This window comes from Chenopodium album, chromosome 7 (assembly GCF_948465745.1).
Source record: "Chenopodium album chromosome 7, dcCheAlbu1.1, whole genome shotgun sequence".
Lineage (NCBI taxonomy): Eukaryota > Viridiplantae > Streptophyta > Magnoliopsida > Caryophyllales > Amaranthaceae > Chenopodium > Chenopodium album.
Window position 1 is genome coordinate 11,605,826 of NC_137840.1, and position 72,089 is coordinate 11,677,914.

General features: G+C 36.1%; 3 protein-coding genes and 1 long non-coding RNA gene across 4 annotated transcripts; all 4 read right to left on the minus strand.

Moving 5' to 3' along the window:
* Positions 1 to 21,238: 21,238 nt before the first annotated feature.
* Positions 21,239 to 22,788, minus strand: LOC145640000 (uncharacterized). Its single transcript, XM_081691308.1, has 2 exons — positions 21,856 to 22,788; positions 21,239 to 21,691 (listed from the first exon to the last, which is right to left on the minus strand). The coding sequence occupies exons 1-2, from the start codon at positions 22,786 to 22,788 to the stop codon at positions 21,239 to 21,241; spliced, it is 1,386 nt and encodes a 461-aa protein (XP_081547434.1).
* Positions 22,789 to 25,615: 2,827 nt separating this feature from the next.
* LOC145640001 (BAHD acyltransferase DCR-like) lies at positions 25,616 to 35,633 on the minus strand. Its single transcript, XM_081691309.1, has 2 exons — positions 35,047 to 35,633; positions 25,616 to 26,582 (listed from the first exon to the last, which is right to left on the minus strand). The coding sequence occupies exons 1-2, from the start codon at positions 35,631 to 35,633 to the stop codon at positions 25,901 to 25,903; spliced, it is 1,269 nt and encodes a 422-aa protein (XP_081547435.1). The 3' UTR covers positions 25,616 to 25,900.
* Positions 35,634 to 43,231: 7,598 nt separating this feature from the next.
* On the minus strand, positions 43,232 to 49,505 carry LOC145640911 (uncharacterized). Its single transcript, XR_014115004.1, has 4 exons — positions 49,003 to 49,505; positions 48,839 to 48,901; positions 45,957 to 46,088; positions 43,232 to 43,559 (listed from the first exon to the last, which is right to left on the minus strand). It is a non-coding gene; the product is annotated as an uncharacterized LOC145640911 (long non-coding RNA).
* A 10,219-nt stretch (positions 49,506 to 59,724) lies between these two features.
* Positions 59,725 to 64,371, minus strand: LOC145640912 (uncharacterized). The gene is made up of 4 exons (XM_081692140.1): positions 64,226 to 64,371; positions 62,634 to 63,710; positions 61,290 to 61,367; positions 59,725 to 61,119 (listed from the first exon to the last, which is right to left on the minus strand). The coding sequence occupies exons 2-4, from the start codon at positions 63,708 to 63,710 to the stop codon at positions 59,845 to 59,847; spliced, it is 2,430 nt and encodes an 809-aa protein (XP_081548266.1). The 5' UTR covers positions 64,226 to 64,371; the 3' UTR covers positions 59,725 to 59,844.
* Positions 64,372 to 72,089: the final 7,718 nt, after the last annotated feature.

Sequence of the window (72,089 nt, forward strand, 5' to 3'; positions counted from 1 at the left end):
TATTTGACTAACCCAAAGATCGTTGATCATAGTCTAGCAACAGATAATGATGACCCAAAAGAATGAACTTATTATCTCCATAATAGTGATCCTTGATATATCTAGTAATTGCACTTATCGGAGACAGAACTCCTTCAATCTCCCACTTGTCTGAGACAAGTGCACAACATTCTAATTCCTTAAGTCAATGTGTGTCGATTTGATAATATGATTGCATCTCATGTCGTTATCATATTAATTTACAAATCGTTTCTTGAAAAACTGAGTTAGAATTACAAAACAAATGATTACTATGTAATCCATTTAAGCACGGTCATGCATTTTCTGAATTCTCCCTCTTCAAGGGGCCAAGACACATTCCTAATTAAATAGGTAGACTCAATCCAATCTTGTGGCAATCAAGGCTCCTACTCAAATCATGAGGTAACCAGGAAACACCCTTTATAATCTCCAGTTACGGGAAGACGTTTAAATGTACACAGTTACATCAATCATTGAATGAAATCAATGTTCCACTCATGTCAAAGGAATCCACTAATATAGACGGAAGCTCTATACTTGAGCTTCAAAGTAGGTCTATAGTTCGATCATGCATCATTCATGCATATCCATGTGATTGACTGAGCTTCACTACGCTCCTATAGCCCATGAAACTGCGCTATCCAATCAAACTTACATGCTAGTCCATTTATTGAAATCATTTATGTCCACTTTAAAGATTCTAAACTAGGAACTCAAATAATGTATGGATTTTGTTCACATGTGGGGTTTCATTCACCAGGTCATCGACCTGATGAGCTCATCAATCCATAATTATTTTGGACATTTTATTTAATATCATAAAACCATAATTAAATAAGATTGAAACTTTATTTCAATTGATAAACATAATTATGCAAGTTGATGTATTACTTATGTAATATGCTTTCTCAAAACATATACAACTTAAATTACATAGCTTGCTTCAATCCAAGAATCCTTAGTATGACTCTCATACCTTGATCATGAAAGTGGTTTATTAAGTAGAGTTCATGAGACATTATCATAAACACGAATTTAGCAACTTCTAAATTTTATAATAATATTCATCTCCATACACTAAGAATTCTCCTTTGCCCTTTCGCAAGGAACTTAGGAATTTCTAATTTGTATTCCAACGGTACATTGGATTTTGATTTGAAATCTGTCATCACTTGTCTTTAAAACACGTGAATCAAATAGACGAGTATAGTCCATGATATGCATGATGCATCCATCGTAAACTGCATAAGGAGCATCACTTTAAACATTAATTTCATCAACCTTTATCAAAGCATTGAATCTTTAATCAATGTGTCATGTTACATGGGATTGAAACTCCTTTCAATATAATGTTGAACTTATAAGAATCTTATCAATATAAGTTTCTTAACCAAGCTCAAACATACTTCAAAACCTATCGCTATAGATCTTGAATCCCAACTATACTCATCTTCCTCTTCCAGGTTTTTATACAAAATGCATTACCCACCACTTGACTCTTCAAGCAATGAATAATGGCTCTTTATACTAGACCAAGTAGACTGTATAGCTCCCACTAAACATCTTGTATACATAAGACCATTTCTTCATTTTATGAGAACATCAAACGATTTGATTAACTCACAAAATTAAGAACATTAACTCCATGATGCTTACTTCAATCCATTAATGGATCTTTTATGCATCCTTAAGATTATTGAATTTTCAAAAACTTTTGATTGTATCATATACGAATCTTCTTTCATGAACCATTTCAAGAAAGCGCTTTGAAATCCATCTACCAAATCTCATAAGGTAGAAATCACTAAAATATCTTAAATAGATCTTTGCAACATGACTAATGTAAAGTTTTCATCGTAGTCATAGTCATACTATGAATTAGTTGAATCCTTCAATAAGTCTTTGCTTTGTTAGAAAACATTTTTCTTTCTTGTCTATTTTGCTTATAATGGGTCTCACCCAATTAGGCAAATTAATCAAGTGTCATACACTTGCTTACAGACTAAGAATCTATTTTAGATTTCCGGGTTTTTAAACTGCTTGGAGTTATCACTTGTCAAATCATTTTTATTACTTGCATAATCATCTTGTTCCAAAATAAATATTTTAGAACTCTTAGTCAATATGAAATCATATTTCTTTGGATAAGTTTTACATATTCTAGTCATCATTGTGGGTTTTTATGCAACAATGGAAACTTATATAACAACTTTGTTTAGTTTCAATGAGAAACAACAACAGAGGACGTGCACTTGGAATGTACTACCTTCGACACATGGTTATTATTCCCACTACACTTAATGAGACCACGCGTTGTCATTTGTAACATGAGGTGAATCATGCTCATATTGTTGCTTTGATTCGATTACTTCTCAAATTTCTTCAAGATTTTCGAAATCATTTTTCTTGAACTCTTTAAAGGCTCTCAAACTTTTTGAGATTCTTATATTCCCACTTGCCTTTTAAGGAGGCACATTTAGCATCAATCATGGTTTGAACCACGTTTATTTGTTGCTTTAATTTTCTCGAACTCTTTCGAGATTTATACTACTCCCACTAGACCTTTTGGAACAATTTCCATAAGGGCACCTGCTTGAGCAACAAACATTTTGTACTAAGTATGATTTGTGTAGTAGTACCCCGTGTTCTGTATAGGAATTGATCATGCATTAAACGATTTAATACAATTTTTATTCCTTGCTTTGTAGAAAGACTTTATAAGAACTCTTCTTATCCATATCATATATGGAGTCTTTTCTACTTTTGATTTGACATTGTAGACACCTAAAAATATCTCCCCAAAACCAAACCCGATGATGAACAACCTTTCACCGCCATTATTGGTCGGATTAAGTATTTAATCTTGGAGTGCTTAAATCCATATTTCCATTTCATAAACCAACCCAAATTCTAGCACATTTCCCCAAACCATAACTTATTTTCCTCTTTTTGTGCCTTTAAACCCAAAATAATTCATTTCGTGTCCTTTAAAATCATTCATTTCGTGTCCTTTTTATAAAAATGTTTAATATAGTTTATTTTGGTCCATAACCTGGGTGCAATGATTGAATAGTTGGATGTGTCTTTAAAAGAGCTTTCCAACGATATATTATAAGCCCAAATCCGAGTTATAACGAATAAGTTATGAACAAAATATTAAGCCGAGCCCAAACTGAACCTAAGCCCACCTTACCTACGACCCAATGATCATGTGGAGGGTCCAAATGATTTAATCCAATTCCTAAACCAATTAGGATTAATTATAAGCTTCTACAAGTTTCTAAAAGATCTGAATTATCCTTTTTGAAAAGATAAGATTAAAGAGTTTGAAATTGAATAAAACTCCTTTTTTTGAAAGTCCTAATTTTATTCGCATTGAAAGACATTGAAAGATAGACAGATATTATTTTCGTGCCTCATAGTTTTTATCCAAATTTTATATGGTTGGATAGCCCTTAAAAGTATCTTTTCAATGATATATTATAATATCAATTCCGAGCTATTACGGAAAATATATGAATAAAATATCAAACTTATCCAAAACTGACACTGTCTCACTATTTCGGCCATATCTTTTATTCTATAAAATATTTTAATCTGATTCTAATTGGGTTAGAAATTAGAATTTAATATATTTCCAACGATATCTTATTCATCTTATTCCGATTTTTGGTTCAAAAGATATGATAAAAACAAAAACCGCAAAAACTTCAATCTATCGAGTTTTATTCCGATTTAATTCGGATCTTATCTTAATTCTTCAACCCTTCTTTTTTTTCTCTATAAATAGAGGTCATATCACCCCTTTTCCAATCATCAACAAGCTTGATCATCAAATAATTCTCTTGTCCCTCTTTAGTCTAATTTCTATCCTTCTTATTCTCTCAAAATACTTCCCCTAAGCACTCCAAGGAGTTCATACAATACCCAAAGTTCTATACTTTAACCAAGCCGTGAAAGGTAGAATTAACTGAGGGTTTGGACCAAATCAACTCTACCTTTATTTAATTTAATTTTAATTTGATTTATATTTTTTATTGAAGTTACTAACAGTTTATTCATCATGTAGTAATTCAAGGAAACGCGGAAAGTGAGTAATTAATCACTTAATTACTCTTATTTTTATTCTTGTTGCTAGTATCATGATTAGGTTATTTTATATTTGATTTGACTAATGCTATTATTGTTAAATTGCTTCCAATATTAATGTATATTTTATTATTTATTGATCACCATATTGCATGTTTAAAGGGAATATGTAATTGAAAATCACCCCTAATAAGATAATTTGGACAACCGGTTTAGGTTCCTTTTTAATCTTGTTATTAATGAAAGTGTTCATTAATATTTTAGAATAATGTGTTGCATTAATATTAAACCAATTTAGCCTAATAATAGTTTGGAGCAAATTGAATCTTTGTTTGCATGCCTTTGAGATCGTAGGAATCACTTTTTACTATAAGAATTGAGTAGAGGCCAATACAGGCGAATGTGACTCCATGACTCACTTCGTACCGTCATCCCCGATCCTCCTTTCGTAGTTCCGATCCATATGGAGTTAGTAATCTCATGGATTATGAATGGGGTGTAACCTTCATGGGTTAATCATTGTTGCCTATCATTGTCCCTTTATCGTGGATGCCTTTTATGATCCGTGAACGGTTTATAATTTCCTTAAAAACTTGTTGGCGGCCCCCTACTTTATTTTTCCCTAATATTATTATGTCAATTCCCACTTCCTAATAGTGCCAAGCATATTCACCACATGCTTTTACGTAGGCGCACTTCGAGTGACGCCTACAGACATATATAGTTTGTTTAGTTTTGTAGCTTATCTTAAAAGTATATCCCTTGAAAAATGGTTGGAAGATAGGTAATTTTCATCCATTATTAAAATATATCTCATATAGATTGATAGCTCCCTTCATAAACACTTCAAAAGGTTTTCTTTCAATTCGGAGTTTGTCGTGAAACGATTTCACAACTCTTGGATGTTCATCAAGGCCTTGGCTTAATTCTCATTATTACGATCATATCGCAATATTTTGAATGTGTTGCCAATTAAATGTATTGACTCAAACTTTCATCATTACAATCATATTGTAGCGTATTTATTATCTTGTCAAATTGATTCTGAACTTCATACTGGACGTTTTGAACTTTTCAAAACTTTCACAGTTATGCTTCAACTAAGCACAAGTGATCATATCACAAATGAAGTTTCATTGTCCGTCTCTAGTCTTTGAACCTTCGGTTTTCTTACATCCATATGTATTCAACCTCGAGTTTGCATTATCATTTCTCTAAATGGTGACTTTGTCAAAATGTCAAATTAGAATGATAATTACATATATCAATGGATTCATAATCTAATGATATTGAAAGTCCATCCCTTTGGATTTTCCGCATGCAATATTCATTTTTCATTCGAATTAATTGACATATTAGAGATGATTTATATATAGAAATGGTTTAATAATTTCTATCATATAGAACTTTAAACATTTTTAGCAATTCAAAACATATTATGACTCAATGAAGCATAGAATAACATTTAGTCCATGTTTTTTAATCTTCAATGCTTAGTCATCATTACTAACATTGAATGGGTATGTTTTGATAATAACAAGAATGAATAACATTTATTTAATTCTAGTCAGTAACTAGGTAAGGTAGTGAAATATAAGTTCTACTTGTAAAGTTGCAACTTTTGCTTCCAGACTTGTAGATTCTACTTGTGAAGTAGCAACATTTGCTTGTAAACTTGTAGATTTATTTCTCCCTTAGCCATAACTTCTTCCTTTAGTTCAACCACATTGTTTAATGAGTGAACTAAACAAGACATCGTATGTTCAAGAAGTAGCAATATGCTAAATTAATTTCTATAATATACTTCTTAAATTGGAACATTTCCATTCTTTTGCATTCCAATTATATGAGGTAGTTTCTAATCAATTGGAATTGGTCCATTTAATTTGAAACATTTATTGTTCATAACAACTTTTAGCATGTAAGTAGTTCTAGATTTGAGAAGTAGCAACTTGTTTGCATTTCTTGGCCTATAACTTCTTAATGCAATCCTCATATATTCCTTAACCTTTCCCATTTTAACCACTTAGAACACTTCTCTTAGGTTCAAAATGATGCTTTGCTTAACTACTTTAAGCACATTTCATGATTTTGCTAAGTCTATTCAATCATTATTCATATTAGAGTTAAATCAACCATTTAACTCTATATGAAATGGATGAAGAATAATGTCATTTGATCAATTTTTGATTATAGATATCTCCAATCACTTTATTTTATTGGACTTTTGTACTTTTCTTGTAGAGGATTTGTACCTCCCATCTCATTGTATCCCTTGAAACACTTTTCAAAATGAAGATGTGTTGGCATTTTACTCAAACATTTTGAATAAAACCAACCTTACACATGTGACATGGGTTTATAAAACTTGCCTTTTAGAACCATCTTAGTAAAATTGGAATATAGGTTTATGGATTATCTTTTAACCTTTTGAGAGCGTTTCTCAACTTTATTTTCAATCGAGGGGATTATATATAATAATAAAATTAGAACAACATGTTACTTGTAAGTAAACGCAAAATTCAATTATGTTTAATAAAAATTTAAAGTACTTGGGTAACTTAGGCACGGAGGCTAAGCACTTCATACTTCGTGATGCAATGACAATTATGATTGATGAGTGATGTTGATATGACAAGGCATGCTTCAACGTTGTATTAAAACTCCATGACAAAGGGTTCCTAAGGGATGGTATATTTGGTCATGTATCTGTGATGTGTGTGATAGTGACACTAAAGTTAGGCCGCAAGGGTTTAGTGTGTGGAAAGATATTATTTTTAGAAGAGTTAAATAATGGTGACTCTTAGGCTAGGTAGGCTAATGATGTAAGGATCAAGCCCCCAAGTCTAGCTCTAAATGAATAGAGATGAGCACAGGGGATCCCTTGATATGATCATGGCGTGAGTGTGTGAATGTGAATATGAATGCATTTTTATTACGGCCACACCTCGATGTGAGGTTGCCTACGTATCCGTTAGGAATCAGGCCGAACGTAGCTCTAGCCGAACCTCGCACAAGTGTGTGTATACCTAAAAAGGTCTTTTTAAGGGTTGTAACGTGGTTAGGCTAAAGGTTGAAGAAGAAGGGGATAAAGGCTCAAGACCCTCGATAAGCCCCTAAGGTGTGCAACCTTGTTTTTGAATATTTTTTTTATGCTTGATTTTCTACCCTTTTTTAGCTCTTTTTTGCTTTAGCATTTATTTTATTTTTATAAATTTGGGCAATTCCGATCATGCGGTCTATCACTCACTTGGCATTCATGTTTCTCAGGTACGGTAACGAGCACTCAATAAGAGACGCAATCTGAGATGTGTTCATATCAAAGACATGTTCATGTCAATGACATTGGAACACTTGCCCTTTTGTACACTTTTATTTATTTTTTGCTTATTTTTTGCTATTTTAAGTCACTCAAGCTTTTTATGAAATTGAAAATTGCATAAGTTGCACACCATCCCATCCCAAGGTTAGGCAGATGTAGGTTGAAAAAATGAAAGGTCTATCATTAGACGAGGATCAAAGTGGTTTATGAAGAAAGGATTATAAATTAGAAGGGTGAAAGGCAATATGATGTGGCTACAAGGGGTGCCTCTAATCATTGGTATACCTTGTGCTTAGTTTGACATGGATTTTTTTCTTTTTTCTTTTTTCTTTTTTTTTTGTGCAATGCAATGATCATATGCAAGAAAATAAATGCTCATTTTATTAAAAGGGAAAAAGAAATAATCTACAAAATTAAATTCAAGGGAAAAGAAAGGTGCCTATGCTAGACTTATTGGGGAAAGGGTAAATAAAATAAATAGAAAAAAGATCATGAAATCTTGTCGTTGAAGCTCGCCTCTTGTCCCTTGGCTTATCATCACTTGGTGTTCTTGCCGACTGGAGGTATTGGAAGCCCGTTATTGTCGATCAAATATTGGATTACTTCCTTTAGCTTCTAACAGCTCTCAGTAGTATGACCCCTACCTTGATGGTACCTGCAGCGTACATTTGGGTTCCAACTAGGCAATCTCTTCTCAAGTGGGGGATCTGGAATGGGTCCAATAGGAGTAATGAGTCCCTTTTCATGGAGTCGATCGAAGGCATCATCGTAACTAATTCCAATAGGGGTGAAATCATTTCTTAGTTGTTTTCTAAATCCTCGATTATCCATGGCTAAGATTTCATTAAGGTCAAAAGTACCAACACTATTACTAAAGTAGGTGTTTTCGTAAAAAGAAGGATAGTCGTTCTTCTTTCCTTTATAGCCACTGTTACTATCGTTACTAATCTTGGCCTTCTTGTCGAGCGGAGGAACATGAAGGAGATTTGAATCAATGAGATCTTGAACACGATCTTTGAGGGCGAGACATACTTCGGTGGTGTGACCACGACCTCTATGGTATCGACAATAAGAATTTGGATCCCAATTGGGAAACCGTTTTTCAGGCGGAGGGTCTTGACTAGGACCAATGGGGTGAGTAATACCTTGATCGTGAAGATAGTCAAAAGCTTCATTATAAGTCATTCCTATTGGTGTGTATCCTTCAATGGTCTGTTTTGCCCGTGGCTTAGGAGCATTGAGTTCTTCATTAAATCCTTGGCGAGAATTTTGTTCGATAACCATCACCCGATTTGCTAGTCCTTCCACCACATTCAAGAGCATGGCAACGACATCTTGCAGTTTTTGAACGTCCTCTTTTAGACTTGACGAGTCTTCCCTGGTATTATCTAAGAAAAGACTTTCATCCCCCTCAATCATGGCCACTTCATCAAGAGAGGTTATATAAGCTGTCTCGATCATGGGGCCGCCTACAGGTGTGAAAAGGAGTGAAGGATCAAATGATGTTTGATTCTCTGCGATGGCTAGAACCTCGGAAGTTTCATTGTTATCGATCATATCTTGAATAGCTTCTTTGAGCTTCCAACATTCCTCAGTATCGTGACCCTTTCCTTGGTGATATTTGCAGTGCTTATTAGGATCCCATTTGGGTGGCCTGGCTTCTAGAACTGGGTCTTTGATAGGCCCTATGTGCATGACTAGTCCTTTGTGGTGTAGCTTCTCAAAAATTGTTTCATAACTCATACCAAGTGGAGTGAACACTCTTTTTGACCTTTGGATTCGCGATTCAGAGGCGTTCGTAGCATGTACCTCATTAATGGGAGAGGAAGAAGAAGGATGGTCGTTCTTCTTTCCTCTCGCACTATTGTCTTTCAGAAGGTCATCTTCAATGTCAATGCCTATATTATAGACAGCCTTGAAAGTATTCACGTTGTGTTGGTATTTTAAGTGCTTTGAATACTTTCCTTGGAGATTCTTGATAAACATCCTCACATATTCTTTTTCGGTAGGAACCTTGACCATATTAGCAGAAGTTTCCCTCCATTTGTTGAAGAAAGAAGTGAACCCTTCGTTTTCTTTTTGTTTTAACATCTCAAGTTGTCTGTGGTCTGTTTCGTCTTGAATGTTGCACTTATATCTATCTATGAAAGAGTTTGTTATCAACTCCCAAGAAGAGGTTTTCTCTTTGTCAAGGGAAAAGAGCCATTGTTGACAAACGGTTTCAAGAGATAAAGAAAACAAGGAATGAAAGACTTTCCTATCGATCCCCTTAATGCTCATTATAGTTTCAAAGGCTCTTAAGTGAAGATAAGGGTTATCTGTTGCCTTGAATTTTGGGATGTCGTTGGCATTGAACTTATGCGGAAGAAGTTCTTTGTCCACCAAGACCCCTTGTGAACTAATGCCCTGAAATTTATAGTCACTAGATAGCTTGCTCAAGCTTTCTTGCATGAGGTTCATTTGTTGTTGCTTCACAGGGTCATCAATTTTGAGGGTTAAAGCCTTTAACACCTCAGTCACGTCAATCAATTAACTCCTAAGTTCATTGACCTCTTCTTGACTTGCCATTATCTTTTTAGCTTTCCTCTTTTGACGAATCGTTTTATCAAAAAGTAAGACTTGAATAAAGAGGTTGTCATTGATTAATCGCCTTTCTCTCCTCGACCAAGTATTGTGGAAAAGGAATTTGGGGATATTAATTGTTAATTATTTGACTCAAACTTTATTCAACATGAAATGGATGGAGGAAATGAAGAAAGATGATGTAGGTGGAGGGATATGAAGAATTTAGGAATAGAATGCACCCCTAACTTAAATGACGGAAAAAACCGACTCGTGCATGAACCTAAGGCATGGTCATGGTGTATATACAAAGTGTGTGCTAAGACTAGTGAGTGTAGTTGACATGCTTTGACTCTTGTGTAAGACCATGGGACTTAGTGCCTAGACTCAATTAATGACTTAAGAAGGTATATTATTAATAAAAATAATCGAATTGATTAGCAAACTGTTCAATTAGACACAAAGTGATGACTCGAGCAATATACCGAACTGTCGCCAAAACGACAGGACTGGCGCCGCACTGTGTAGTGTAGCGCCAGACGACAGAGCTGTCGCCAGGCGCTACACTCCACAGAGTGGCGCTGCAGTCCAAATCTCGGCGCCAGTGATGGAACGTTGATCTGGAACTGCTTTCTGTATTATTACTTTACAGGGTATGCCTAAAGTCGTACTAAGTCAACTCTGATTAAATTATTAGACTCTAATTACCAAAATTAATTAATTAATTAATTAATTAAGCAAAGTCTTTTTAGCCATTAAGCAGTTTATTTTGTCTTAACGCAAGTCAAACAAACGGTTAGGAAAAAACACATAGAGAATGCACAACCAAAAATGCACAATTAGTCAAGTAGGCACAACATGATGCAATGAGTTTGCAACCTAAACATGGCTCTAGTTCTCTAAAGTTCGGGATATGGTTTAGTCAAAAAGGGTCCATGGTTAATTGTCCAAATGCACCGCGCGGAAGCCTAACCGTGAAGGGTTGGCGCGAGTGGATGGGACACCGCGAGTTTTGGAAAAACTCGCTTCCATGGTTTGGTGAATTCAACATTCTCGGATGTACCCTTTGTAGCTTAGAGAGTTCAATCAGGTAGATGGAGCATGAATTCCCAGGGGGTTATGTCCATATGTAGAACACATATGGGTTTTAGAAAAGCGAGAAAAACTCAATCAGGAAGTAGGATCGAGCGAACAATGCTAAAAACTGGTCAAAATTAGAACGCATATTTCTGGGTCGGTATTGGAAGAATTTGGCGCCAGCAAAAAAGATTGGCGCCGGCTTTTGGCTTTAGCGCCTGGCGACAGAGCTGTCGCCTGGCGCTACAGTCAAAATTATGGCGCTAACTTCTGTTTGCTGACGCTAATTCCTACATGCCTCAGCAGCTTTCTGTGCTCGATAAAATTTTCCAGTTTCGCTCAGTGTTATTTCGGTCCTAATTGTGAAAGATATTCCTCAAAATTCCTACATGTAAAAATCCTATGTTTTAACTCATTACGGATGGTCTTTCCAATGAGATCTTTTTTATGCATATGACAATAATGTTAATCAAAATTACGCACATGAAATACTTAGAACGTTTCGAGTCTCATCCACTCATTCTAAATCATTGCCGAAATAAATTTCAGGAATTAAAATAGAAATCCTCCCTAGTGGAGTCGCCAAAAAACTGTCGGGAATATTTCAAGCATTATCCCTAGCTTGAACCCCACTGTGATCATACACTAAAGTATGGTGGCGTCCAAAGGGAAAGAAGATAGAGCAAAAGATTCGCCAACAAGTTTTAGGAACTTGTAAACCGTTCACAGGGTGAAGGTTACACGCCTTAACGATCCAGGAGATCGTTAACTCCAATAGGTCTAGAACCATGACTGGTAGTTCGGGGATGAAAGTACAAATCCAACCTAAAAGAGATTGAACCTGCCCTAATAATAGGCCTCTACTTTATTCTGATCGTATTCATGTGCGCTTTCTGACTAACATGCAATCAATAGGATTAACCCTAAACCTGTTTATCTACGTTGAATTATAATCAAATTAACCCTAAACAAGATTATTAATTATCTTATATAAGCGTGATTACAAGTACCAAATTCCCTTTAAACATGCATAAAAGGCATGATCAAGCAATAACAATAAATATCAAGCAACATAACAATAATCATCACAATTATTATAACAATTATAATCATAAAAATAATCATGTTAATAATAAAGCATAATAATAATAGCAAGATCCTAGGCATGATACTAAAAAGATTAATAACAAACCCTAGCATGTCACCAAACAATAAAGATTAAATATTTAGCCCTAACATGATACTAACATGAATATTAGGAAGAGAAATAGGAAGCATCATAACAATCATACTTGATTTAAGGAACTTATTCTTTACCCTAAACATGATACTAGGAAGCAATAAAACATCCTAACATGATACTATGAATCAAAATAACAATCTAAGCATGATTTCTATATCATAATATCAATTAAACCATTAAAGTACTTACTTGGATGCTTCGTATCTCTTTCTAATAACATAATACACGCGTTAGTAACTTCAAGGAAAAGATTAAAATCAAAACAATTAAATTAAATAATTGAAAGAGAGATTTGGGACCAAACCCTCAGAAATTAAAACCTTTGACGTCTAGGGCGAAGGTAACTTCGAATAATGCTAGGTGTGTCTAGTGCAAATGTATGAGGATTTGTGTTTGTAAAAGGCTAGGCTAGAAAGAGAGAGAGAATCAAGAATTTCTTGATAATAGTTGATGATTATTGATGAATGAAAACGGAGTTTTTAGAAGGCTATTTATAGAGAAAATCAGCCAAAAAGATAAAAAATCGAATCAGTGTTTTGACGCAAATAGAACTTGATTAGTGTCGACGCTGGCAATTAGCGCCAGATGCTAACATTAGCGCCAGACGCTAACGCTAGCGCCAGGCGCTAATGTCTGGTGTTAGGCGCTAATCCCGTTTTTGACGCGTTTTCTAAAATCCGATAGAAATTGACCGTACAGGATGATAAAATCGTATTTTCCTCAAAACATTCTGTTATTCTGATTAAAACTCTAAAAAGTCAACAAAAGTCAATTTATCAATGTTAATTGAATTAGGAATGAAAAGAACCTTCTAGAAGAATCTAGAAGACTAAAACCATTCCTAATTGCATTAGGAATGATAAATCTATATTAGGCCCTCCTCTAGATCATTGGGCCGCATATATGGCTCAAATCGGGCCCAGTTCAGTAATTTGGCCATAACTTCCTCAATATTCATCGGAATTGGGCTTATAATATATCGTTGGAAAGCTCTTTTCAAGCCCTATCCAACTACACTACTATTAGACCCATATCATGGACCAACCAAACTGGATTGGCTGTTTTCTTAAAATAGCTTTTCAAAAACAGAGAGAAGAGAAAAGAAATTAAAACTATCCGCAACACTAAACTTTCCACACTTTCACTTCATTCGATTATGATTCGATGTGAAAGGTACTCATCATTGGGTTTAGTTTTGGGGAGACACAAATGGGTGTCTACAATAACCTTGTTGAGTATAACCAATTAAATGTGTAGAATGTGATCTCCCCCCATAATTACCTATGATAACAAGTGACACTCTTCTAAGGCCGAGCTATCACTCATGATCTAATGATTGTTGGGTATTCAATTGGAAAATCAACCTCAATATTACTGGGACCTAGATTTATTATGTTGTGATTATTTATTGAACTGTAGCGCATCATCAACCAACATAAATAATATCTAATATGCATAATCAACTGAATGCATAACTAAGACATAGCATGGCCCTTAATCCTAAGAAAACTAATAAAGCAAATGCTTCCACTTGAGCCTTCATGGATCTCATCCACCTTGCTCCTTTGGGCGTTTACTTCATGGGCTTCTTGGATTAACTGCAACCTGTAATTTTACTCTATTTTATCTACTACTTAAATAAAATGAAATTAAATTACAAAAATACTTTATCGGTTCGTAGACTGTACTAAGATTACAAAAATACATCACAATGCGCATATCGTATTTAGTAATCTACTAGGCCATACTAGTCATTATATAGCAAAAATAATATCATACATTATAAAATTGCCACATAATACATCACTCATCATGCTTTCCTAAATTACAACATCGAATGTTCACAATTAAGGAAACATGGCATCTAAATATCTCATATTTTAATTTATTACTGCAATTAGATAATATCATATACGGAGTATTATTTACAACCAACCATAAAATATCATATATTTTATTTTAGATAAGAGATAGAATCAAATAATATTTTAATTACGGAAGATAAATCATATTTATTTTTCATGATTATCCTAACTAATTTAGGAGATTCTATCCTAATTGCCTAGCCAATCACATAATTTTAAATTAATTATTATCAAAAATTAATTATGGGATAATCTAATTAAATCAATTATTGTCCAAATAGAATCTTTTGCTTTATATTTATCCAAACTTAACAAAATTAACAACTTTAATTTTGTTAATTATCTTTTCAAAATCAAAACTTATCCTTTAAATTTTAATTTCGAAATCTGATCTTCATTAAAATAAAATAATAACTTTTTAAAAAAAAACCGTGCACCAGCCACCTTGGTGTGGCCAGCCAAAGCCGGCCACGGTGGCCGTACACCGTGAGGTGTACGCTGCTCTGCAGCGGCGCACAGCAGCAGCAACAATGTCGTGTAACCCTTGCACGGTGCTGATGTTGCTGCACCTCCCTAACCCGACTGCTGCCCCGCCCCAACCTCCCTCCGGACCACCTGCAGCAACAATCGTCGTGGCTGCGCCACAGCCGCGGTTGCCGCTGCTTAAAACCCATTTTTTTATATTTTAATTTAAATAAAACAAAACATATTTTGTTAAAATTAAATTAATCTTAATATGGTCCAATTAATTTCAAAATTAAATCATATTCAATCTTGAAATTAGGGTTCTTCGTGAAATTAATCCCTAATTTAATTCAACTCTTAAATTAAATAATTTGATCATGAAAAATTCATAATTTAACATGAAATCAAATAGATTAAACACATAACTATCGAATTAAATCAAAACCAAAACACAAATTTCACAAATTAGGGTTTAGGGTATTGAAATTTTCGAAAAAATAGGGTGGGGGTTCGAATTTTTCGAGTGATTAAGGCCAAAAATTGGATCTCTTCATGGCTAATTTGGAGCAAATTAAACAACTTTTAATGATTTTAAATTGTTAAATCACATTTAAAATAATAATTGACCCATAATTAAATTATTCTCCCTCCTAATTGAATTAAACTTGTGGACTATCAAAGAATTAATATTCAATATATGTACATACATAGGCTAACTGATACCACTTTAGGAGTTTATAGGTACGAATGCGGAAAACATGAATCATATTCATATAGCACCTAATCCCAAGATCATGCATAACACATAAAAAATAGAATTAATACCTTTGAAGCGTGATTCCACTTGTGATCGAACAAGAACAAGGGAGATAAAGAACCTCAAACGTGATTCCTCTACTTGGTCCACAGACACGGATTAAGACCTCCACTAATGCTAGTTAGTTGCAATCACTACGTGAAAAAATGACTTTGGCACCGGTTCAAACCCGGCCTAAGGCACCGGTTTGAACCGGTGCTAAAGTGAGGGGTGCCAAAAAGGGGTTTAAAAAGGCACCAGTTCAAACCGGTGCCAAAACTTGAAATTGGCACCGGTTAACCGGTGCCAAAAAGTACCAAAAAAAAATTAATTCACCACTTTTGGCACCGGTTAACCGGTGCCAAAAGTGCAAAAAAAATTAATTTTTTTTTAACTTAAAAATTAAATAAACTATAATTAAATGAGAATACAAAATATAAATAGAACATCACAATAAATATAATCAAATCTGTTCAATATATATATAATCAAAAAAAAATTCCAGTATAGATTAATAAAAAAAATTACAACATATAAATCAAAATAAAAAAATTACAACATAAATAAAAAAAATTACAATATAAATCAAAATAAAAATTTACAACTTCACAATAAAAAAAAAATACAACATCTAAATCAATATATTTGCATCGTGATTCTTCAATTTAAGATCTAAATTCATGTACCTGCACCAATTAAAACAACCAAAATAAATGATTAAAATGATTTAATTAAGCTGCGAAAAAAATTCCAAAAAAAAATTCCAGAAAACAGAAAAATAAAAAAGAACATTCGAATAAACCCAGAAAAAAAATTAGAAATCGAAAAAAAAAACCAGAACAGTTAAAAATGAATTAAACCCAAAAAATAAATATAACAACATTCGAATGAACCTAGAAAAAAAAATAGAAATCGAAAAAAAAAAATCGAACAAAAACCCAAAAAACAAAAAAAAAATTGTAATCGAAAAAAAAAATCAAAATCTGAAAAAAAAAAATCAAAATCGAAATTGATTAAAAATTTGATTAAAACAAACTTGAAAACAAAAATAAAATAAACCCAGAGATTGAAAAAAATGAAAATCGAAAAAACCTAAAAATCACGAAAATAAAACCCCAAAACCGCATGCAACTTGAAAAACAAAATCAAAATCGAAATTGAAATTGAAATCGAAAAACAAAATCAAAATCGAAAACAACACAATCAAAATTGAAATCGAAAAACAAAATCACGAAATAGAAAAAAAAAAACAAAACAAAATCGAAAAAAGAAACCTAGAAATCGAAATTACTTGAAAAAAAAAACTAAAAATCACGAAAATAAAACCCCAAAACCGCATGCAACTTGAAAAACAAAATCAAAATCGAAATTGAAATCAAAAAACATCAAAATCGAAAACAACACAATCAAAATTGAAATCGAAAAACAAAACCCAGAAATAGATTGAAATGGTAAAAAAAAAAAAAAAAACCAAGATATCGATTAAAATGCGCGGTTTTTGGTCTTCGATTTCTTTTTCGTCTTCGAGTGATAGAAAAAGGAGGAGGAGTTTCAGAAATAGATCGATGGTGAATAGGAGTTTCAGAAATAGATCGATGGTGAATAGGAGTTTTAGAAAGAGGAGGAGAGGAGAGAGAAAGAGGCGGAGGAGAGGAGAGGAGAGAGAATAGGCTCATTTAGGGTTTGGGGGTATTTAAATGGGCGGGTTTTTTTTTAATAATTAAAAACCAGTTCGGTTAGGCACCGGTTTGATCTGAACCGGTGCCATTTCTCTTTGTTTAAAAACCTGCTCATTTTCAGGCCGGTTTTTGGAACCGGTTTGGCCTGAACCGGTGCCATTAGGGGGTTGCCTATTTGTATTTTTCTACTAGTGAATTGAACCCTTGAATTGACCTTCTAAGGAGAAGAACGAGCAACGAACCAATCAAGATCCACCACACGCGCCACTAGGGGTGGCCAGCCGTGAGTCCAAGGGGGGAGGAGAGAGAGAGTGTGAGGGTTTTGGGATTTCTGGTTGCTTGATGCACAATCAACTGTTAATTGTGCTGTATCATACAGCCCTAGGCATGAACCTTATTTATAGATCTCATCTCTAAATAAGAGTCCATGACAAAGCCCAAAACCTAACTCTAATCTAACTATGCTAGCCCAATACAAATTTTTACCTACACTAGAGTGTAGGTAGAACTCCCTACACCCCATCCCCACAGCATCATCCTACACCTCTCCCCACTACATCTCCCCCCATCCTTCCCCCTCTCATCCCAAGTTATAGCAGCTATCACCATTCACTGCATCTTATTTACAAATTATATACAGTATTTATCTTTATTAACTCTAGAGAAATCCATTTTCAGCGATCTCAGTGCCATTATCTCCTTCCCCAACGATATTATAAACCTCAACTCGTTTGTGTAACTGTCGTGTTATAAAATCCAGTTGAATGACAAGACTAATCACTTAAAAACACTTGATTTCGATAAGGAATCTTTGACATTTGAAATTAAATTTAATGGCAACAGCAGTTTTGCTTCTGGGCAACAATTGTGGTTGTGATAGTTGTCACGGTTATGGTGGCGGTAGATGTATCTTCCATTATATGGAATAGTGGCGGGAAATATAGGAGTTGATATTTTATCCCATCACCACCACCATGGATCGTTTGTCATGGAGGAACTACGGCTTGAGCTAATTTAATTGGGATGGCGTGGCGGGTTAGAAAATCGAACAAGGGAAATTGTTGGTAAACTTTTATAATTGAACATTTAATATTTTTGAAATGAACATTTTTTAATGGACGTAAATGAACAATTTTGTTATTGATTGTAAATGAACAATTATGATTTTATAAGTGAACATTTAATTATGGAGCATTAAAATTAACCTATTGTGTGTGTCACATTTTAATTATTTGATCAATAAATCAAACAACTTTTAAAGAATTTAATTGAAAAATAAGTACTATGTATCTAAAAGTCAATAACATAAAAAATTTAAGATATGTCATTTATAAAAATATTTAAAACTTATATATATATATGCGCAAATGTTCATTTGTATATGCGCAAATGTTCATTTAAAATAAATGTATTTACTTGTTCAATATAAATTGATCATGAATCATAATGAAAATGGACAATTATCAATATGAAAATGAACATTTACATATAATAAAATTAATTTATTTTTTGAAAAGTTAGTAAGCATATATGTGTACTATGGAAGGATGGAGTTTTAATATGTTATTAATGATTTTATATATTTAATGGGTAAGATGTGTAATTACTAATATGAAGTAATTTTATCTTACTATATATTTTTTGAGGAAAGGTTGTCTAACAATAGTTCTAAAAAATTTAATTAGAGTATAAGTATATCTTTTAGTCTATTTTGCCCATTTTACCGTAGGGATTTAAGATATACAAGTATAACTTTTTGTGACCATTGTGAACTGTTTAAATGATCATGTAATTAGTAGAGAATACCTTTTTTTAATGTTTGACAAGAACCTTTTATGCATATTGTTTATGAATATTTAATGACATGGTCATAAACATATAGATGATATAATGTTGAGAATTTAATGAATTACTAGTACTAATATGATGATTTCACATTTTTTAATAATATCTAGCAAACAATACTACTATTGTATGAAATATGACATACAAAATATATAACTTGTTTATACATCAAATATGCTAAAAACAATGTTCTATTTAAAGCAAAAAGAAATTGCTTATATTATAACTCATTTATCAATCTTCTTGATGCCCTTCATTTTTTTTTTTTTCAATACATTTCATTCAAAAAGCATTAGTTGAGGTGTGCATTCCATTTGCAGCTTCCTGATTTGATTTTCTTGTATATCCACAAAACCAATATATATTATAAAGATAAATGGTTTATTATTGGAAAAAAAAGTGTCTAAATTTTAATAATATAAAAGTAATAAAATATGGCGTAGAACATTCAATAACATATAAATGAACATTAAAAGTATGATTATGTACAATTATATACTTAAATTATTTGTCTTCATGTCACAAATCCATTTTTGATTAGGATATTGGATACAAAAAAAAGTGTCTAAATTTTAATAATATAAAAGTAATAAAATATGGCGTAGAACATTCAACAACATATAAATGAACATGAAAAAGTATGATTATGTACAATTATATACTTAAATTATTTGTCTTCATGTCACAAATTCATTTTTGATTAGGGTATTGGATACACACACGCAACAAGTCCATAGTGAATACCTTATATAAGAGTTGTCTACAAGTACGTAATGTTATGGTTTTGCAAATATTAGTACATATGTTCAAAATAAACATATTATTAGAAATGAATGAACATTACATTTTTGAATATGAACATTTCAATGATTATTTGAAAATCAATTTTAAATTATTAAACATTAATTAAGCTCATTTTTTAATCAACAATACGTATATGAACATTATTCATTTTATGAATGAGCATATGTTATCTTTTACAAATTAAATTCAAAAAGAAAATGAACATTCATTAGAAAAAAGAATTCCCACAATAAACTACATTTACATTTCAATCTCAATGAGTTTTGATCAAATTAAACAGAAAATTATTGCAAGTAAGATATGTTTCTAATTTTTTGTGTCGAACACTCTTATAATTTAATAACTCACCACAAATTAATTTATCACAAAATAGAGTACATCATACATAATTTAACTATAATAATAGGAAACCACAATAATTTCACATGCATCATAATTTGATGGCTAGAATTTTCTGGTGAAATGGAAAAATTCAACAAAAATAAATAAATGAGATAGAGAGTGTGATAAATTGATTAGGGCTCAAAGCTTGGATCTGGCCCAAATCTGCCTGAGCATGTTGTTCGGTGTTTGAAGACTACTCTATTGCAGTAGGGGGCTGCTCTATTGCAGTTGAAGGTTGTTGTGTTGCTCCTGCTTGCTGCTGCCGCGCTGCAGATTGCTCCATACTGCCAGCAGCTTGCTGCCGCAGCTCTGCAGTATGGCCCCTGCCCAAGCCGCGGCCAGCAAGCTCTTGTCGCAGGCTGCCTGCGGACTAGTCTGACTGTGGCTGTCCGTGGGCACCTGCAGCTTGCTACTGCTGCGTGGGCTGCTCACGCACCTGCTGTTGGGCATGTGGCACACCACCCTGACCATTTGTAGCCTCCCAAAACCCCATACTCACATCATCAAAATCATACGGCACATCTATATTCATTGGCACAATATTTTCCAGAATAATATTGGACATTATTGGATCAAGAAAAGGAAATACATCTTCAAAGAATTTCACATCACGAGATATAAAAAATTTTCTCGAATCAAGATCAAATAAAATCCAACCTTTCTTCCCAAACGGATACCCAACAAAAACACATTTTCGACTCCGACTTGCAAATTTATCTCCCTTAGCTTCTTGATTGTGAGCAAAACATAGACACCCAAAGGTCCTAATAGTAGTATAGGAAGGTGTAGTTCCAAATAAAATTTCATAGGGAGTTTTGTTATGCAAGATAGAAGAAGGAGTGCGGTTAGTTAAATGAGCCGCAGCAAGAACACTCTCACCCCAAAAAAAAAAGGTAAATTAGCCTGAACTCTCAATGCCCTTGCTACATTCAAAATATGTTTGTGTTTTCTCTCAACCCGACCATTTTGTTGTGGAGTCCCAACCCATGATGTTTGAAATAATATGCCAGCTGCATTAAAGAAATCTCGCAAACAATTAAATTCAGTGCCATTGTCACTTTGAACAATTTTAATTGTTTGTGAAAACTATCTATCAACCATTGGCACAAAAGACATGAACATACGAAATACTTCCGTTGTATCAACAAGCAAATAGATCCAAACAGCACGAGAGTAATCATCAACTATTGTCAAAAAATAACGAGCACCACAAGATGATGCATGTTTATATGAACCCCACAAATCACAATGTATTTTTTCAAATATTCTAGAGGTTTTATTTTCACTCAAAGAAAAACTATCTCTAGGGTGTTTAGCACGAAAACAAACTTCACATGTTTTATTCAAAATACCCTTACAATTATGAACAGGAGGGAGAAGTTTCACAATTCTTTTCGAAGGATGACCCATTCGCTTGTGCCACAGTTCTAACTCTGTCGAAGACTCAGAAATAGCCACATGTTGCACCGTTGCTCGGCCTTCGAAGTAAAACAGTCCATCCCGCCTAACACTCGTTCCAATCAGCTCCCTCGACTGGTCCTGTATAGCACACATATATGAGAGTTAAATTGGACAGTATAATTAGTATCATCGATCAATTGTGATACCGAAATTAAATTGCAACGTAAATCGGGTACAAATAACACATGTTTAAGGACAATATTCGATGACAATTGAACCGAGCCTTCCTTTGTGGCGTTTACAGTTTTGCCATTCGGAAGCCCGACAGGGCAATGTGAGATGTTTCGAGTATCAAAGAGCCATTTGTCAATACTCGTGACATGCCTAAAAGCACCTGTGTCAACAATCCACAAATCATTGTCGAACTCACCATTCAAACGGTCATCGGGAATTTTTGTGTTACCAATGAAACCTGCTATTGCTTTCCAATGGTCGGCTGTGAACATTTGAGAAATACCTCCCACCGACTCGGCATTGTTGGAGCTGGCAGAAGGAGCAGCAGTAGTGGCATTAGCACGAGGCTGGTTGCGGCCTTTTTCACCCGATTGAGGAGTCTTGCCTCGTTTGGAGGGATTCGGCCACCACTTTGGAAAACCCTTCAATTCAAAGCAACCAGAAATTAAGTGACCTTGTTTCTTGCAATATGTGCATAGCAAAGCTGATTTGTCAGATTTGTCATCAGAAACCGTAGCCTTCCCCTTCCCTGTGTTTGTGCGAAGAGCAAATCCCACCGCATCAGGTGGTTTTTTCTCGGTGCTCTGTTTTGCTTGCCGAACCCGTTCATCTTGTACGGCCAATTGATATGCACGATCAAGGGAGGGTAATGGATCCCGAGACAAGATATTAGTTCGAGTTTGTGAGAAATAATCAAACTCGTGAAGCCGAGTATTCTCACGCCTCCTTTCATGCTCTACCCCTGCTGTGCATTTATCACTACATGAACAAGTGATCAGAGGTTCATGATTGTTCAACTCCTCCCAAAGAGATGTCAATTTGCCGAAGTATGTCGCAACAGACATGTCTTTGGACTGTTCGCATTTAGCAATTGCAGATTTCAATTGCTGAATTCTTGGACCATTCACCGTAGCAAAACGCATCTTGAGAGTCTCCCATAAGCGTTTAGCATCTTTGTATTTGGACAGGGTACCTTTAACCTCGGGATCGATTGTGTTCATTAGCCAAGAGATGAGCATGGCATGAATTGTGTTTCAATCGGTCTGAGTACATGGAAGAGACGGTGATGTTATTGTTCCGTCAAGGAACACAAATTTTCGACGAGCCTCCAACGCAGTTTGTATGTCTCCGGCCCACTCATCGTAGTTTTCTCCACGAAGACGAGTCGGGGTAATGAAATCTCCTGGACGGTCGTGAGGACCAAGGTAGTATGGCGATGTAATGTCTATGCGTGGTGGTGGAGGGGGCGGAGTATCGTCACCAGCCATTGCTATGGCGTTTAATATTCTTTTGCTTTTTTTTTTTTTTTTTTTTTTTGGAATTCCTGAGCGACTGATACCATGATAAATTGATTAGGGCTCAAAGCTTGGATCTCTTCTCATTCATCTCAAATCATATATAGTGTACATAAATTCCTAAAATATATTGTCACAAGATATTCTATCAATTATCTTGTGTCAATCAAAGGCTATAAATCAGGAACAAAATATATGATAAATATGAATAATATTCTCCTAATATTCCTCCCAATATTTCCTAACAGAGTGTGTTACTGTGTTTTAAGATGAATTTTTGTTCGAAAGACGACGATCTAAATTATTACACCGTATTCAACAATCAAATTGGGGAAAAAATAGGGTAATCCAAATAGTCATTGAACAATCATATCAAATTACTTCAAACGTTCACTTTCATTCAACAACAATTCACAAAATAATACTACGTAATTACGTAAACAAATTGAAAAACAAGGGAGAAATTGGTACCTTAGCTTAATAACAATCTTGCATTGACAACGAGCTGGTGAAGGACAAAATGAATATAGGCAATTTCTGGGAGTAATGTACAGCACTTTATTTTTTGAAAAGAGAGAATATGGGAAAATAGCAAGGAAACTGATATGCGAATGCCGAGCAATATGAAACGTGTCGTTTTGAGTGGGGGGTGTTGGTACATTTCCCTACTCTAGAGTGTAGGAATAAATAATTACTAGCCCAATCCAATTCATGATTAGTTACTTGTTCATGAGGCCCATAAAATGGGCCTCTAACTTGCTTAACCCAATACTATTGTTTGTGATCTCATATGATCCATTCTAGTGGGATTTGGAATATTTGACTAGCCCAAAAATCATTGATCATAGTCTAGCAACAGATAATGAAGACCCAAAAGAACAAACTTATTATCTCCATAAATAGTGATTATTGATATATCTAGTAATTGCACTTATCGAAGACAGAACTCCTTCAGTCGGCGCCGAGGGAACTACTAGCACGGAGGTGGGAGGGGAAGGCGTGGCTGGTGGGCTACAGGCAGCCGGCGATGGAGGTAGGAGGGGTGGTTGACGGGTTGTTTTGGTTGGGATTTTAATTTTTTAAAATTATTTTTAAAAAAATAAATTAAATTATTATTAAGTGAAATATTGAGCCCACGTAACGGAACCTTAACAGATTCCGTTAAATGGTAGCAATATATAACAAATTGTGATTTAGGTGGTAGCAAAGTAAAACAACTATTTTTTCCGGTAGCAAATGTGCATCGTTCGTGGTGTTTTTCTTGGTAGCAAATGTCAAAAGTTTTTAAAAAAATTCTAAGTATTTTGTTGGAGTAAATCAACTTGTTTTTGTGCTACAAAGTTTGCATTTAAATAGATAGCAAATCACTTGTAAGAGCATCAACACTCGTGGTATAATTTTATACCACGGTGTAAAAACTTATCAAACTTGCAATTTTTCACTACATTGGTGGTATAAAAGTATACCATTTGATGGTATATAACATCTCATGGTAAACATTTGTTTCGATCCCCATGAAACATGAACCAACCAGGTCACGCCATGTGGTCTAGTTATAATGTATCTTTTATTTTTATTTTATTTTTTTCAATTGCGTTTTAAGAAAAAATTATAAAGTTAAAAATTATGAAAATATTACCATTGTTCATAATTTTTCAAGATCTACACATAGACACCCATATTGATTTAGTTTTATATATTTTTTCGAATTCGCTTTTACTACATAAATTGCTTATGTTATTTAAATCACTTTACAAACATTAAATTAATTAGTTATTTCGAATAATAAAATGAAATATAATTATAATTAAATTAAGTGTATTATTAATAAAAATAGGAGACAGAAAGTGTGGTAGCAAACTTTTTTTATACCATGGGTGGGATGATTTTTGGAGAAAGTATATTATATTGTGGTATAGATAATGTGGAGGAGTGAGACTGTGGTAGAGAGAGAGGGATGATATAAATTTTATACCTTGAGTAATGATGGTCTTATGGCTACTTTTGTTTATCAACAATATTTATGTTTCCCAATGCACTGAACTCTTGTCAGTGATTAAAAAAAAAATATTTATTTAATTTGGTAACTGGTTGGGTGTCATTTAATGAAGTGTCACTTTAATTTATTAAATTAATTAAATATAAAAATTTAACATTTTATTTAATAGAGTGTCACTTTAATAATTAAAAGATAATATTTTATATTTAATAAATTTAAAGTGGAAAGCATCATTCGCCACTTACGTGTCATTTAAATTATTTATTTCTAAAAAAAATTAATAATCTCGTATTTAATTGGCTACCACTTAAATTTATCCTACGTGGTGCGCTGAAAAAATCAAATCCTACGTTACTCTCTAAAAACTCGGAATAAACCTCCCATATATAGATATATATAAGGCTCTGCTTCGGAGTCCACCCTGAGGCTTGGAGTTCTTTTTGCAAGTCCACACAAGGCACAAATCCGAGGTCCAAAAGGAGCCCGTCAAGGCCCATACATATATCATCATTTTGTTTCTAAAACAATAACCAATCAATCAAATGCATAAAATTAACATAAACTTTTCTGAAAATGAAATTGATTTTTTAATTGTTTACATCATACAATATTTTGTTTGTTTTCCAACCTTTCTCCCTTCCAGCACAAATAAATCATGCATAATCTTAAAAAAAAAAAAAAAAAAAAAAAAAACATAAAATAAGTTTTTTCAACATAAATAAGAAATCGAATGATATAATTGTCACTAGCAAATTTATCATACTCTTGCAAGGTGTAAGCTAGCCTAACCCGATCTTGTAAATATGATGTTTGGATATTTTACGGTGAAGATACAACAGCCATGAACTCGCTGTTAGATTCAAGAGCTCTCATGTAAGCACTTGATAAACATATCTCGACATCTACACTTCCTCTGCCTTCGAATCCCGGGTAAACAGTAATATTTCCATCGTACTTATTTGCATACCCACTGCGAACTGCAATAGGTTTCCCAAGTCCTGAAAACTCATTCCCATATATGTTAAATCGAGGCGAGCTTCCTACTTGTACTGAGTTGCCTTCATCCTTCTTCAGAAACAGGTCAAATCTAGCTACGAAAGGAGACTTGAACCACAAATCTGCAAAATCATTTGCAGTTTTGTTGGCATGATCAACCACTGACTGGTGCACCAGTGATGCAGTCCACCCTAAGTTGTGTTTGCACAATTCTCCAACTGTTGTGGTTGATGTTAGTAATTTTAGTGAGTTGCCGAAGTATTCTTCGGGCAACGGCGGGTTGAACCTACTCCTGGTATTAGCAGCTAACCTGCAGTGGGTTTGCTGGTCTGGTTTCAATCCTTTCGGTTGTATAATAGATTTCCAGAGAAATGCTGCGAGAGCTTGGAAGGATGAAATCGCGGTATTGTTGTTGCTTATTTCTTGATTAGCCCTTGCCTTAAGTTTTGCTATTGCTTCTGATGAGAAATGAAAGAATTTCTCTTCAAATGGAGGTGGATTAAACCTATAGCGAAAAAAAAAGTTATAAATAACTAACAATTTTTGTCTAAATGTGTATAGGAAAACAAGAATTTTAAATAAATTGGAGTAATGACTTATGTAGGAATTCCAAAATATGATCATTTTAAATTTTTTTTTTTGGCTATGGTGATTTCCTTTACACAAACTTTTAAAAAAATCGGGTGTACAATAATTATTGTACATTCATTATAAAGATAGTCTAAAGTAATTAAAAGTTACCCCTGAAATGAATAAAAATTACCCTAATATGCATAAAAGTAACCCAATACAAATAAAAATTATCTTCTTTTTACTAAAGAATCACATTTTAAATGATTAAAATTCAATTAGTAATTGAATGTAATTAAATTACCTTTATAAAAATTTTCTTTTGTTTATTTATATAAAATTGTATTATGTTTAAAGTTATCCAAAAAAAGCCAAAAAGTTACCCTTAAGTAGCTAAAACTTATACTGCTCGATGTACACTAATATTAGTGTAAACCGGGTGCATAAATTTTTTTTTTCTTTTTTTCAAGTAATTAAAGTTAGATTTGTGTATGACAAAGTTGTTTAACATTACTAGCTAGCATTAATGCAACCTGTATCTAGATAGTAATATTCGAATGGACATAAGGTCAAAGTTTTCCTTAGACACGATTAGATACTTTAAGGGGCCGTTTGGTTGGGGTTAATAATCAAAGGGAATCGGAATGAACTGATATCATTCCCTTTGTTGTTGTTTGTTTGTCACTTTTTTTTATTCTCTTTACTCATTTTTATTTTTGAGTTCACCCATTTTTAGTCTACATTGATTCCCCACCCCCCTAGACTTTCCCATTCCCTTTCCTTAGCCACCATACCCACCACCGTTGTACTTTCCGGAACTAGCCCAACCACCTCGCCACGGACCTAGTCCCCACCGCCTGACTCGCCGCACTTCCCCCACAACTCGCCGGAGCCCGCGCACCTCCCCCACCTCTCCCCTCGAAAACTCCTCCCCTCCCCGGAAAAACTTCCACCACCACGCAAAAACCCTATAAAACACCATCCCTCCCCTTAAAAACGCCGGCCGACCTTCCCCCCACCCTCGAAACCCTAGCGGCTAGGGTTTCGAGGGTGGGGGGAAGGTCGGCCGGCGTTTTTAAGGGGAGGGATGGTGTTTTCTAGGGTTTTTGCGTGGTGGTGGAAGTTTTTTCCAGGGAGGTTAGGGGCTGCGAAGGGTGGGGGAGGTGCGCCCAGGGCTGCCGATTCCCGTCGACGTTGTGGCTGGGCGGTGGGGTGGCTCCTGGTGGCTGGAAAAGTGAAGAAAGGGGATGTGTGGTGGTGGTGGTGATTCCCTTTGTTTATTGAAAACCAAACAACACAGTACTTGGAAAGGGTTTCATTCCATTCTCCTACATTCCCTTTGTTCATTCCATTCCGATTCCCCCGCGCGAACCAAACGGCCCCTAAATGTGTTTAATTGAAAATAATGAAAGTTTGCAACCCCATTCAAGAAAAAAAAAAATAAATAAACTAGGCTTTGGCATGGGTGATGCTTCGGATTACTAAAAATTTGTAAGTTTGATCAACTTAAATTTAGAATATTAATGGTTAACAATATATATAAGCGAATAAAAATATAATAGTAAATTTAAGATTAATAGGTGCTAATTAATTTTTATTTAATTTACTTACATAATAGAATGATATAACTGAAGTTAAAACATATTATACTTTGTATAATTACTTGATTGGCATTAAGTATAGTAAATTAGTATCCAAAGAATCAATAACTATCGGTCCCTGTGAATTTATCTTATTTTTGCTGAACTAAAATTATTTTTTATTGAACTAAAATTATTTTTACTGAAGTTAAATTATTTTTACTAACCTTAAACTATTTTTACTAAATTAAAAATAATTTTATTGCGCTGATATTATTTATACAGATTTTCTATTATATTTCTTCTTTAAGGGTACTAGTTTTTACTAAACTAAAATGCAAACTATTGGGTGCGTCCACCCGCACCCAATTAAGGGTTTGTGCATCCAAAGACCCGAAGACGACGATAACGATGACGATTTAAACCTTAGATTTGAAGCAGCGACTGGTCTGTGGAGTTCCTAGGTCATGCATTTGGTTGAAGGTGGTGTTTGGGCTGCGATTTTGGTTGGAAGTGGTGAGATTATGGGCGGTGATTTTGGTTGGAGGTGGTGCGATTTTGTTGAAGGTGCAATTGGGGGAGTGCAGCGGTGGTGGTGTGATGGTGTATTTTGGAGGTGCGATTTTGGGAGTGCATTTAGGTGTGATGGTGCAATTTTGGAGGTGCAATTAGGCAACAGTATTGGTGGTGTGATGGTGGCTATTGGGCGGCAGTTGGGGAGCAGCGGTGGTACGGTGGTGTGATTGTGGCGGGTTGGGCGGCAAATAGGGAGCAACAGTGGTGGTTCGATGGCGATAGTTACAGGAATGTTTAGACACCCAAAATTTGAAACATATAAAGGATGAGAGGAAGAGGTAAAAGAGGAGAGGAGAAAGTAAGAGAGGAAAAGAGGGAAAGCTTGTACTTGTATAGTACATCAGCTAATACAAGTAATATATCAGCCAATTGATATTTCGTATCAGTTAACATTAAAGACATTAATAAAAACATATCATCCAACAAAAATGAATATATCAGCCAACAAAAGATATATATCAGCTAACAAGAGGAGTATATCAGCCAACAAAAGGATGAAATCAGCAAATAAAAGCAACAGGTAAGCCAACAAAATAAACATATCAGCTAATAAAATGAAACATAAGCCAACAATTGAAATATATATATCAGCCAACACAAGGAATATGTTAGCCAACACAAAAATCATATTAGCCAACAAATGGAACATATCAGCCATCACATGAAACATATCAGCCAACGAGTAAAATATATTAGTCAAGCCTCCCGCACCAAACAATTCGTGCGTCTATAAGCATGCAATACCTTCTCAAACTAAAATTAATTTTACTACATTAAAATTATATCTATTAAACTAAACTTATTTTTACTAAATAAAATTATTTTTAATTTACTAATATTTTTTTTTAAGGTGAAGTGAACAAGGTCTTAGTGTGTGATTAATGTTTTACAAATTATAGAGTAAATTGTAAATCAATGTACAATTTTTTGGAGTTATATTCTATAGCAAACTAGCTTTTTGGCCCGTTCAATGCACGGGTTATTACTTGGGGTTAATTATATGAAATAATTGCTTTATTTCTAAAACTTAAAGGAAAAAAAGACTGAGGGTGGTAAAACTGTGAAAGAAGATGAAGAAATTTATTTAGATATATATACATGAAGATTGTGAAATATGAAAAAGATATATTAGTTTAAATTATATTTAAAGTCTAGGAGATGAAAAGATTATTTTTATTATAATTCATATGTTTATGTAATAAGTACTAATTAATTGAACTTTATTTTATTATGGTGGAAATGGAACACTTCATTTTCTTACTTCAATATAAATATTAAGGGAGGTGACATGTAGTGTTATATGGGGTATTGAGTGACTTATGATGCCATGTGTCATATAAAAAAATTGTGGTTTGTGTTTTTAAATAATAAGTATAGATTAAATACAAAAGTTACATATATGAAGAGTTTTAGGGTGATGAATGATGACACGTAAGGTGACACATAATGCTTATATGACGCCAAATCATTTGGTATTAATAGTTATACATGCTGGTAGCATATTGTCCCTTTGACTTTTAACAATATTGTAGATATTAGGATGTTGATTACTACCTCCGAATCATATATATTATATGAAACTTTGGGGTATTATTTGTGAGATATAAAAAATTCCAAAGTTGCATATAATATGATCCGGAGGTAGTATTAAATTAAGTATATGCAAGCTATCACCTTTTCTAATTTGTTGTGTAAGTAGACAAGGGAGAGGATGTGGGCCATTATTAAAGTTTCAAAATAAATATATAGCCTTCTTCTTCTTCTTCTTAAAAAAAAAAAAAAAAGAGGGTTAAAAGTCGGTGTTTCTTAGAATTCGGGTTGGGTAGAATTATAAAATAGGGCCTCATTTGGTTTGATGTAAAACACTTTTAATGAATAACTGGTCGCTCGGACAATAATGTTTTAGGTCAGTAAAAATTAATTACTCTGTACTTTAATTAAACTATACTTTGGCCTAGTCTGTCACCCAGTAAATAATTTTTATTTTTTTTTATTTTTTTTTAAAGATAAGTGCTTATCAAGTACTGTAGTAAGTTGTTTGTACAAGCTGAATTAACTATCAGATTAATCTTTTCCATTAACATGTGTACGATAAATGATAAATCATATCTTTATAATTTTGATGTAAGTATATACTACAATATATGACTCTATAACTACAATTTTATGAACTGATGCACAAAAAGGAAAAACAAATTAATAATTACTTTCTTACAAATTAAATTATTGTGCAATTATTAAGCAATTACATTTAAAATTAATTAAATAGGGTGGTTATACATATGAAAAGTTTTTCAATTAAACTAAACATTAATGCATTGAGATTAGACCAATGAAGAGTTTTTCCAAGAATATAAACATTACAACAATTCGATTGTGTGGCAAGTTTGGAATATGACGTGGTAGAATAACACAGAGAAAAGTGACACATGGTGATATGACATTCCTTGCCTTAGAGTTTTATTATAATTAGTCTTTTGGCCCATGTAATGTACGCGTTGTTCATAGAAAATTACATTTAGGCACCGTTCACCTCACCTTTTTTTTTTTTTTTTGCTTAACTGAAATTATGTTTACTGAAATAAAATTATATTTGTTGAATTTAAATTATTTTTACTGAACTTAAATTAATTTTACCAAACTGAAATTATTTTTGCTGAACTGAAATTATTTTTACTGATTTTCTGTTATAATTCTTCTTTAAGAAAACTAAATTTTACTGAACTGAACTTATTTTTATTGAACTGGAATTATTTTAATCGAACTGAAATTATTTTTAATTAACTAAAATTAATTTTACTGAATTAAACTTATTTTTACTTAAATGAAATTATTTTTACTTAATACAAGTATTATTTTTTTAAGGTGAAGTGAACAGGGTCTTAGAGATGAGCTAGTGAAGAAATACTAATAAATCATTATGGGTGTAATTTGTAACCAAAAACATGATTAAATATATTAATTTGGGACTTTAATTCAAAATGAGACTGGAAAAAAAGAAAATGGAGGGCCCAAAATTAAAGAGAGAAAATGAAAAAGTTGAATCAAAGAGGGAAGATTAATTTATTTATTTTATCTACAAGAAAGAGGAGAGATAGAGATGTAGAGTTTAATGAAAGAGTTAAGAAAAATAGTGTACAAAAAAAATATAAGACAACATGTGGCACATTGGGTTAGGGAAAAAAAAAAAGATAAAAAGATGTATTTCATTCGTCCAATAATATAGTTCTTGTAGACACCTAAAAATGTCTCCCCAAAACCAAACCTGATGATGAACAACCTTTCACCGCCATTATTGGTCGGGTTAAGTATTTAATCTTTGGAGTGCTTAAATCCACATTAAATCCCAATACATTTCATAAACAAACCCAATTCTTAGCCCATTTCCCCAAACCATAGCTTATTTTCCACTTTTCGTGCCTTTAAACCCAAAATAATTCATTTCGTGTCATTTAAAATCACATTTCGTGTCCTTTTTATAAAAATGTTTATTCTAATTTATTTTGGTCCATAATCTGGGTCCAATGATTTAATAATTGGATGGGGCTTTAAAAGAGATTTCCAACGATATATTATAAGCTCAAATCCGAGTTATAACGAATAAGTTATGGCCAAAATACTGAACTGAGCCCAAACCGAACCTAAGCCCACCTTACCTACGACCCAATGATCATGTGGAGGGTCCAAATTATTTAATCCCATTCCTAAACCAATTAGGATTAATTAGAAGTCTCTATAAGTTTCTAAAAGATCTTAATTATTCTTTTTGAAAAGATAAGATTAAAGAGTTTGAAATTGAATAAAACTTTTCTTTTTGAAAGTCCTATTTCTATCCGAATTGAAAGTTGTTCAAAGATAGTCAGATATGATTTTCTTGCCTCATAATTTTTATCCAAATTTTAGATGGTTGGATAGCCCTTGAAATAATCTTTCCAATGATATATTATAATATCAATTCCGAGCTATAACGGAAAAGATATGAATGAAATATCAAACTCTATCCAAAACTGACACCGTCCCACTATTTCGGCCATATCTTTTATTCTACAAAATATTTTAATCTCTTCTCCCTCTTTAGCCTAAACACTAGCCTCCCTATTCTTTCATTCCTTCCTTAAGCACTCCAAGGAGTCCATACAATACCTGAAGTTCTATACTTTAATCAAGGCGTGAAAGGTATAATTAACTGAGGGTTCGGACCAAATCAACTCTACATTTATTTAATTTAATTTCCATTTGATTTATATTTTTAATTGAAGTTACTAACAATTTATTCATGATATAGTAATTTAAAGGAACGCGCGGAATGTGAGTAATTAATTAATTTAATTACTCTTATTTTATTTTAATATAGCTAGTATCATGATTAGGTTTATTATTATTTGATTTGACCAACGCTATTATTGTTAAAACTTTCCAATATTAATTTTGATTTTACTATATTTATTGATCACCATATTGCATGTTTAAAGGGAATATGTAATTGAAAATCACACCTAATAAAATAATTTGGACAACCGGTTTAAGTTCCTTTTTAATCTTATTGTTTAATCAAGTGATCACAAATATTTTAGAATTATGTGTTGCATTAATATTCAACCAATTTATCCTAATAATAGTTTGGAGCAAATTGAATATTTTAATAGTATGCCTTTGAGATCGCAGGAATCACTTTTCACTATAAGAATTGAGTAGAGGCCAAAACGGGCGAATGTGACTCCATGACTCACTTCGTACCATCATCCCCGATCCTCCTTTCGTGGTTCCGAACCATATGGAGTTAGTAATCTCATGGATTATGAATGGGGTGTAACCTTCACGGGTCAATCGTTGTTGTCAATCGTTGTCTCTTTATCGTGGTTGCCTTTTTATGATCCGTGAACAAGTTCCTTAAAAATTTATTGGCGGCTCCCTACTTTCCTTGTCCCTAATCGTATATGTCAATTCCCACTTCCTATGAGTTCCAAGCATATTCACACATGCTTTAACATAGCGCACTTCAAACGACGCCTACAGTTCATGTTTTCCTATTTATGAGATTCAAAATAATGTTCATGTATGTTTCTATTTTGGATATTATGTAAAGACTATTATACCCTCACTATTTTAACTTTATTCATTGTACTATCTAATTTACCCTTAAATTATGCACATGCTTTGTATTTTTGCCACTTTCTCTCTCTAACTTATGTCTATGATTGTACATCTCACTTTTATTAATGTACTTTATCTACTTTTTCCTCCTATTTCTTAAATACTGTGAAAAAACACAAACATGAACTATATTATAGGACGAAGAGAGTAAGAGGATATAGATTTGTATTTTTTCCAATTGAGTTTTTAAATACAAAGTATAGATATACTCCCTCCATTTTTAAATACTTGCTCCATTTATCCATGCGCGGAGTTTTAGGAGAAATTAAAGAGAGTAATAAAATATAGAGAGATAAATTGGAGGAGAGAAAATATAAAAGTAATAAAAATTGGGTCCCACTAGTTAAGAGAAATGAATTAAATAAAGTTTTCCAAATAAGGTAATGGAGCAAGTATTTAAAAACGGTTATAAAAGAAGAGTGGAACAATTATTTAAAAATGCATAGATTTTTTCATGCTTTTGTTGTCCTTCTTCCTATGCGTTACACTCCCATTGTCCCACACTTTTATTAATGTAATTTTTCCACTTTTTCTTCCTATTTCTTGAATACCGTGAAAAAACACAAACAAAAACTATATTATAAGATGAAAAGAGCAAGAGGATAGAGATTTGTATTTTTCCAATTGAGTTTTTATATACAAAGCATATTACAGATGTGTTATTATTCAGCATAGATTTACTTTTCTTGACTTTCTTGTCTATCTTCCGATGCGTCACACTCCCATTGTCCCACACACCCCAAACAAAATCTTTGATAGTTTGATACTACGGAGTATCAATTTATGGTCCAATTCACATTCACCAAGCTGTCATTAAATTTACCCTTTTTTACTATATCTCCTGACCCTATCAATATTCATAATTTATACATGTACGTAAGAAAAAAATATATACAAGTAGTCATATAAATACATGTCCGTAAAATTATTATTGCAATTAATAACAAAAAAGATATACTTATTAGATATCTGGAGGGTCCAAGTCGATATGGTGCATGATTTGTGAAATTTTCTAAATAAACGTGAAAACGTTACAGTATTAGAAGAACGAAGGAAATATTATAGCAGGAGGAGATAGAGGACACTTACTCATGAATGAATTCGTTACGATTGACAAATGGGAGAAAAGTGTCTTTATAGCCATAACCTTCAGGAAGCCAACGATCATGGATAGGCCAACGAGATATACTAATATTTTGCTCATTAGCGCGATGAATTTCGGACCATACGTTCCAAAAATGCCAATAAGAAGTTCCGTCAACAATAGCATGATTCATAGAACAACCAATGAATATCCCATCAATCAATTCCGTAACTTGAATCGATAATAAAGGCCTTGTATGGCCGTCGAAATTGAGTTCCCCATCGCTAAAATCAAAGAATGACCTTATCACGGAAGGTATGTTTGGTGTAACAATATCCGATATTGTTACATCTAATTTAGCATGGACAAATCGGACACCCGGGCCCTTATTACAATCGACGAAGACCAACATACGATGTTGGTCTTGGTCGATGATGGACTCAAATTGGCCAGCAAGTGGATAGAAATGAACAAGAGTAAGAGCAAGAGAGTTTTTTAGGCTTTCTAAGAGATTTTCAATGAAAAATGGGTCGTCATTTTTTGGTTTAGTAAAAAGAAGACCCTTTTGATTGTAATGGCAAGAAAGAAACATTAAATCCACTGGAGATAAGTAATAAGGTTTCTTAGCCTCTTTATTTTCATACTTGGGCTTAACGAAACACTCTTAAATTTGGATTAGTAGTGGAGGAGATTCCATTTCTTTTTTTTTTTTTTTTTTTTTTTTTCTATACACAACAAGTAAGCTTCTTTTGCTGAGTTTTTGTTACGGAGTATGAAGTTTATATGGAAGTGACAAACAATTTATGTCTCACCCGCGCAATTATTGGTGCAACATTTATGAAAAGTCTATGTTGTCCCTACATACAACACCATTAGAGATTTGACACATTAACAAAAATGGAAGAAAATTAGGAGTCAAATAAATTGAATTTAATGGAACTTGTGTCTTTTATTTTAACCAATAGAAACATGATAAATTAGAGTTGTATGTAGGGACCACTTACAACAATTGTATGTGTAGCCTTTACCGTCCCACATGGCCACATTGCATTGTCAAATTTCAAAACTATTTAATTACTCAAAATTAAAGGACATAAATGAGAACCAAATCCATTGAAAACTGATTACAGTATTTGAAATAGAAAAGTGACCCGAATCGTATTTAAATGCACCCAAAACTGAAGCGATCGAAATAATTTTAAACCATATAAGAATCGTTCCCGTTTATGAACCAAACTAGTTTTAAACTAAAATTAAATAGAATTAAACCAAAAAATGACCAAACCATTTTTAACCCGAACCATTCTAATCCAAAACCGTTTTGAGTCGTGTTAAAATCCGTTTAAACAAAAATTGTATCAAACTGTAACCCGTTTTCGCCGAAATGTTTACAAACCGTATTGCTTATAAACCGAATAATTTATAAACCAAACCGCTTATAAACCGAATTCTTTTCAAACCAATTACAATAATAAATTGATATAAACAAACTAAAGTTACTAATCCATAACTTTGTACTAACTAAGATGGCTAATAAGCGCGCCATAACTAGCCTTATTTGGTAATGTTTTTCATTTGTTCGTAACATTATCAGGGAATATATATAAACAAATATTTTTAAGGGTTAAATAATTTGAACACTATAATAAATAGTTTTTTTTTTTTTTTAAAAAAAAAGGAATTACTTCCTCTTTTTTTTTTTTTTTTTTATTTGCGCCACTTGCAAATGCGCGGAGTTTTAGGAGAATAAATTTGGTATAATATACGGAATAATAATGTGAGTGGATAAATAATTTATCATGATTAAAGTAATGTGGAGATTTAAACTGTGATGCTCATATTGATATTGGGGCTGCTACCGGGCTAAGGGTTGTTATTAGGGGTGAGCAGGGGACGTTGCTTGCTACTGCAGTACGCACGGAGAGTGCAGGGTGGAGTGCTGAAGTTGCTGAAGCTGATGCCTGCAGATATGGGCTCCTTCTTGCTCGTACATTGGGCTTTACAAAGGTGCTTCTTTAAAGTGATGCAGAGAATCGAGAATGTGGTGCGAGCAATCAGATTGAAGTGGGTTTTTCTCCTATTTTCCTGACTGATAATATTCGTAGTTTGGCTCCCTATTTTATTAGTGTTTATTCTTTTTCTCATGTCAAGCGTACGGCTAATATTCTATCACATAATGTAACACGTTGAGATGCAAGAGGTAGTAATGAGTTAGTCTTGTTAAGTCCTTTTCCCCAAAACTCGATTACTTTGCGGTGGAAATTGATCTCATTTAATGAAAATCGCAGCTTGGTTTCAATAAAAAATAGAGATGGCGGCAATAAACTTTGTACGGAGTACATATTAATGTAAATGCACATTTTAAAAGAGTATAACTAATAGCACACTATTTATAAGAGTAATCTTATACAAGGTATAGGTATATATATATATATATATATATATATATATATATATATATATATATATATATATATATATATATATATAAAACATTACTCTAAAAAAATTGATAAACCTTGTTTAACATATAAATTTAAACAAATACTAACATTTTGAATTAACTAGTTGTGGCAATGGTGGTGATAATTGTCCGTAAATTATATATATGGTCGTATTGTTACATATTTATTATGTTTGTGAAGTGTTTGAATTGTGTATGCATTTAAATTATTACAGCCAATGTAAAAGGAAAACATTGAAACCTAGAAAAGCAAAGGGACTTCTCCAGTTATTGTTTGGGAAGCGTTTAAACTGTATGAATTTAAATTATTATGATTAAAAGTAATTAGATTTACAATTTATGCTAAATTTTCAATAATTTTATGTGTTGTTCAAACTAACAATTCTTGTAAAATTTTAGGTCTGATAACACTCACCGATTTCATAAAAATAATCATATAAAAAACAAGTAACCTATATCATCCAATAGTTATTATGTGTACCATGGTGTACCTAGAAATAGGTCCACCACAACTATACTTTTGAACATTTAGTAAAAAAAATTTGAACACATTACAAAAAAAAAAATGAAAATTAGTTTTAAAATATGAACATGTCACAAAAAATGAACATAAATTTACAATTTTATATGTTCATATTTTATAAAGAAATGTTCATTTTCTATACAGTAAATGTTCAATTTATATTACAAAACTATTGAATTTTTACGAGTCAGACAAACTTCTTTCAAAAAATTGATTTTTACCATATAGTGTTATATTTAATATACTACATGTTCAAAATTTGTAGATGTGTTTACTAAATATTCAAAATTTGTGATTGTTCAGATTTTTTTTACTAAATGTTCAAAATTTTCGATTGTTTAGAATTTTTTACTAAATGTTCAAAAGTATACGCGTGATGCAATCTGATTGTTTTGATTTTTTTTTTTTACTAAATGTTTAAAATTGTTTATTGTTTAGATTTTTTTTACTAAATATTCAAAAGTATATGTGTGATGCATTGTGATTGTTCATATTTTTTTACTAAATGTTCAAAAGTTGCAATGTTCAGATTTTTTTTACTAAATGTTCAAACATTACAATTGTTCAAATTGTTTTACTCACTGGTCAAAAGTATAGACGTGGTGCACATAAAAATTTGCGTATATCATCATATTAGAAAGAAGTAACCTAAAGCATGCTAAGTTCGATTTTTTGCTAATACAAAATAAAATTTTCCTTAACACAATTCACTTTTTAGTTAAATAAACTAATGTTAGTTAATAATAAAGTCAATTCAAGTTAGCTTCCCCCTTATCCTTTTATCATTTGTCTTAAAAAAAAAATTTCTATCTCTTCTTCCCTCATTATTGTTGTGTACCCTTTATTTTAATTTCCTAACCCAATTGCGCTATTTTCCTTAAGTGATCTTTCTCTCTCTATTTCTAATTACCCTAATTTTCTTGAGTCATCTTCTTAAGTGACCTCTCTCTCTCTCTCTCTCATATTTTAGTAAGCCTTTTTCTAAGCTAATTGTATTTTTTTTTAAAAGCTAATTGCCCTAATTTTCTTAAGTGATTCTTCTTTTTTTATTTTTTTTATTTTTATTTTTTAAAAAAAATATTTTAGGGAAGTGATTCTTCTATTTTCATTTAAAGTTAATTCCCTTTTTTTTCTTTCTTTTTTTTTTTTTTTTTTTTTTTTTTTTTTTTTTTTTTTGAGATGTTACTTAATTGCTCTCTCATCCCACCAGCAAAGCTAATTGATCCTATTTCCATAATTATTTTTTCATGAGTGATATCTCACTCTTTTTCTCTCTTAAGATAATTGCAACGATTTCTCTAGTGATCTTTCTTGTGTGGTCTCATTTTCTCTCTTGAATTTTTGTAAGCTCTTTTCCTAGGCTACTTGCCCTAAATTTCTTAGGTGATCTTTCTTAGGTGGTCTCTCTCCCTCACTCTTTATTTCCCTCCCTTTTCTAAGCTAATTGCCCTAATTTCTCTTAAGCTATTTGCCCCGATTTTCTAAATTAATTCTTAAGTGACTTTTCTTAAGTGATCTTTCTTTTCTTTAGTTATCTTTCTTCTTGAGTGATTTTTATTCTTAAGTGATCATTATAAGTTGTCACTCTCCCACTTAAGGGATCTTTTGTATGTGATCTCTCTCTCTCTCTCTCTCTCTTAAGTGATTATTCATCAGAAATAAGCTTAAGAAAATGTAATTAGTCTAAATGGTCCAACATTTTAGTAATTCTTTTCCTAAGCTAATTGCTTTGAATTTCTTAAGTGATCTCTCTCTCTCTCTCTCTCTCCCGCAATTTAGTAAGCATTTTCTTAAGCTAATTGTGTTTTTGTAAGCTAATTGCCCTGATTTTTTAAGTAATCTTTCTTAAGTAATCTCTCTCTTTCTTTTCTAAGCTAATTGTCATGATTTTCTTAATGTTATATTTCTTAATTGGTCTCCCTCTCACTTTTTTTCTTCAAAGCCAATTGACCCGCTTTTATAAAGTGGGCTCTTTTTTTTCCCCTTAAGCTAATTGCCATGTTTTTTCTTAAGTGATATTCGTTGTGTGGTCCTCTCTCTCTCTCTCTCTCTCTCTCCCCCTTACTAAGCCTTTTTCCTAGGTAAAAAGAGTTTTCTTAAGCTAATTGCCCTAACTTATGTGATATCTCTTAAGTGATTTTTCTCTTTCCTAATCTAATTTCCTTGATTGCCCTAATTTCTTTAGTGATGTTTTTAAAATGATCTCTTGATTTTCTTGTTCCTTTTTTTTTAATTGATCCTTCTTCTAAAGCGATATTTCATTTCTCTAGTGATCTTTCTTCTACAACGATATCTCTCTTCTTAAGTGATCTTTCTTCTTCAGTTATCTTTCTTAAGCGAACTCTCTCTAGCAGTTAGGAAGTATTAAAAGTATTATCTTTTGTTTTGCAGATATTATAAGTATATCCAAATTGTTTTTATGGTTTTGTTGATATTATAAAGTCAATTCATGTTAGCTTGCCCCTTATTCTACGGTTATTGTGTTTTCTTAAGTTAATTGGGTTTTCTTAAGCATTTTGATAAACTTTTTCCTAAGCTAATTGTGCTTTTATAAGTTGATTGCCCTTTTTGCTTCTTCTTAAGTGGTCTTTTCTCTTCAAAGCTAATTGTCCTAGCTAATTTTCTTAAGTGATTTTTCTTAATTGGTCTCTCTCTCTCTCCCCCCCCCCCTCCTATACTAATTGACCTGATCTTCTTAAGAGAATAGAGATCTTTCTTAAGTGATCTCTTTCTCCTAAGCTAATCGTCTTTATTTTCTTAAGTGATCTTTCATAAGTAGTCTCTATCTCTACCTCGCACGCATTCTAGTAAGCCTATTTCCTAAAATAATAGCCCTGATGTTTTTATTGATCTTTTATAAGTGGTATTTCTCTCTCTCCTAAGCTAATTGTCTTGATCTTTCTTAAGTGGTCTTTCTCTCTCTTATGTTAATTGCCCTGGTTTTCTTATTGTCCTGATTTTCTTAAATGATCTTTCTTAAGTGTTTTCTTGATTTTCTTAAGTGATCTTCTAAAGTAATCTCTATCTCTCTCTCTCTCTCCCTATCCTAAAATAATTACCTTTGTTTTCCTTGATTTTCTTAAGTGTGTGGTCAATTGATTTTCTTAAGTGATCTTTCTTTTCTTAAGTGACCTGTCTTCTTAAGCGATCTTTCTTAAGTGACCTTTTAAAAGTGATATTTCATTTTGAGTTATATTTCTTTCTTCTTGAGTGGTCTCTCTCTCTCTCTCTCTCTCTCTCTCTCTCTCTCTCTCATTTAGTATCTCTTTCCTAAGCTAATTTCTTTGGTTTTCTTAAGTGTTGATCTTTTTTAAGTAGCCCCTCTCTTTTTGTTAAGTAATCTTTCTAAAGTGGCCTATTTCAAATGATTTTTCGTAAACGGTCTTTCTATTTTTCTCTTGCTCTGTTTCTTTCTCAATTGATGTTTCGTAAGTGGTCTTTGTCTCAAGTGATCTTTCATAAGATATAACCTTCAGAAAATGTAATTGATCTGTCGTAAGTGGTCCTGTCTCTGGCTTTTTCTTGGTGACTGCTTTGATTATGTTAAGTAGTTAAATGCTGTAATGACATGACAATAACCTTTGTTTTGTTTGTTACCAATGTCAAACTGGTACAACTGTAGATTAAACCCAAAACCATTTAACCAAATCTCGTAAAACAGAAATGATATCACACATAACAATATTCTAAAATACAATTAAAACTGAGAGACTATCATGAACTCCTATCTAAATTATAAAACATAATGAATTCTAAATCCCCATTATTAAGTATCTTTTTCAAATCAAAGTTAGAAACCAATCCCATATTCAAACTGAATGAAACAATTATACGTTTATACTAACAAATAGTTGAAATTGTTAAACTGAAAAATCCATTATAAACCAATCCCATATATATAACAGTGCGTTTCTGGTGTGGCTGGCCACACGGTGCGGCAAGGTGCCATATCAGTAACCCCTCTAGTAACCCCACTTAAGTAACCCCTCTAGTAACCTTCCAGACAAAGTAACCCTTGACTGACTTAATAACTCCTGACCAAGTAACCCCTCTAGTAACCTCCCAGACAAAGTAACCCTTGACTGACTTAGTAACCCCTGACCATGTAACCCCTAACTGACCAAGTAACCCCTAGTAACCCCCGACCTAGTAACCCCTAACTGACCAAGTAACCCCTAGTAACCCCTAACTGACCAAGTAACCCCTAGTAACCCCCGACCTAGTAAGCCCTAGTAACCCCTAACCGACCTAGTAACTCCTAACCTAGTAACCCCTAGTAACCCCCTAACCGACCTAGTAACCCCTAACCTAGTAACCCCAAGTAACCCTTAGTAACCCCCGATCGACCTAGTAACCCCGACCTAGTAACCCTTGACCAACCTAGTAACCCCTAACCGACCTAGTAACCCTTAGTAACGACCCCTACCTAGTAACCCTTGATCACACAAATCACTGCCTCACACCACCACCCCACGCCACTAGCCGCCCCAGCCCCAAACACCACACCACTAGCCAGCCCCTAACCCACACCACCAGCCAGCCCCTAACCCACGCCACCTACCTCTAACCCACGCCACGTTGCAACCTGCCTCTAGCACTTAAATTTAAACATCTAATACAAAAGGCAACCAAAAAAGTGAAAATTCTGGAAAAATGAGCATCAAATTCTTCAACAAAACGAGCACAATACATAAGATCAATAAATAAATTACCAAATCAAGATCAATTAACAAAATGAAAGTGAAAGGAACACGACGGCGGAATGAAAGTGAAAGATCAATTCGAGCAGAAGGATATTAGCATAGTGAAAGTTAAAGGAAGAGAGAGAAAGTTAGGAGGAGAGGACGACGACGGAGCTGAGGTGGCTTGCTTGGAGCTTCGAGGAGATCTGACGAAGATGACGGCGACGGATGAGGAGAGGACGACGACGGAGCTGAGGTGGCTGGCTTGGAGCTTCGAGGAGATCTGGACGAAGACGACGAACACGACGGCGGTGGATGACCTAGCACGACCATTGATGGTTAGAGAGAGAAAGTTAGGAAGAGAAAATGGAGGAAGGAAGAGGAAAGAAGAGGAGAGAGAGAGGAGAGAGAAAATAAAAAAAAAATTAAAAAAATGTGGCTGGCGGCCAGCCACATATGAAACTTTGTAAAAAGATAAACTGAATGACAAAACTACTAACAAGTAGATTAAATTGTTAAGCTGACAAATCAATCAGAACTATTCTATATCACTTAGAAACCAATCCCATACTCAAACAGACTAACAAAATTACTAACAAATAGATTAAATTGTGAAGCTGACAAATCAATTAGAACTACTCTATATCAATTAGAAACAACCCCATATTCAAATTGAATGACAGAATTACTAACAAATAGAGTAAATTGTTAACAAATCAATTAGAACTACTTTATTAATGACCAATGGCCACAAGTATATTATGAATATTAAGTAATCAATCAACTATAAATACCTTGAATACATATCACCGAACTCACCAACACCGTCGCCAGAAACACCACGCAAAACTACATCCAACAAAAAATTGCAATAATCAAAATCGAAGCCAACCATAAAAACAATAAGCTACCCCCTCCGTTTTTTAATACTTGCTTCAATTCTCCATGCGCGAAGTTTTAGGAGAAATATAATAAAGTTAAAAATATGGAGGTAAAGGATTAGTGGAAGGTAAATTAGAGGAGAGAGAATCTAAAAATAATAAAATATAATTCTACTGGGTCCCACTAATTGACAGAAAAAATTAAATATTATAAAAGCTTTTCAAATAAGGAAATAGAACAAGTACTTAAAAATGGCCAAAAATGCAAAGTGGAGCAAGTTTTTAAAAACAGAGGGAGTATAACCCAAGACAAGATACTCCGTACAATAAATAATCAACTAAGGGCTTGTTCCGATTGACTGAACTCAGCTGAACTGAACTGAACTCAGCTGAGCTGAACTGAACTGAACTGAACTGAACTGAACTGAACTTATTAATTAGTGATTTTTAACTACGGATTAGTGATCTTTGATTATTTATTACTATACATATGTGTATATACAAATGTACATATTAAAATATTTACGAAAAATATACTATATAATTATAATTATAAAATGAATGGAAAATATATTATAAAATGTATGGAAAATATATTAAAAACTTGAAACCTCTAAACATTTTAAACACACATACTATTTAATTTAAAAATAAAATAGTATTAGGACAAAAGAACACAAAACACTTACATGTATCTAACCCATTTAAACAAATTTTAAAAAAAAATATATATATAAAAATAAAAAATAAAAAAAAAAATAAAAAGAACCAACAAGAAAAGCTAAAATTTGCTACGGCCCAACACCCTAACCCACTCTCTTTTCCTTTAATTAATAACAAATCTTACAAATAAAAAATAGAACCATTTGAACAATGAATTGCATCAATATTATTATTGTTATTATTATTATTATTAATTATTGATGATTATTATTATTATTTATTGATTATTATTATTAGTATTATTATAAGTATTATTATTATTATTATTATTATTATTATTATTATTATTATTTATTGATGATTATTATTATTATTTATTATTTATTATTATTAGTATTATTATTTCAATTATTATTGTTATTATTATTATTATTATTATTATTATTATTATTGTTAATATTATTATTATTATTATTATTATTGTTATTATTATTATTATTATTATTGTTAATATTATTATTATTATTATTATTATTATTATTATTATTATTATTATTATTATTATTATTATTATTATTATTATTATTATTGTTGTTGTTGTCGTCGTTGTAATAAGAGTTTAAAAGAATGAAATTTGGCTTTATATCATTAGCAATATCATTAGACATAAATTAAGAGCTGAGCTGAACTGAACTGAACTGAACTGAGCTGAGCTGAGCTGAGCTGAACTGAACTGAACTACTGAATTTCAACGGAACAGAACAGGCCCTAAGTTTTTTAAAGCAACTAAATTTGTTAATCTTAAGTACAAACTAAATTACCTCACAATCACCACCGGGAGGACACAACGCAGCACAACTTACCACAAAATGCAAACATTCAACCTAATTCCTAAATACCAAAGGTGATAAAACCCTAGAAGCAAATGATCGAAGAAGATCTACCCATGAAATTGAGAAAGCAAGAGAGAAAAAGAGCCATGGAAAAAATACAGAATGTCTAATGAGTGATAGCAAGCAAATCGAGGGGAAAAAAGACGAACGGAAATGACTCACAATGGCAAGGAGAAAAATCTACTATTCTTGCTCTTTCGGTGGTAATTACAATATCACTAACCACAGCATCAAACACATGCACCAAGACAAAAAAAAAGGCTATAAGACCATGTACTTTTATGTTGGTATAACATTAAGAGAAAGCAAACATTATGCAATTACTCTAATCAAATTCTCAATAAGATGGTGGATTTTCTCATCATTTTGAATGGATTATCTCCATAGGATTTCTGGGTTGGTTTTTTCTGTTGAGTTTGGGGATTAAGATTTCTAGCTGGGTTGGTTTTTTGTGTTGAGTTTGGGAATTTGGATTTAATAACAAAAGAACCATCAACTTCATCAAAGCAATTTGAATAAAAAACCTGCCCAAATGGTTTAATATCAAAGCACAAATCCGTAACAATAAGATCATAGTAGTTCAGCAAACAATCCAAATGCTACTCCGTACTTAAGCTCACCGAAACTAATATTGTGGCATCTCGATAGTAAAAACGAGTCCTCTAAACTTTATTGATTCCTTATGTATCAGATTCTATTCCAAGAACACCTCTAGATCATACGAAAAGTAATAGGCAACGTTCGAGCAACGAAAATAAAATTAAAAACACTAGAAAACCCATCAAGAATCAATCAGAATCATACTATACCTTCTTTCTACAAATAACAGCCCTAGGTTAATAACCATGTACTTAGCTCCACTGAAGTGCAAACCCATTCATTGCAAGGGTACCAGGCTCCTCGAAATCATTCACAACAACAGCTATTTCATCTAGCTTAAACTGTAATTCCATGAAACACAAGCCACGTCAAAACTATGTACAAGTCTCATTATTATATTATATTGAGGACATAAACATATAAGAGAATAAAAGTGAACAAGTTACATTTTCGTCGCTTTTAATTAAAATTTGCAACTACAAACTCCACAAAAATATCATCTATATCACTATCTGTATGTAATTAGTTAATTACCCATTCATTCATTAATCATACAACATATAGTGATCACACTACCATAGGTAAAAGGGGATAGCAACTGACCTTGTTGCTCAAGAATTACAAAGAAGCAGCAAATCAAACAGCAATACCAACATTAATTAATACGGCTATTTCACCAAATGCCACTGACAAATTTAAAAATTCACCAAATGCCATCGGACTTTTCAGAATTCACCAAATGCCACTCAGTTTTTAAATAATTCACCGAGTGCCATTAATGACTAACGGCCGTTAACTCCGTTAGTCATTAGGGTCTAATCATGACACATGTCATGATATGATTAGTCTATTTATTTTAATTCTTAAAAATTAAAAGAAAATAAAAAAATTAAATAAAAAAACAAAAAAAAAAACCCCCAAATTTTCCCAGCCACCTTCCCACCACCTCCAAACCCTAGCCCCCTCCCCATTTCTCGCCGGAAAACAGCCGGCCACCCCCTTAACCACTAAAAAACGGTCGATCGGCCCTTAAGCACTCCACCTAACCCACCGCCGACCCCCAAAACCACTCACACAACCTGCCCCGACCCCAAATGCCACCAACATGAGCTTTGATTTAAACACCCATCGTTTTCCAACCACCGCTCAAAACCACTCCTCCTATCCTCCACCCTTGAAACGATGAAATCGGCCATAGAAATCGACCATTGTAGATTTCCATGGTTGATTTCGATCGTTTGAGGGTGAAGGGTTTCCACAATCGGGTTTTATTTTGGATTTCTAGGTTTCCATGGTCGGTTGTGGTGGCTATGTGATGCGTCGTGTTGGTGCGTGAGGTGGTTGCGGGGGTTGGGGTGGGCATCAACGCAAGGTCGTCAGGTAAACGGAGTTTTGTGGGTCAGTGTGTGGGTGCTGGAGTTATTGGGCATTGCGTGAGATGGTTGCGGTGGTTGGGGTGGTTTTTCGAGGGATTAAGAGGAGTCGACGGTTTTGACGGGGTTAAGGGGTTCCGGCGGAAGGTTAGAGGGTTCCGGCAGGAGGTCAAGGAGTTCCGGCGGTTGGCTTTGGGCCGACGGTTGGCTTGGGCAGGTGGTTACGGTGGTGGGGTAGGGTTGGGTTAGAATTTAGAGTTTTTTTTTTAATTTAATTTTATTTATATTTTTTAAACCAATAATCGATTGCCATGTGTCATGATTAAGCTTCCGTTTGTCATTAATGGCACTCGGTGAATTATTTAAAAACTGAGTGGCATTTGGTGAATTCTGAAAAGTTCGATGGCATTTGGTGAATTTTTAAATTTGTCAGTGGCATTTGGTGAAATTTCCGTAATTAATATGAAAAGCTACAATTACAAAGTGTTAGCTACATTGTAGTGCATCTTGGTTTAGGAAAAGGAATGCAGCACGTTGTAGTGTTGTACACTCCAGGCCAATATGAACTTGAATCTGATATAATTGTTGTCTAAGAAGCAAAAGTTCAACTTAAGCCATCCTTCATTATTAAGATGCTAATTTTTTGGCTTTTACTCCATAACACCCCCCCCCTCCTTAAAAGTAAAAGAAAGGTTGACATTTCAACAAAACCTTATGAACCCCTAAATCAATTAAATTTGAGAAACTAAAAACAAAATTAAACAAAATTAAATAAATTAAAATGAACAAAACCTTCATGTTGAATAGATTGACGTTGGTTAGAAGATAGAAATTAAAAGCTGCTTCACAATGTTTTTTGAAAAAAAAACATTAAAGTTTTCCGAAAAATTGAAGATTGCTCTAATACCAGTACACATAGCACACAAGCTAAAAGATAGATGGAAACGCCCACTTAGAAGGTTAAGACAAGAAGCATGCAAATTCACATTAACATAATGACAATAATCACTGAATTTCTAACAAATTAAGATGAACATAATAAGCCCGTCAAAAAAAAAAAAAAAAAAAAGATGAACATAATAAGGCCCAAACACCTGTTTTTCCATGCTTTCCCTTCTTGTAACGACATGGTCACATCATAACCAGCACAGTGTGAACCTTGAAAACATCTATTCTAAATAAATCAAATACAAGTATATTATAGGAGTAAATCTAAATATAAAAGTCATTAGTAAGTTCTGTCTCTTCTCCAATTTCGCGGTATCTTAAAATTGATCCCCTTCTCTCACTTTTATTATAAAATTGCAAATTTTATAGTCAACTCTTGTATACCTCCTTCATTACTCACCTTTTATATATTTGAGAATTTGTTTAGAATTTACAACATCAAAGGGCACGTGTAAACACCCAACATAGCCAACATTAATCTTTATTTCTTTGGCTTTTATTAACTACAAAAATCATAATCCCTAAACTTTTTCTACACCCAATGTGAGATCAACAAGCGTAAATTCTTACTATTGAACTAAAGTGAAATGGGGTAACACAAATCAAACAGATCTAACAATAGAATGGTTATGAGATTCATCAAAACTCCAAATCCAAGAATCTAATGTGAAACGAAGAGAAAAACCAAGAGTTTTAATAGAATTTTATAAATTGCACAATAAAAAAACCCAGAAATTCACACTTAATAAGTAAATAATTATAATAATTACCTCAGCTACAATGGAACAAAGGAAGCTCAAAACACGCTTCAATGGAGAACCCAACGCGACCTTCTGTAAAAGAGCGTGAAAGAAAGAGAGCAATAGTGAGAAAATGACAAGACAATAGTAGAAATGGAAAGAGAAAAAAAGTACGAAGTGAGAATGTTATGTACCAGGGCTAAGCACGACACTAATGTAAACAAATTGCACTAATTTAAGAAGGAAAGCTCGATGATTGATTACTACTTAATGGAGATTACAAACTAATGGGGGTAGTAATAGCTTTAGGCTATTAATCTCTCAAGTAGCTTGAGGCTACAAATCTCTCAATGAGTTCACTCAAATTTATGGATGCCCTCCCTTGTTGCTACTACTACTTACTTATACTAACAAGGCTAGTGGTCATGAAAGACCTGGAAGACTAATACATGTGACACTTAAACCTAAAATGGAAAAACCATACAATGACATATAAGAAATTGGTTTGCTTGCTTTCCTTCTATTCTCTTAATTAATTTTGTCATGTTGCCAATTACTTTTGCCAATTGATGTTGCTTCCCTATGCTGCTTGCTGCCCTTCTTTCCTACGCCTTGAGTATACCCACAAGGGTTGACTTGGGTCGTTGACCCGATCCATAACATCACTCCCCCCTTTGAGTTTCACCTTGTCCTCAAGGCGGAAGGTGGGAAATCGCAAGTTGACCGCCTCAAATTCTTCCCACGTTGCCTCGAATCGTGGCAGCCCTTTCCAAGTGAGGAGCACCTCCAAAATGAAAACAGAGCCCTGCTTCCTACGAAAAACATCAAGCAATTCATCCAGCTCCACCAATAATTCCAAATCGGCAGTCAATTGTTGTGGAATGGTGGGATTGGTAGGAATATCTCCAAGAGGCCTCTTTAATTGTGAAACATGGAACACGGGGTGTAACTTGCAATCCGAAGGTAGTCGAAGCTTATGGGCGACCTTTCCAAATTTTTTCAGCACTTCGAACGGACCATAAAACCTTGCCACAAGTTTCTCAAATGGCCTCTTCGCAAGTGACCTCTATAGATACGGTTGCAACTTAAGGAACACCTTGTCCCCTTCCTCAAAGTTCGCCTCCCTTCTCTTCTTATCAGCGTTGGCTTTCATGATTTGTTGCGCTCGATGTAAATTTACTCGTAATTCGTCCAGTATGCTTTCTCGTTCCTTCAAACTCTCCTCCAAAGGTGTGAACCAAGGTCTGCCCTGCTCCTAATCGCCACAATTTCGGAGGGTCTCTGCCGTACACAATTTTGAATGGAGTGACTTTGGTTAGCGAATGAGGTGAGGTGTTGTAAGAGTATTCTGCCCAAGGTAACCAGCGAGCCCATTGCCTAGGTTGTTTCGCAACGAAGCAGGGAAGATAGGTTTCGAGGCTCTTGTTTACAATCTCCGTTTGCCCGTCCGATTGCGGGTGATAAGCTGTGCTCCTGCTTTAATTTGTCCCTTGTAACCTAAATAATTCCCTCTAAAAGGCCCTATTCCCTTCAAAATGAAATCCACTAGGCCCTCCATTCCCTTCCTTGAGCCCACTAACAATTTGGCCCAACCACTTGTCAACTTCAAATTCTTTTTCTAACTCAGTCGTCCAATCCACATATTGTGAGTGGACCATGGCTTTAAACTCCATCATCTTCATTCCTCCCTGAGTATCGACTCCATGATCGAGCAACCTCTCGTCCCTCCTTGACAGGGCATCGGCCACCCTATTGGCGGTGCCCGATTTATATTGAATCACGAAATCGAACCCTACGAATTCCTTAGCCACCTTTGGTACTCGCTACTCACTTCCTGTTGCTCAGCCAATAACTTTAAGCTTTGTTGATCCGTACGTATGATGAAAGGTCGACCAAGTAAGTAATGCCGCCACTTCGTCACCGCTAAGGAAATCGCCATTAATTCCTTCTCATAAATTGATTTCCCGCGAGCCCTTACCCCCAACAACTTGCTATAATACGCAATTGACCGCCCCTTTTGCATCATCACCGCCCCTAGACCAAACCCCGAGGCGTCGGTCTCCACCACGAAGCTCTCCTTGAAATCTGGAACCGCTAAAACAAGGGTTGTGGTCATTGCGATCTTCAACCTGTGGAAGGCGGCGGTGGCTGCCACTGACCACCCAAAGCTCTCCTTTTTTAATTGCGAGGTCAGTGGCCCAGCAATATGGGCGTAGTGGGCCACAAACTTCCGGTAATAATCGATCAAGCCGAGAAACCCCCTTAGTTCCCTGAGATTGCGTGGGATTTTCCACTCAAGAATGGACTTCACCTTTTCCCCATCCATTGATACACCCACTACCGAAATCACATGGCCTAAATAGGCTATCTTCGACTTGCCGAACTCGCATTTCTTAAAATTGGCATATAGTTGGTGCTCCTCCAACTTTTGTAAGACCAATTTTAAATGCTCTTTGTCCTCCCCAATTGCCTTGCTATATATCAATATATCATAAAAAAAGACTAGCACAAATTTACTCAAGTAAGGACAGAAAACATCGTTTATGAGGGATTGAAAAGTTGTCGGCACGTTGGTAAGCTCAAACGGCATTACCAAGAACTCATAATGCCCCTCATGAGTTCGGAAATCAGTTTTATGAGTATCTTCCGGCTTAACACGAATTTGATGATAGCCCGATTTTAAATCAAGCTTCGAAAACACCGTTGCCCCCATGTAATTCATCTAGTAACTCATCAATGACGGGAATCGCGTACTTATCCGGCACCGTTTCCTTGTTCAAGGCCCGGTAATCTATACAAAATCGCCACGAGCCATTTTTCTTCTTCACAAGCAAAACCGGACTAGAAAATGGGCTTGTAGAAGGCTTGATAATTCCGATTTCGAGCATCTCATGAATAAGCCTTTTGATTTCGTCTTTTTGAACTTGAGGATATCGGTAGGGACGAACACTAATCGGGTCTGATCCGCCCTTGAGATTAATGGAATGTTCATGGCCTCTTTTAGGAGGGAGTCCATTAGGCATCTCAAACACTCTTTTAAACTGGCCCAACAAATCTTCCAAGTAAGGAGGTATGCTTGCTAAATTTGGGCCCATTTCAGTGGACTCTAACTTATTCAATTCCACCAAAAGGCCATGTTTTTCCTTCTTCAAGACTCTAATCATGGCCTTCAACGTGACTTGAGTTTTCTCAAGTGTAGGATCACCGGTCAAGGTGACCGGAGCTCCGGCGATCGAAAATTTCATGACATGGGTGCGCCAATTGGTTATCACCGAGCCCAACTTCGTAAGCCATTGAATACCGAGTATGATTTCGGCATCCCCAAATATAGGGGTAGGAAGTCTTCCGTGATTGTAACTCCACCATTCAACTCCACCTTTACACCCTTGCATACCCCACTCCCTCGGATTGTATCCCCATTTCCTAAGGCCACCGCAAACTCTCCTCCTTGAATCAAGGGAATGGCCGCTTGCTCCACCACCGTTAGAGCTATGAAATTATGGGTAGCACCGGGGTCGATCATCACCACCACCTCTTGACCGTTGACCCACCCTCGTAGCTTCATGGTTTTGGGATTATGAATCCCTATCACGGAGCATAAAGATACTTCCCCGTGTCCCTCAGAAGGTGTTTCATCCAACACCTCCGGCCCTTCGATCTCTATCTCCTTCTCGCCTTCCGCAACCAAAAGCACACTAAGTTCCTTCCTTTTACACCGATGACCAACACCCCAACGCTCATCACAACGAAAACATAGCCCCTTAGCTCTCCTTTCTTGCAACACAAACTCGGTGAGCCTTCGGGTTCCTCCGGTTATACTATGGCCTAGACCAGAGTTGGCTCGGGCCATATTTACTAAGCCTTGTGATTCTGGTGCTTTGGGCCAGCTTTTGGACGGCCCACTGCTGCTTGGAAGGCCATAGGTGGAAATCAAGCCCCCTTTGTTGATAGAAGGGTTGCTCTGATGTGGGCTCGAATTGGACGTCCCACTAATTGGCCCTACTTTCCAACTTCCCATTGTCTTCTTTCCGGACTGGACTCGATTTTTTTCCTTGATCCGGCTCGCCATCTCCATGGCCTTCTCTAAATTTGACAGATTAAGGAGCCTTAATTCAGACTTAACTTCCTCCTTCAACCCCATGATAAACTGTCCCTAGGGGTGAGCATAGCAGGGTACCCTAAAAAATTATCGGTACCCGGAACCAGAACCTGTTGCAACAGGTTCCTAAAAATAGGAACCGGAACCGGAACCTGTTGCAACAGGTTCCTAAGAATTGGGAACCGGAACCGGAACCTGCAGGTTCCGGTTCCTAAACAGGGTACCCTGTTTTTCAAAGTAAGCGTAATAGTTACTTGATAATTGTGACAATTCTATATTTTCAAAAATGGATGTTCACAATAAAAGCTTACAACTTTAGTAAACTACTTCAAATATAACAAACCAACACTAATTGTCTAGAATATTCAATACCATATAGGTTTCGGTTTCATGTATCCTATAGGGAACATGTACTAACAGGGTACCCTACAGGTTCTAGGTCCAAAATTTTATTACCCGGAACCGGAACCTGTTGCAACAGGTTCCTAATTTTATTACCCGGAACCGGAACCTGTTCAACAGGTTCCGGGTTTGGAACCTGCGGTTCCGAACAGGTTCCGATTCCACATCAGGGTACCCTGAATTTTTGCTCACCCCTAACTGTCCCAACACTAAACTCTCCGGCACGTCTTCTAGCGGCGCCGCCATCTCTATGAAACGCCGACGATACTCGGCCACCGTACCCACTTGCGCGACGGCTAGCCATTGTTCGTGTAAAGTTCCGGCGTGAGAGGGCCGAAATTCATTAAGGACACGTTGCTTGAGATCCGACCACCCGTAGAAAGGTCGTTGTTTCTGTTCCCATTGAAACCACTTGAGGGTTGCCCCGTCCATAGCCACCACAGTTGCCTCCATTTTCTCTCTCTCCGTCAACCGATAAAACTCAAAGAACATCTCAACTCAGGCAGTCCAGTTATCCGGGTCGGCTCCTTCAAAAACCGACATCTCGAGTTTCCTATGTTTCTAGTGGCCACCGCCCCCTCTAACGTCTCCATCGTCGCCAGTTCTCCACCCTCTTCCGCGACAACCTCCATTATCGGGCGGGCGCCATCCCGAATCATCGAAAGGTCGCCCTTCAATAGGCGTGGGAATTCTTTCCAATCCCGGTTGCAGGCTGTTTTCCCACTCAAGGGGCCCTCCAGCTGCTGGAGGTCCGGTTGTGGTTGTAGTTGCTGAGGTTGCTACTAGGGGAATTTCGCCTTCTCTAATTCCTCTTGAAGCTTTGTGATTTTGCTACGATCTATTGCGGCCGGAGTATCCACGGTGGTCTGAAAGCGATCGAGGCGGTCCTCTGCCACCACCTCCTCCGTCTTTTTCCGCTCCTTCTTAATTTCTTTCCGTTCCTCTTCCATGGCGGCCTTAATGGTCGCCGCCACCGCGCACGTAAGGTCGTCGTCTTGCGGTTGCAATTTCTCCGGTTGCGGATGCAATTTGAGTGGTGAGGGTGGCGAGTGTCTGTTCTATGGCGGATAGCCGTTACGGTGTGTTAGCCTCCATGACTGACTTTTTTTTTTTATTTATTATTTTTTTTAATAATAATAGAGGCCGGTGGTTTCCGACACCGACGGTCGCAGGACCACCGCTCTGATACAAACTGTTATGTACCCTGGGCTAAGCACGACACTATTGTAAACAAATTACACTAATTTAAGAAGGAAAGCTTGATGATTGATTACTAATTAATGGAGATTACAAACTAATGGGGGGTAGTAATAGCTTTAGGCTATCAATCTCTCAAGTAGCTTGAGGCTACAAATCTCTCAATGAGTTCACTCAAATTTCTGGATGCCCCTCCCTTGTTGCTACTACTACTTATACTAACAAGGCTAACAGAAAAGACCAGGAGACTAATACATGTGACACTTAACACTAAAATGGAAAAACCATACAATGACATATAAGAACTTGGTTTGCTTGCTTTCCTTCTCTTCTCTTAATTAACTTTGTCATGTTGCCAATTAACTTTTGCCAATTGATGTTGCTTCCCTATGCTGCTTGCTGCCCTTCTTTCCTGCGCCTTGAGTATACCCACAAGGGTTGACTTGGGTCGTTGACCCGATTTATAACAGAGAAAAAGTAGACGAATGAGTGATAGCAAGAGTGAATTCAGGAAAGAAGCATAAAAACAAAAGACAAGCTGAGGTGGAAGCAAAGGAAGTCAACAATCAGTGGCATGACCGCCAATAGCATCCCAAGCCGTATCCGGAATGACACTATCCTACTAACAATTCCACCAAACTTCTCACTTTTTAAAGTTTGTAGATTTGATACGAGAAAGTGAATGTACTAATTAAATAAGTTAAACGAACAAATTTATCGATATAATTAACACCATGGAATGGTTCGATACTATGTGTATATAATTGATTAGAATAGAGCAAATAATCCCAAACTCAAAAAACCAAGAAACCAAAAAATCAGTTAAAAAAGACTAAAAATAAAATAGTACTCTGTATCATCTAACCCGAACGTTAATTAACTGATCAATTACTAATTATAACGAGGAAAGAAAAGAGGATAGAATTATCTTGCAACAGAAAACTTACTCTAAAGCAGAAATGGGCAACGATTGCAGGTAGGAGGAAGTTGAAGCATGATTAAACCAGAAGGCTTTCAAATAATGCTTACTCTAAAACCATGGGTGAAGCACAAAGATTAAGCTCCTCTCAGACTTTTGATAAGGTAGGGATAATAGAGAGTAAGGGCCTGTTCCGATTGACTGAACTCAGCTGAACTGAACTGAACTGAACCGAGCTGGGGCTGAGCTGAACTGAACTTATTAATTAGTGATTTTTAACTACGAATTAGTGATCTTTGATTATTTATTGATTATTTATTACTATACATATGTGTATATACAAATGTACATAATAATAATAATAATAATAATAATAATAATAATAATATTATTATTATTATTATTATTATTATTATTATTAATTATTGATGATTATTATTATTATTATTATTTATTGATTATTATTATTATTATTATTATTATTTATTGATTATTATTATTAGTATTATTATTTCAATTACTATTGTTATTATTATTATTATTATTATTATTATTATTTATTACTTATTGATTATTATTATTATTATTATTATTATTATTATTGTCGTCGTCGTCGTCGTCGTAATAAGAGCTTAAAAGAATGAAATTTGGCTTTATATCATTAGCAATATCATTAGACGTAAATTAAGAGCTGAACTGAACTGAATTTCAACGGAAGAGAACAGGCCCTAAGGTGACTGATGAGGGAAGAATTCTTCTCAGCTCACTCATTTGAAAATCAAAGAAACAGGTAAAAGTAAAGCTAAGGCAAAGGATCAAAGTGAAAATCTGGTAGCATAATACAGGAATGTACTGATAATACTTGTATGATATGTGGAGCTCGAGCTGAGACACGTAGCTAGTTATTCTTTAAGCGTCATTATAGTAGACTTTGTTTGCAGGCTACCTTTAACTGGATGGGAGTGACAGCAGGGAGCAATAATTTGCAGCAATAACTTCTTCGACAGATCTACAGAAGCTTCAATGGATCGGATCAGCAGCTAGGAAGAGTATTTTTTATGCAGGGGTTGCTAGTCTGCTACTACTTGTATGAAAAACAGAACGCCTGTGGCAATACAAGGTCCCTAGTATAGCAGCTATAGTGAAAGAGTGCAAGCAATATGTAAGATTAGAGCTAGGAATCTAATAGGCAAAATAGTCAGCAAGGATAATGGGAGTTGGATTAATAGTCTGAATGTATCTGTATTTATAAATTATCAGGCTACCTACTACGGGGGGAACAGAGGAGAGTCCTTCCTAGAAGTCAAATTAAACAGAGAAATTACAGGATTCAAGTTCCAAATAAATCAGATAAAATGCAGAACTTATGTTCCAGGCACCTACAGCTTGTTTGGATACAGACTTGGGAAGAAAAGGGAGGGAAGGGGTAGAGAGGGAAGGGAAGACAAAGGGAAGAGAGGGAGGAAAAAAATTCAGCTCCCTTGTTTGGATTCAGGAGAAAAGAAAGGGATGGGAGGGAGGAAGAAAGGGGAAAGAACAACCAACAGCAACATTGTACTACTATGTTCCATTCAACCACCATATTTCAATTCACAATCAAACGAAAAACCCTTGATTTCTTATTCTTCTTAATTATCTTCCTCCATCAGCGCATGATTCCTTCATCTTCAGATCAATCATGGCGAATTACACAATTCTTAAATTCTAGCGAAATTTTGATTTTGGAACAATAATTGAATTCCTTCATCAAAGAGCTCAGCAAAAGAGACGGAGATAGAGTTTGCTCGAAAATTGGAAGCCATTGATTATGACGACAATAACAATGGCGAATTGGTGGTAGTAGAAAATTGAAATTAGGGTTAGGAAATTGGGGAAATTAGCGTAGAAACTAGAATTCCAGCAATTGGAGGAGAGAGAAAATTTGGGGATCAATTTTTGAAAATAAAAAGGGTAAAATTATCATTTAAAAAAAAAATCAGGTTGTACAATTCATTTTCATTCCAAATCTTTTCAAATTTGGAAAGATTTTACTCTTAAGCAATTATTGAAATATTTTCCCCCCATTTCTTTTCCTTCCATTTCCTTCCTCTCCATATTTTACTATCCAAACAACGGAAATTACATCCATCCCTTTCCCTTCTCTTCCTTTCCCCTCAAATCCCTCTATCCAAACAATGTGCTAGATTTCAGTAACAAAATAAACAGATAAACAGCAGATATCAAGATCTATGGCAAATACGCCACAAAATAAGTTTATTCTACTTTTGGATGTTCCCCTATATACAATTAAAAGGCAATGGCCATGTGCTACTAGTCTACTTCACACAAAATTAACCTAGAACAGAACGACAGCCAATGACATAACATGTATAATTCTAAACTTCAAATAAATTTATTATGCAATCAAAAATATTATATAAAGTAGGAACTTTTATTTTGCAATAGGCTTGAATACAGCTGTGAAACATGCAATCATAAAGATATAAAGATAATAAAAATCACCTGTAATGTCACTTGATTTTGTTTTAATCGTCATTTAAATGTTGGTCATTAGAAGGATGAATCATCACACAAAGGCTGTTCCACTGGATTACTCTGCATTTACAAATGGAGTGCAATAAATATATTAAACCAAAACATAAAGGATTTATTATAAGTTGAGAAAAATCAAAGATATATTAACAGCACTGCATACGTAACACATTGCTCTTCCTTGTTTCAACAAAGGTTTCACAGAGGTCTTTTTCCATCAGTTTGGTCTATTTTCAGTTATCTGGTATTCGGTCTTCAAAGTAGCTAATACGGCAATTTGCGACATCATATACATATCCAACAAAATTACTAAAAAGAAGCTGAAATCCCTATTCAACCTTCACTTGATCATCTGAACAATAACTTCCAAAACCATCAATCACAAAAAATAATCCCCCAAACTGAAGGTACTAGCCGTAAATTAAAGTAAGTAGTTCCTCAATTCCTTGCATATGTCAGTTCCAATTACATACCTGAAGAAAAATTCTAGAATTGCCAAGTTATTTCTAACATCACAGGGAAGGTGATGAGATAAAGTTAGTTTGTGCTATCTAATTTCTGGGAATAATGACATTCTAAGTCGACTGCAGTATTTGGATAATATCTGTTTTTTACATATAATATTGACGATTTTGACATTTTCTGTGAACTTGATTAAATCTCTAACCATAGGCTTCAAGCAGTTTCTCATTATGCCAGTTGCAAAGAAAGCCCAAGAAGGTAGAGTTTCTTCAGGATTCTTTGCACCTATGCTATTTCTTTTATAATTGGGTTATTAGCAGGGGCAAGAAGTGACAAACCAAACAACAATTGGAGGACTGAAAAAGAAGCTTCAGCTTCCTAGTAGTTCCTGCCTAATATTACTCATTAGGACTTTGTGTTGCACTCAAGAACAAAATTCTTGGTTTAAGTAGAGGACATCAGGAACAAGTTGATTTTTTGTATAAAACTAATTTTGAGAAAAAAAAAGTCGATTCAAATTTTTTCTGGTGTTTAAGATGACAGAAGCTACCTTCTGGATTACCTAAAATACATCACAGCTACATATGTTAACTTCATTATGAATCAACCAGACAGACTTTCTAAGTCAGGTGGGGTTATCACCAAACTATAAAAGAAACATCACAGCTACATATATTAACTTCATTATGAAGAGAAGTTTTTAAAGAAATTTCAAGAAAATTGCCTACACCATTATAACAATTAGGCTAAACTTGAGTATAATCAGAATTCCAACTTGGCAAAGTTAATTAGGGTTGTTAATTGTGAAAGGTTGTTGATTTATACCTTAAGGGCGGCTCCGGAACCAAAGAGAGCTTCTTCCTCAAAAACTTCAGCAGGGGAAAGCTCATTCACTCATCTTTATCACAGCTCTGGAACCAGATCCCCTTCTTTGTCTTCTTTGCCAAATCCAAGGAGATCTTCTCTTGTCTGGAACCAGCTTCTTCTCCCCTCAGCTCAAACACTTTTCCTGGAGTTTCACTAGTAAAAATAAATAAAGTAAAAACACTCAATTCAACACTTCACACTGTAGCCCCATCTATTTCTGTTCTCCTTTTTTTTTCCCCAATTTTCCCTTTTTCATCCCCCCTTGCCAATTTTCCCCTTCCTAGTCCACCAAATTATCCCCGAGACATGCTCATTTCGAACCTCACAGCTAAAAGTTTGGAGTTATAACAAAGTAGCTAGCATATTAGCCACCTAAAAACCATCACACACAAATATATTATGCCAGCATGTATAGTTTAGATCAGAAGGCACACGAGGGAGAAAAAACAACTTTTAGATTATAAAAACAGTCAACCAGCTTGTGCGATGCACATGCTTGATAAGCTTACATCTCAAAATTGGGCAAAGTTACACTAAATTGCCATAACAAACAAAAGATCAGTTTGGCTGCTGACGACCTCTTCCATTACCAAAGTTGTGACCACCTCTGCGGTGAAATGGCTTCCTTCCTCGACCTCTTCCACCTCTGCCCGAAGATTGGCCCTGACTAAACTGAGGAGAAGCCCCATCATTGCCGCGGAAATTAGTTGGGGGCTGGGAGTTACAGTTCTGCCCTTGCTGTGCAGGCAACTGGGGACCTGGGCCTTGAAGACCTACATTTAGTGGAGCTTGATTGGAGAGATTTTGGCCGATCATCCCAGCCCAAGGTGCATTTATCTGCCCTGCAGCAAAGTTCATAGGCCCGAGTGGTGTAGCAGTATTTCCAGACACCAATTGGCTGAGATCAAATGGCTGCTGACATAGAGCTGGATTTGTCATAGGCATCTGTGAAATATGCTGCTGTTGTTGCCATGGCATAGGTGATGCAGAAGCCACTTGAAGATTCTGGGGATGATTTTGTTGCATCCATGGCATACCTTGTAATTGAAAGCCACCATGAAAAGCCATATTCTGCTGTTGGAATGGTATCCCATTTGCAAGTAAACCATTTAATAGAAATCCAGCTTGTTGGAGTTGCTGAGGAGACGGAGTGGGCCCCCTAGGGAAAAATGGACCCATTGGAGATTGGCCTAACTGGTAACCCTGACTTAAGGACGGTACATTAGGTCTGCCAGAGAACACTGGCCTAGTTGGAGATGGGCCAAACTGATTCTCCTCGCTTGAGGATGCTACATAGGGCCCCATATGTTGTTGCATTTGCCTAGGTTGAGATGGTTGGACTGTTGGTTGTGATGATTGAATTGTTGGAGATTGAGAGGCAGATGGTTGATCTTTTGTCCATGTTTTGCCTCTGCTTCTGTTCTTTTTCTTGTTCCCAGGTCCCTGCCCTTGATTACTACTGTTCCCTCTCTTTGACATCTTTAACAGTCTCTTGTATTCCGCCTCCTTCTCATCATCAGAGAAATCAAACTCGTCCAACACCTCTTCATCGTTCTCACCAGAAGCATCATATCCTTTCTGGTAAAGATTTTTGTCATTAAGAACATGCCCTACAAACTCCATGACAAAGCCAACTAAAGTGCCATTTTGGATACCAGAGGGAACTTCACTTTCTGAATTATATCTCACAATATAATATGGAGTTTTGACAGGCCCAAATATTTCATCCACAATGCCTAGTGGCAATCTTCCCTCAGCTATCCATAATATTGAGCCCTCGTTGAGAGGATCATGCTTCTCTGACCCTTCAACAATAACTTGAGCACCTAAAACCTGACCAATGATAAACAGAATCACAAATCTACCAGGTAAACGTTGCCAGCTTGAAGTTACCTCCATCACATCCAATATGAATCCATCAATGAAAAGAAGTTTAAAAATTAAAAAAATTGACAAACCAATGTCAACATACTTAAGAAGTAACAAGGTTAATAGAAACTTACAGAGGAGACAACTCCCACAGGCAATATCTGATGGCATGGCTGTAGAGTAACATTTACTGGAGGCACTGGAGGAAGAGCCTGCGAAAGGATCAATCCACTTGAGTTAGGAAAATGTAGAGGACATGATTTCCAGCAAGCCAGTGTGAGAGAATTAGGTAAATGCAAATCAAGTGAACACTTTGAGTGATTAGATACTGTTCATTAACATTTGACATCCATAATTCAAACTATTGAATACGGGTCCAAAAGAGAGCAGGACAAGAAATCAAGATCTAGACAACAGCATACAATTGTTTGAGAGGAAACCAGAGAAACAATCCCCCATGCTGTGAAAAGCGCACACGAAAATACTGATTTAAAGAGGCAAACAAGCGTTACCAGAATCAAGGATTCCTTAATTAATACGGAGTAGTTTATAAAATTAAATGATTTTTTAGGTTTACCAACTAATGAAGCACACTTAACTAGAAGTAATAACACAACCATCCAAATTTCACAAATCAGTTACCTCATAACCTGCATATAAGAGCTAGTGGTCATGAATTGGTAATGGAGCACGACAACTCTATTTGGTCATTGACAAGGTCTGGGTAGGTCATGGAAAATGATAGCATACAAAGTTTTGCTGCACCTCAAACTCAGCAGACAAGGAAAATCACTGCAGCCAGCAATTGTTGACAAATGAGATAAGCCTAATCCTGATCAATTATATCAGTTTTTCAAGGTTTTACAAGACCCAAAATTCGGCAGGGAAATATTAGAAAGCTCACTCACTTATTCACATGGATGTAAACTAAAACATAGCATACAGTGTGTGAAGTTTGAAAAAGTGACAAGCAGCTGTCATAAATGACTAAATTCACCTTAGGACCAGCATAATTTTGTAAAGGTAAGGGGTATCAAAGGTCTGATCAGTCATAGCACTTATAAAACAAAGCACAATAAGCAAAACATAAAAATGATTAGTTTTTCAACAACAGCTATGTAGATGCTGTGGGTGCCGTTGATCAACATGTACTTTGTTTGAAACATAGAACAACTCTAACCCCTACCCACCATATATTCAAAAAAGAAGTTGCAGAAGAAAGCAATTGAAAGAAATAGAATTAAAGGCCATTCTTCTACCAAATGACTGATGATCTTACACATAAAATGGATCTAAGAGCATCCCATAAATGTCACAGTATGAGTTGTGCATAAGCAAACAGCCTCGATGGAGATAAACCATCAATTCATCACGTACATAGAAAGCAAGGCCAATAAATGCAACAAAAAAAAAAAAAAAAAAAAAAAAAAAGAAAAAAAGAGAGAGAGAGAGAGAGAGCATAAGTATTTTCTGATTACCTTCAGTTCATTCACTGACTTGATGGGTCCCTTAACTGTATCTTCATCTTCATCCGCAATCATATCTTCATCAAATATAAATTCCTCACTATTTTCGTCAGAATTTTCATCGTCATCCTCCTCCTCCTTCTCATTGTTCTCAGACCAGGAAACCATATTCTCAGCATCAGAATCCAATATTTGACCTTCTTCCATGTCAATTGTCTGCTTAATGTTCTCTTTCTTGGTTTCACTTAACTTCTCTTTTACTTTCAATCCCTCCTCCTCCTCCTCCTCCTCATCATCATCATCATCACTTTCACTACTTGAGGACGATGCAGAAGATGATGATGAAGTCTCACGCTCGGACTCTGAGTCTGAATCTTTGCTTTCATTGACAATGGGAGTATCCACTTTCTTCATGCCACTGCCAGCAACAATTAAACCTTCTTCATCGCCAACCAAAGTAACCTTCTCCAATCCTTCCTCAATTGAGCAATCCACACCCTCAATTTGATGGCTACGTCTATCACCCAATACCCCAACATCAGACTCATCTCCACCTCCAACTAGAATCTTAGTGTCACCATCATGACCATCAGCATTAATTTCAGCAAGTTCAGAGCTACCCAAATCATCTTTCTTTATTAAACTATCCTTAACACAATCTTTAAATCCATCTAATTTCACCAAACTATTATCGCCACCTATTCCATCCTTACTAACCATATGCTCATCAGAACCTCTACATTCAACCTTCACGGACACATGCTTCTCCAAGCCACCCATACCTTGAACAGAATCAACCACACTATTACCAATTCCGGTCTCCAAATCACCTTCGAAACAAATCCCACTTCCAACTTCAGCTGTATTAGACTGTGCATTATCAGGGCCTTGCATTTCTTCTATCCAATCCTTAATTGAATCAAATTCAAGAAAAGGCTCAACAGAAGCGAGAGGAAACCCGCCAAATTCAGATGAATAACCCTCAAAATCAAACCTGAATGTTTCTGGGGAATATGAAGTTTTAAGCTTTTTTTGATTAGCACCACTTTCTTCCTCCTGTTTCAAAGACTCTGAAATAAACCCTACCATCTCCAAGAACACATACCGAGTTAGTTTATAACAACGACAACGATGAGAACAACAACAACAACAACAACACTAATAGGTTTAAAGTTGTAATCAACCCATCAAAAATAAACCCCACAAACTTAAACTTAAACCCATCAAAGCAAGGAACCCAACAGTTAAACCCTAGCAACCAAGAGGGGCAACCGCCAAAAAAATACTCCATTTTCATAGTTTCGTCTCGACATTAAAGGGTCATATGTTATATGAACAAGAACATGCAACACATTAACAACCAAATTTAACTCAATAATCAAAGTAAGCTCGAAAAATGACGTTAATTCTTCTCGCTCAATTAACTGCTCAAGAATATGAGTTACGAAATTCTAGCAATAGAATCACTCATTATACTATTTCAGTAATTATAACCAATAATAATCCACCTTAGAAGAACCTTAAATTGAATGTACTGACAATTAAGTTAAAGATTAATAGTATATTGTGAAATTGGTATCGAAAGATTGAAAAAAACATCTTACCACAGAAGCAGCTTCAATGGAGGGGAGCAAGCTCAGAAGCTGTTTCAATGGAGAACTCGGAGTACGCCTCAATGGAGAAGAGAGACAGGGAGAGGGGTGCAGCGCAGCGGCCAAGTACACGTTAAAACTTAAAGGGCTCAAATCAAAACAAACAAACACAATTCGTTCAGTAGTAGTAGTAGTAGTAGGTTTTTTACACGGTCAAATGGGAAAATTCAAGATAATCAACTGATAAACATTTTTATATTTATCGAGGGTTATATTTGCCTTTTCATGTTATAAGTTGGGGTTAAAAATGTAAAATTATACTTTTTTTTTTTATATAAGTGTTTCGGGGGTTTTTGTCCCTTGGGAGAGTTACAACACTGAGACTGGATCCAGCAAAGGATGCCTGTACCTGCAAAGCAAACGGACCGCCGGATGGTCGGTGGTCCGCCTCCGAAGATTAAGTTAGTAAGCGTTCGGTAATAAAACGTGTGGAAGTAAAGTTTATCTGCTCGGATTCCAAGCTCAGGTAAAGTGTTGTGTGTTCCTTGAAAACGACAGCTCTGTGATAAGTGACGTGTTGTCTCGTATTGTGTGTATATTCTCTGTCTTGTCATAAATGTAAGAATGTCCCTATTTATAGGGTCCTTTTGGAAAGTGTGCCCCTCCTAGGATCTGGTGACCTAGGAATTAAGTCACGCCGTTTTGCAGCGCCTCGGGATTTGGGCCTTTGAAGGCCGCCATCCCAGGGGCAATGCCTGAGTGACACGTGTCACTGAGCCCAAAAGGCCTTTGGGCATCTTTTGGGTGACACGTGTCGCCATCTGAATAGTCCATGCTGGATCATCAGTTTGCGTAGGACAGAAGAGTGTCCGCCTTCCACATGTCATCATTCCATAGGTCCAAATGGCACCTCTTTAGAGGACACGTGGCGCTTTCTGATTGGGCCACCTGGCCGGGTATAAAATACCCAAATCATTTGCCCCTCACAGGGGTCACGTGCATTGCACGTGACAATTGCACGTGACACCTGTGACAGGTGTCAGTATCCGAGTGGTCGGATTCAAAAAGTTATTGTTGGAGGGAAAAATTTTAGGGTTTTACCCCCCTATAAATAGTGAGGTTTGACCCCCCCCCTTGGATTCACACCTTTGCGAATCTTTGGAGAATCTTGGACTTTTTGACTTAAAGAATCTCAAAATTCCCTAAGCGTTTTAACTTTTCAAGCATCCGACACCCGGCCAACTGTCCGACCGTTCTTCAGTCAACCAAGCGTCTTTCACCCTTCTTCTAAAGGTAACGCCTGTTTTTTCTTTTACTCTTCATTTTTTCTTTGTTTTCGAAAAAATGGTTCCCCAATCGCATGCGGCACGGCATAGGATAGTGATCAGCCGGTCACCGGGGACGGCTGAATCTAGAACTAGCAGTGCCGAATGCTTGGCCAAAGACCCTGCTTTGCGAACTTCTCCGAATCCGACCGTTTCCGTGTCTGTGCAGGACACTATGGCCAGAACCAAAAGAACAGCAAGACAATGTAGCTCCGATGGAATTTTCTACCATTCGGATGGGTCGACTGTTTATTCAGACGGCTCAATAAGGGTGCCTCGAAGTGAGGTGTCGGAGCATCCTGACAGCCCTTCTTATCTTCCTCCAACCCCCACCTATTACCATTCGCCCACATCTAGTGGAACTCCCAGTGATGGAAACCTGGAGGAGGCGGATGAACAATATCAACCCGGGCCTTCTGGACAGGCGCCGGAAGAGAGTCCGGGGGAGGACCCCGCTGGCACCATTCGGCGGTCCCCTAGCTCTGATGAGAGCTCTGATGACGAGTCGGCCTCGTCATCTTCTTCAGAGAACGCCTCCATAACTTCAGAGGAGGCAAGAACGAAAATAGATTCTGCCAGGGAGTCCCTGACAGTGGATAAGGGGGAAAGCTGGGCCGAGCCGAGCTCTTCCAGGCGCTTGGAGAGAGCCCCCTACTATCATCATGTTCCGCCCAGCAGGCGGAGCTCCATGGCATCCGGCCATGCCAATTTTAGGCGCAAGGTCGTTCTAGGCTATGGCTATACTTTGTCGGTCCCTAACGAGGGCGACACCATTACCTGGCTGAGCCTGGCCAGCTATCAGGACAGAGCATTCGGCTGCTATGACGCGGCCTTCCAAGCTGGCCTCCGCTTCCCTCTCCATCCGGCCGTGGAGAGGATCCTGGATGGATACCAACTGGGTATCTAGCAACTTGTACCCAACTTCTGGATTAATATTCTGGGGTACGTTGCCACCTGTGAGATGCTGCAGGTGGAGGCGAGCTTTGAAGCGTTCGCCCACATGCACTATCTGAGCAGGGCGCCTGCTAGGGGCGGTGAGGGCTGGTACACCTTGACCACTTGCAAGGGGTACATGATGACTGTTGGCAAAGAGAACAAGTGGAAAGACTGGAGGACTAAGTTTTACATAGTCAAGTCTGCCGACAGCTGCCTGAACCAAAAGTATAACAGGTGGAATAAGAATCCACCTCTCCTAGCAGGCAGGAGTGCATTGCCGCCTCTTCCTAGGCGGGCAAAAGAGGAGATCATGGACAAGGGGTTGTTTACCGTGTCCGTGAGGACGAATGATGAGGGGGACAAGGAGGTCACCCCTCAATGCTATCTCCCTTTGTACTAATGGTTTGAAGAGGGAACGTTCTTAGCCGCCTGTGGGCTAAGTTCTGAAATGCCGAGAGGTAGTCGGCCGTCTGTTTTATATGCAATTTCATTTTGCTTTTCAATACTTGTTTGATGGTGCTAACACTTGTTCATTTTTGCAGACAAGGCAATGGAGAAGCTCTCGGCCTCAAGGAAGTCGGCTGTATCTGCTGCTCGATACAGATCAAATGTCCTAAACAGGGCAGAGGCAACCACCCACCTCAAGGTGGATGAGCAGAAAACTGGCGGCACCCCCAAGGTGAGAACTTGGTATACTTGCCATTTCTGACTAATGCTAAATTTGTCCGAATGATTTCTAACTTGTTTTATCTTGTGTCGATGTAGGGTGCCCCTACCAAATCTCCCTCAAAACCATCCGACCCTAAAATCCAAAAGACAAGGGTGGGTGATGTGAGCGCATCCGGCAAGGGCGGCCGGAAGCACATTGCTCACAAGCCCAAGAAAGGCCCAGACGCCTCTTCTCTCGAAGCTGATAGGGGGATCAGCAAACCGGATGTCCAGAGGACATCGAAGGGTGGCTTCAAGCAACCCACCACTGATGTCGGCTCAGCAAGAGAGAGGAGGAGTTTGGGGAAAGAGGAGGAACCACAGGACGACGGTAAAAACCATTCGCCTTTTTGTTCTTCCACTTGGATATATTTGCGTTATTTTTCTAAATCTCTTTCCTTCTCTGTGCAGAGGCCGAGTGTAATCCAGATGGCCAAGTCCATGCTGAGGGCGGTTGATCCTGACGACAAAGCGTCTGTCAGAGGGGTCGACACTCTGGATTTGGATGGCATCTTGGGGAACCTCTGCGAGGTATGAGTCTTAACTTAAGCAATTCTTCTCTTTTTTTTTTTTTTTTTTTTTTTTTTTTTTTTTTTTTTTTGCTCAAGTCTTTATCCGCCTGGTTTTAACCATTCGGCTCTTTTTGCAGGCCATGTTGCGCGTCCAAGGGCTCAGGCAACCCCTCAAGGACAAGTCCAAAGAGGTAACAGCCGCTAAAGCTCGGGCCGAGTCCGCCTTGGATCGAGCTCAATTTGATATTGCTCAAAATGAGCTTCTGACGCTTGATATGATGTATTCGCAGGCGGAAGCCAACATGCAGGTGAAGAAGGATCTGGACTCGGCCCGCCTGCACATCACTTCCCTTAAGAAAGAAATCACAAGTCTTAAGGAGAAGCTCGAGCCTCTTCAGGATGCCAAGGAAGAGGCCGAGAGAGCCAAGCAGAGGGTGGGCCGCCTGGAGCAGCGCCTCACCAACCAGGAGTGTTGAAGCATAAAGGTTTTGATGATGAGGAACTTAAACTAAAAGCAAACTCATCTAATAAAGATTCTCTAGTGTGTGATTAGTCAAGGTGCAGAATAATCTTGGTGATTGAAGAACCATCTGAATCTAAGAAGACATGAAGAAGATCCTTATTGAAGAAGTTAAACAAATCAGAGGAAGAGTTCTCTAACAAGAACTAAGTTTCCTAACAGGAACGTTCCCTAACAGGAACTTGAAGACTAACAGTTAAGTTCTTTGGTGGAACTTGATATGCTTGAAGCCCAAGTAATTCATCTGATCAGAGTGCGGCGCAGCAATAATTGTTAAAGTTTATTCTTAGAAATTATTGTTAATATGGTAAGTAGGTTAGTGCACGAGATTTATTAGAAACGTGATAAGTTTGCTTGGTAAATAAAATAAATATGGAAGATAATAAAAGATAGATTTTAGGAAAAGATTTTATAACAAAAAGATTATTTTTATCTAAAGTCGGTTTATTAAGAAAGATAAGTTTTCTTAATAAATATCTTATATACTTATTTTCGGAAAAGATTTTATTCCACTTGATTTACATAAAAACCGTGTGTAAAGATAAGTTAAGTTTAACTTATTTATCTTTAAGAAAACCTACTTGCTATACAAGTAATACTTGTATAAATAGTAGAGGAAAAAAAGGAGTTTAGGTTTTGTGAGTTTATGCGTGGAGAAATCACAGTGCTTTAAACGAGTAAGTTTACCAAGCTTTTAACTTATCATATTAGTTTCGGATTTCGTGCATTTCTTACCTATCATAATAGGCGTCTTGTATTTGTATTGGTTGGGTTATTTGGGTGATTTTATAGCTTGAGTATTATACAGTTTTGTGTAAGCTTCTTGGTGAGGCTGAGAGTTTTTGTACTGGGGTGGTACGAGTGTTTTGTACTTTGGTAGTACTTGTAGTACTTTGGTGGTACGAGTGAATCTAAGTGTGGTGCTTAGATTGGGTAGGATAGGGTCCTATCAAGTAACAAGTCCGGTGAGGAACTTGTGAAATAAAGGTCCGTGTCTAATAGGTTGTAACTTGGTGTTTGCCCTATTATAGTGAAGTGGTTTATGTTTGAAATCCCTAAGGTAGGGTCGAGGTTTTACTTTTAGTTGGGCCTTGGAAGGTTTCCTCGTAAAATCTGTGTGTTTGCTTAAGTTCCTATACGCATTGTTTATTTATCCGCAAAAAGTAGTCATTAGGAACTCTATACAATTCACCCCCCCTCTTGTATTAATCGTCTCAACTAACAATCATCAGCTGAAGACCAAGTTTGAGTCCGTAGCTAAACAAGAGAGAGAAGCTCTTGTTAAGCAAATGATGAGCGACTATGATGCCATCATGCGGGACACTTGGGCGGCTGTGCAGCCGGACTTGGACTATCAGACTTGGAAATCCAAGTTTGATGAAGCCAGCAAAGCATTCGACGCTCGCCTTCTTGACGAGGCTGAGAAGGAAGCTAGGGCTGCTGCTGAGGCCGAGGAAAGCTCTGGGTCCGACTCTTCTAGGGAGTCGTCCTCTGGTGGAGAGGAGGAAGATCAGGTGGAGGAACGAGAGAAAAATGATGAAGAGCAGCCGAAGGGCAACAGGCCGGCTGCCAATGAAGAGACTCTCCCCTGATCACTTAAGCTTTTTTATTTTTTCTGCGGCCGAATGGCCATGTACTTGCTTTTTCGGCCTGCGTGCCGAGTATTGATGTTTCTTTACCGACCGAGGGGTCGGGTACTTTGACAATTTCTCTGGCTTTGCCAGAAAAAAATCTTAACCAGTCGTCTGATGGCGATTGGTCTTTTTAATTTTAAATCATTCGGCCATTTGGCTGAAGTTATTCATATTGTTGTCCTTTGCATTTTTGAATTTTTCATTGCATGTTTTTGGCCAAGTATTATAACCTGTATACCATGCGAATGTTCTTGCCCCTGGACGGATGTCGAGTGGTTTCGGTTTATTGGATTGATTGACTTAGAAATTATTGATACTTAGAAGAGTATTCATGGTTTCTAAGTCAATCAATCACTATGGTGATTGCCCCAAACCACTCGGCAGACATCCATCCAGAATTGGCAACTTAAAGTTTTCATTCGGCCATTGGCTCAAACAAAACTCAAATTTCCAACTTAGCAAATTTTGCTAGGGGAAAACTTCCGCCTGTTTTGCCCCGTGAGCTAAAAACTGGCGCATCCGGCCATAGGCCTCTTTGAGAAAAGATAAGTTTATAACTTAGCAAATGGTCTTTAAAAAGGATTGTCCGCCTGTCTTGCCCCAAAAGCAAAGAACAGGCGTCATCCGGTCAAAATCCTCATTAGGTGCTTAAGTAGTTAACTTGTATATTAACAAGAATGTTCCGCCTGCTTTGCCCCTGGGCAAAAACAGGCGCATCCGGCTTAATGCCTCTTTAGCCTCTACTTATGAAATAGTGACCATTTTCGAGCTGTGCTAGAACAGTTAGAAAATTCAGGCCTTTTAGATTTCACTTTCGATTAAAACAAATGACTGCGAATGCTGCCTTAGCATTCGGTAGGGCCGCTTGTTATATTTGTAGAGCAATGTGCCACCCAAATGGGAGATGCTTCTCCTCGACGAATTCGCCCGAATGGACATCGCCGGTTATCTGACTCATGTTGGAGCAGACGGTCATACTCATGTTGGAGCAGACTGTAACCATTCGGTCTCTTTGGTTTATTAATATCCGGCCATGGGCCTCATCATTATTTTATCTGGCCTTAGGCCTCTTAAATGGTTGAGTAAATATTTGTTAAGTGTCGATATTAACTTAATGAATTTCGTAGGAGCAACTGTTCTAAAGCAATCGGCTCCTTCAGAAGGATTGGGGCGTCTGCTGTTGGGACAGACGCTTTCCAAACGCATTGGCCGTCTGTACTTTGTACAGGCGACACTAAGAAACTTAAAAAGACAAGTTAGGAAATGAAGGCATATTCTCATTAACAAAACTTGAGATAACAAAATTGAAGTCTTTACATTCGTACTTAGAAGTAGTACTTTTTCAAGTTCTCTACATTCCAAGTTCTAGGCAGCTGCCTGCCGTCTGGGGCTTCCAGGCGGTAGGTGCCGTCTCTTACTTCCTCATAGATTCGATAGGGGCCTTCCCAATTTGGGGTTAGCTTTCCCTGTTCATTCGCCCTACCGACTGCCTCCATTTTCCGTAGCACAAAGTCCCCCACTTTGAGAGGACGCTTGTGTACTCTTTTGTTGCAAGCTCGAGTCATTCTCAGACGGTATATCTCATGACGCAAGGCAGCATTTCCCCTGCGCTCTGGAAGTGAGTCTAATGTTAGGCGCATGGCCTCCCAGTTCGCCTCTTCATCATACAGCATGATTCGAAGAGTCGACTCATAGTGCTCAATGGGCAGAACAACTTATGCTCCATACACCATGAGAAACGGGGTTTCTCCAGTTTCCCCTTTAGCAGTCGTTCTGATGGACCAGAGGACGTGTGGTAATTCATCCGCCCAGAGACCACTAGCCCGTTCAATTTTCTTTTTAATCCCGTCTGAGATTAACTTGTTGAAGGCTTCGACCTGGTCGTTTGCTTGAGGCCGGCCGACTGATGCAAAGAAGCTTGAGACCCCTTGCTCTCCTAGCCAAGTCTTGAGTTGAGGCGTCTCAAATTGAGGACCATTGTCAAAAACCATAGACATGGGCACCCCAAAGCGAGTGATAATGTTCCTCCAGATGAAGGAAATAACATCTTTTGTCTTGATGTTTTTGACTGCCTCCGCCTCTACCCACTTGGTAAAGTAATCCACAGCCACCAGTATATAGCGCTTGCCGCCTGGTGCAGCTGTATATGGCCCCAGAATGTCCATGCCCCATTTGGCAAAAGGTATTGGGCTGTGGATGGCCGTCAGGTCTGTGGCCGGACGATGGATGAGCTTGCCAAAA

Excerpts from the sequence above, each read along its gene's own strand:
- LOC145640912 (XM_081692140.1), bottom strand. The coding sequence starts at position 63,710 with ATGGTAGGGTTTATTTCAGAGTCTTTGAAACAGGAGGAAGAAAGTGGT. Across the intron at positions 61,368-62,633 it reads AGTCAGTGAATGAACTGAAG|GCTCTTCCTCCAGTGCCTCC; the intron begins GTAATCAGAAAA and ends ATCCTTTCGCAG. Across the intron at positions 61,120-61,289 it reads CTGTGGGAGTTGTCTCCTCT|GTTTTAGGTGCTCAAGTTAT; the intron begins GTAAGTTTCTAT and ends ATCATTGGTCAG.
- LOC145640001 (XM_081691309.1), bottom strand. The coding sequence starts at position 35,633 with ATGTTTCTTTCTTGCCATTACAATCAAAAGGGTCTTCTTTTTACTAAA. Across the intron at positions 26,583-35,046 it reads CGTAACGAATTCATTCATGA|GTTTAATCCACCTCCATTTG; the intron begins GTAAGTGTCCTC and ends TTTTCGCTATAG.
- LOC145640000 (XM_081691308.1), bottom strand. The coding sequence starts at position 22,788 with ATGAACACAATCGATCCCGAGGTTAAAGGTACCCTGTCCAAATACAAA. Across the intron at positions 21,692-21,855 it reads GGCTTCCGAATGGCAAAACT|GACCAGTCGAGGGAGCTGAT; the intron begins GTAAACGCCACA and ends TGTGCTATACAG.